Below are 72,089 nucleotides of genomic sequence, written 5' to 3'. Positions count from 1 at the left end.
AGAGATAATCTACTCCTTTATGCAACCACTTTGCCAGATTTCAAAATAACTTTACGGAAAAAGCACATTGTTCAATATTCTGAGTACAGAACTTAGCCTTCAATACAGTTAGCCTACAACCACGACGTCGACAAACCTCTAAATATATGTTCGAAATATTTACTTACCTTTGCTGATCTTCGGCGGAATGCACTCGGATGGGCACCCACTTCCACAAGAAATGTTCATTTGTTCTGCAAAGTCCATCATTTATGTCCAAATACGTCCGTTTTGTTGACCCATCCAGAACACTTTACAATGCCATGTGGCGTGGACGCAAATCCATAGACGAAATGTTCAAAGTTCCATTACCGTTTGTAGAAACACGTCAAACGATGTTTACAATCAATCCTTTAGGGTATTTTTTTAAGTAAAATTGCGATACTTTTACAACCGGGCAATAGGTATTCATCCCAGAATAAAAATAAAAATCAACAAAGTCACGTGCACGCGCGTCATAAGACACCTCTCCTCAGACTGGCCAGTGATTGACTGAGCCATAATTTTCTGCCCGGTAACAGATGACGGTTGAAACCAGTTCCTAAAGATTGTTGACAGCCAATGGAAGAGTTAGGAGGTACAACGTAAATCCTATGTCACTGTAGTTTTTTAAGGGATTCAAAACAAAAACTACATTTCCAATTTCTCCCACTTCCTGATTCAATTTTTGTCAGGTTTTTCCCTGCCATATGAGTTCTGTTATACTCACAGACACCATTCAAACAGTTTTAGAAACTTCAGAGTGTTTTTTATGCACATCTACTAATAATATGCATATTCTATTTTCTGGGCCAGAGTAGTAACCTGTTTAAATTGGGTACGTTTTTCATCCGGCCGTGAAAATACTGCCCCCTAGCCCCAACAGGTTATGTACATTTAAATCCAAATACTTTTAGACTTTTACTCAAGTAGTATTTTACTGGGTGACTTTAACTTTTACTTGAGTAATTTTCTTTTAAGGTATCTTTTACTTTTACTCAAGTATGGAAATTGGATACTTTTTTCACCACTGAATGGTTGTTAAATAGTAGTGGTAGTGACAGCAGTAGTAATGGTAGTAGTAGTAATGGCAGCAGTAGTAATGGTAGTAATTGGGTTGTCAAAGGCTATGGGTTAGTTAAAGTGAGTTATTTGGGGGTTTGTAAGTGTGGAGTTATTATAGTAGGATATAGTGGGCTATATTTCAGTGTTCCTCAAGGTTATGTTTTAGGACCACTATTGTTTTCACTATATATTTTACCTCTTGGTGATGTCATTCGGAAACATAATGTTAACTTTCACTGCTATGCGGATGACACACAGCTGTACATTTCGATGAAACATGGTGAAGCCCCAAAATTGCCCTCCCTGGAAGCCTGTGTTTCAGACATAAGGAAGTGGATGGCTGCAAATGTTCTACTTTTAAACTCGGACAAAAGAGAGATGCTTGTTCTAGGTCCCAAGAAACAAAGAGATCTTCTGTTGAATCTGACAATTAATCTTGATGGTTGTATAGTCGTCTCAAATAAAACTGTGAAGGACCTTGGCGTTACTCTGGACCCTGATCTCTCTTTTGACAAACATATCCAGACTGTTTCAAGGACAGCTTTTTTCCGTCTACGTAACATTGCAAAAATCTGAAACTTTCTGTCCAAAAATGATGCAGAAAAATGTATCCATACTTTTGTCACTTCTAGGTTAGACTACTGCAATGCTCTACTTTCCAGCTACCCGGATAAAGCACTAAATAAACTTAAGTTAGTGCTAAACACAGCTGCTAGAATCTTGACTAGAACCAAAAAATGTTATCATATGCTAGCCTCTCTACACTGGCTTCCTGTTAAGGCAAGGGCAGATTTCAAGGTTTTACTGCTAACCTACAAAGCATTACATGGGCTTGCTCCTACCTATTTTTCCGATTTGGTCCTGCCGTACATACCTACACGTATGCTACGGTCACAAGACACAGGCCTCCTTACTGTCCCTATAATTTCTAAGCAAACAGCTGGAGGCAGGGCTTTCTCCCATACAGCTCCATTTTTATGAAATGGTCTGCCTACCCATGTGAGAGACGTGGAATCGGTCTCAACCTTTAAGTCTTTACTGAAAACTCATCTCTTCAGTAGGTCCTATGATTGAGTGTAGTCTGGCCCAGGAGTGTGAAGGTGAACGGAAAGGCACTGGAGCAACGAACTGCCCTTGCTGTCTCTGCCTGGTCGGTTCCCCTCTCTCCACTGGGATTCTCTGCCTCTAACCCTATTACAGGGGCTGAATCACTGGCTTACTGGTGCTCTTCCATGCCATCCCTAGGAGTGGTGCGTCACTTGAGTGGGTTGAGTCACTGACATGATCTTCCTGTCCGAGTAGACTAGTATATTATAGTAGGATATAGTGGGCTAGTATAGCAGACCAGAATATTATAGTAGGATATAGTGCACTAGTATAATAGCTAGAGTATTAAAGTAGGATATAGTGGGATAGTATAGTAGACTAGATTATTATAGTAGGATATATTGGGCTAGTATAGTAGACTTGAGTATTATAGTAGGATATGGTGGGCTAGTATAGTTGGTTAGATTATTATAGTAGGATATAGTGGGATAGTATAGTAGACTAGAGTATTATAGTAGGATATAGTGGGCTAGTATAGTAGGTTTGATTATTATAGTAGGATATAGTGGGCTAGTATAGTAGGTTAGATTACTATAGTAGGATATAGTGGGCTAGTATAGTAGGTTAGATTATTATAGTAGGATATAGTGGGCTAGTATAGTAGGTTAGATTATTATAGTAGGATATAGTGGGCTAGTATAGTAGGTTAGATTATTATAGTAGGATATAGTGGGCTAGTATAGTAGGTTAGATTATTATAGTAGGATATAGTGGGCTAGTATAGTTGGTTAGATTATTATAGTAGGATATTGTGGGCTAGTATAGTAGGTTAGATTATTATAGTAGGATATAGTGGGCTAGTATAGTAGGTTAGATTATTATAGTAGGATATAGTGGGCTAGTATAGTAGGTTAGATTATTATAGTAGGATATAGTGGGCCAATATAGTAGAGTTGTAACGTCCGTCGTTCAAGGTAGACCAAGGCGCCACGTGAATTGAGTTCATCATCTTTTATTTTAAAGGTGAACCAGCAAAAAACAATAAACACAACGAACGAAAAGCTTCGTAGTGTAAAATACACGCAACCAAACAAAGACAAGATCCCAAAACTGACTGTGGGAAAAAGGGCTGCCTAAGTATGATTCCCAATCAGAGACAACGATAGACAGCTGACTCTGATTGGAAACCATACTAGGCCAATCAAAGGAAAAACCAACATAGAATACAACACATAGAATGCCCACCCCATGTCACACCCTGACCTAACCAAACAGAGAAAAACCGGCTCTCTCAGGTCAGGGTGTGACAAGAGTGGGCTAGTATAGTAGGTTACATTATTATAGTAGGATATAGTGGGCTAGTATAGTAGGCTAGAGTATTATGGTAGGATATAGTGGGCTAGTATAGTAGGTTAGATTATTATAGTAGGATATAGTGGGCTAGTATAGTTGGTTAGATTATTATAGTAGGATATAGTGGGCTAGTGTAGTAGGTTAGATTATTATAGTAGGATATAGTGGGCTAGTATAGTAGGTTTGATTATTATAGTAGGATATAGTGGGCTAGTATAGTAGATTAGATTATTATAGTAGGATATAGTGGGCTAGTATAGTAGGTTAGATTATTATAGTAGGATATAGTGGGCTAGTATAGTTGGTTAGATTATTATAGTAGGATATAGTGGGCTAGTGTAGTAGGTTAGATTATTATAGTAGGATATAGTGGGCTAGTATAGTAGGTTTGATTATTATAGTAGGATATAGTGGGCTAGTATAGTAGGTTTGATTATTATAGTAGGATATAGTGGGCTAGTATAGTAGGTTTGATTATTATAGTAGGATATAGTGGGCTAGTATAGTAGGTTTGATTATTATAGTAGGATATAGTGGGCTAGTATAGTAGGTTAGATTATTATAGTAGGATATAGTGGGCTAGTATAGTAGGTTTGATTATTATAGTAGGATATAGTGGGCTAGTATAGTAGGTTTGAATATTATAGTAGGATATAGTGGGCTAGTATTATAGGATCATAAACCGTAGAATGTGTTTTTAGACTCTCAAAATGGTTTAGTTTGAACATTCTAAAAGTTCTGTGACAGCTCTTCCGCCATGTAAATGAATGGGGATACAACAAGCTTTATTAATACATAAGGTATGAATGGTTGCAAAAAGCTGTGTTGAAGCAAAGTTCAGTCAGTCTGCACATGTCAAAACTCATGCTATGATGCTGTGGTAGATGGGCAAAAACAAATGTTGCTATTAGCATATGATTTTTTTTTTACGCAGAACCTTCTCAGTACAGGCGGGATAGGTACAGTTCTGACGTGGCATAACAATGACACCGGTCCTTCTCCATTTAAGAACACACTCAAGACCAGGCGTGGAGGTTGCTGATCACATGACCAGTTTCACAGCTCCAGGCAAGAACACCATCTAGAACAGGTATGGAGGTTGCTGGTCACATAACCAGTTTCACAGCTCCAGGCAAGAACACCATCTAGGCCATGTATGGAGATTGCATTACCTAGGAAATAGAGATGCAAGGAGAAAGACACTATGGTGTGAAATAATTCCTTTTGCATCCTCATGTGAATCAGTTGAATGAGAAATTCCTCATTACAATATGTCTCGTCCAAATTTCAGAGCACGGAATTTCAATGGGGGATTTGAAAGGATGAGGGAGCTTTGTTGAGGTAAGAGAGAAAAAATATGCTATTCACTTTGGAACTAAGCACAGTCTGCACGCTTATGTTTGCCAAGCAGCTTGCAGGCGAGGAGAGAGCAGCCGCCCAGTTCACAAAATATAGAACTTGGAAATGAGATGAGGTGACTGGCACAGAGTCAGACAGTTCAGTCAGGATCACTTTGACACGTAGCGTTCAAGATACAAGATGGCTCTGTACTCTATGGCTGCCATCTTGAGAGCTCCGACCCAACTTAGCTACTTTATTATTGCCATGCATCAAGTCTCAGACAAACTAAACAGCTTCTATCCGCTGGCCATAAGACTGTTAAATGTCTAACAACTACTGCTCTCCCTCAGATTATCCACACTGACTCTATGCCCATCCACAGATCTCTACCCAGTCAGACACAACCTATGCTGCTGCTAAAAGGATTATTCTATTTATTACTCCGTTACACTGCTGTCTATTGATTATTGATTGCATTTACCATCAGCATGTATCTATTTATCCTGCTATTGGTCACTATTATTTATCTTTACCTGTATAAATTACCATTATATACTGAGTGTACAAAACATTAAGAACGCCTGCTCTTTCCCTGACAGACTGACGAGGTAAATCCAGGTGAAAGCTATGATCCCTTATTGATGTCACTTTTATTTTTTTTAACGCCACTGCTACTTGCTGTTTATTATCTATGCATAGTCACTTTACCCCTATTTACAGTACATACATGTACATATTACCTCAATTACTTAAACTAACCTGTACCCCCACACATTGAGTTGGTACCGGTACCCCCTCTTAATAGCCTCATTATTTTAATGTATAACTTGTTTATTTTAGTTTAGTAAATATTTTCTTAACTCTTATTTTTCTTAAAACTGCATTGTTGGTTAAGGGCTTGTAAGTAAGCATTTCAAGGTAAGGTTGTATTCGGAGCATACGATTTGATTTGATTTGTTAAATCCACTTCAATCCGTGTAGATGAAGGGAAAGAGACAGGTTAAATAATGATTTTTAAGCCTTGAGACAATTGAGACATGGATTGTGTATGTGTTTTTATTGTTTGATATAACTGTATATTCCTGCTATCAGACACTTTTCTGCCCTATTGACATGTGCAGTAGCAGTCAAAAGTTTGGACACACCTACTCATTCAAGGGTTTCTCATTATTTGTACTATTTTCTACATTGTAGAATAATAACGAAGACATCAAAACTATGAAATAACACGTGGAATCATGTAGTAACCAAAAAAAGGATGTGCCACTTTTTTTCAATTTTCACCTAAAATGACATACCCAAATCTAACTGCCTGTAGCTCAGGCCCTGAAGCAAGGATATGCATATTCTTGGTACCATTTGAAAGAAAAAGTTTGTGGAAATGTATAAGGAATGTAGGAAAATATAACACAATAGCTCTGATAAAAGAGTAATACAAAGGAGAAAAAAAAACTGTTATTTTGTATTTTTTGTACCATCATCTTTGAAATGCAAGAGAAAGGCCATAATGTATTATTCCAGCCCAGGTGCTATTTACATGTTGTCCACTAGATGGCTGCACTGTATGTGCAAAGTTTTAGACTGATTCAATGAACCATTGTATTTCTGTACATAATCTTATATCAAGACTGCCCAAATGTGCCTAATTTGTTAATTAATAACTTTTCATGTTCAAAATTGTGCACTCTCTTCAAACAATAGCGTGGTATTCTGTCACTGTAATAGGTGTAAATTGGACAGTGCAGTTAGATTAACAAGAACTTAAGCTTTCTGCCAGTATCAGATATGTCTATGTCCTGGGAAATATTCTTGTTACTTACAACCTCATGCTAATCGCATTAGCCTACGTTAGCTCAACAGTCCCGTGGAAGGGACACCGATCCCGAAGAAGTTTTAAATATACCTCAAGACTTGCAAGCACACATATTTTCCTTAGGAAATGTCTCGTTTTAGTTTTGTAAATATTCTTCTCTGAACTTAAGTGCATATTTATTCCCCACTTTACAAAAAAAAAATGAAATCACCTTGGCAGAAAACGTAATATCCTTGACTGCCTGCTGCAACACCAACCACAACGGCCTACCTCACGGTGATGCTGTGGCTATTCTGTTTATTTGAGCCTACGGATGCATTAGATGGCTGCTATGTGATGCCTAGGCTAGAAAAATGTCATTCGACCAAGACACATTCATATCTCCATGATACCAATACATGAAGGCTTTCATTAGTATCATTGTTGCACAACAAAATACCACCTCCATAGCTATTTAATGATCACTGTGGAAGTGGGACTCCATATCACGCGGTGTCATCTGGAACTATAGGCCTACGTGTTATTCTCCTCAAGCTTCATTCATTATAAATGCATCCTTCTCCAACTCCTCTCATATTTATGAGACACTTTTTTACGTCTGCCAAAAACAATCACGCTACTATCGCGTCATGAGGCTTGTTCGGAAGGGGAAGGAGGATATACTGTAGTAGGCATGCGGATATATACCTGGTCATTCAAAACAATATTAGCCTCAGGAACACACGTCTCTAAAAAGGAATGGATGTTGATGTTCCCGCTGGAGCTAAACAGGTGGACTCCATGTTGTTTTTTACGTTATTTCTTTCACGCACACAAACGTTGAAAAAACACGATGCCATTTATCTAATACAAGATATGTAATGGCCCCCGCCATTCATGCACACACGCACTCAGGAATACAATCATGTGCTACCAACGAATGTTGTATCACCTGATTAACATTAAAAACATGATCTAATTAAGATTCCATTCATATACACAGTATTTGAAAAGGACACTGTCCTTACAGGAAAACCACATGATTTCACATGTGGAAAACCACATGATTTCACATGATTTCACATGTGGAAAACCACATGATTTCACAATAAACTTAATTTGGTCCTGTATGACTCAGTTGGTAGAGTGTTGTGGAGTGTTGGTAGAGTGTTGTGGGTTTGATTCCTGGGTCCGCCCATATGTAAAATGGCATCTATTATATTTTTAGAAAATGTGTTTTTGGAACACTACCCATGCGATCATGTTTTCACGTGTAGTTTCGTGTTATCACATTGCTTTACTCGTTGTCACTTTAACTTCACGCAAGATCACATGAAAAAGTGTGAACTTCATGTGGTTTTTCCATAAGGGTTAGTAACGGCTTCTTAGCGGATGAAACCAAATGTGATATTTCAGAGGAGAAGAGCAGTAGAGTGCCTAGCACCCAGCCTTGAGTGTAAGAGTTTAGCTAATTACTGTACAGCAATCTCATTCAAATTCCAGGCAAGGAAATCAGCACATTGGGCCAATGGACACACACACCCACTCATTACCAAAGTTGTCGTGGAAACAACCTAGTTCTCGCTGGCACTGGGCCCGTGTGGAAGGCCCAAAAATTGTCAAAGACTCCAGTCACCCAAGTCATAGACTGTTCTCTCTGCTACCACACGGCAAGCGGTAACGGAGCGCCAAGTCTAGGACCAAAAGGTTCCTTAACAGCTTCTACCCCCAAGCTATAAGACTGCTGAACAATTAATCAAATGGCCACCAGGACTATTTACAGTCTGGGTGAAGCCCCTTTGTTTTTACACTACTGCTACTCACTGTTTATTATCTACGCATAGTCACTTTACCCCTACCTACATGTACAAATTACCTCAACTAACCTGAGCCCCCGCACATTGACTCGGTACTGGTACCCTCTGTATATAACCTCGTTATTGTTATGTATTTATATTGTGTTACTTTCTATATGATTTTTTACTTTAGTTTATTTAGTAAATATTTTCTTAACTCTATTTCTTGAACTGCATTGTTGGTTAAGGGCTTGTAAGTAAGCATTTCACGGTAAGGTCTCCAGCTGTTGTATTCGGCGCAAGTGACAAATACAATTTGATTTGATTTGACACATAGGGGTTTGAACTAAACAAACCATTGGGGTTCTGTCTGGGGACTGTACTAGCACATTAAATGTCCCTAGCTCCACCGAGACAGCGACAGCTAGTTATGTCAACCCAAAACGTTGTTAGGAAGTCTGGTAGATATTAGATCATATTCTTCTGAATCCAGCCATACAGCGTGCAGTGTGAATTTTTTTTAATATAACACCTGTTCACATGCTGATCCAGAACCATAAACCAAGGGTTGTCAGTGCTGGTATTTTGACTGACGGGGAAGAAAGCATATTACACCATCCCTATCCCACAAAGTCTTCCTCGTCTCATTTTCATACAGGGCTCAGCAGCTTCTTATGAACCCATGACCCACAGAGTTGGGGAGAGAGGAAGGGATTTGAGTTAGAGACTGACTGAGTCCACTGGTTAGAACTGGTTTTCATCTTCCTGCCCCACAGCCAAGCCCTTGATAGAAGGCTGTTTTGGGTGGGTTGTAACAGCCTTTGAATTCAGCTGCGGATTACTGGCAGCAGGAGGGTGTGTTTGGCAAAGGCGACTAGAAAAATATACTGAACCAATATCTAAACGCAACATGTAAAGTTTTGGTAGCATGTTTCATGAGCTGAAATAAAAGATCCCAGAAATGTTCCATACGCACAAAAAGCTATTTTCGCTCAAATGTTGTTTACATCCCTGTTAGTGAGTATTTCTTCTTTGCCAAGATAATCCATCCACCTGACAGGTGTGGCATATCAAGAAGCTGATTAAACAGCATGATCACTACACAGGTGCACCTTGTACTGGGGAAAATAAAAGGCCACTCTAAAATTAGCAGTTTTGTCACAGAACACAATGCCACAGATGTCTCAAGTTTTGAGGGAGTGTGCAATTGGCATGCTGACTGCAGCAATGTCCATCAGAGCTGTTGCCAGAGAATTGAATGTTCATTTCTCTACCATAAGCCGCCTCCAATGTCATTTTAGAAAATTTGGCAGTCCGTCCAACCAGCGTCACAACTGTAGACCACGTGTAACCACGCCAGCCCAGGACCACCAATACGGCTTCTTTGCCTGCGGGATCGTCTGAGACAAGCCACCCGGACAGCTGATGAAACTGAGGAGTATTTATGTCTGTAATAAAGCATATTCTGATTGGGTGGGCCTGGCTCCCAAGTGAGCCCCTGCCAGTCATGTGAAATCCATAGATTAGGCCCTACTTTATTTATTTCAATTGACAAATTTCCTTATATGAACTTTAATTCAGTAAAATCATTGAAATTGTTGCATGTTGCGCTTATATTTTTGTTCAGTATATATTTCCAAAAGAACATGTGTGTGCTTGTGTAAAGGACGGCACACTTCCTCCTGATTCGGCCCATACCTGGCGCGAACTCGGGACCTCTGCCTTGCTAGCATACGTGACCGTCCTCCCTCAAGCGTCTTAGCCGATCGCAACACCTCAAAAGCTACCGTAGCTAACGAGACGATGCAAGCGGGACACTTAGGTCTGAGGAGTAAGTTTCACACATCCCTAAGTGCTACACTTGCTACTCTTGAAGCATTTGTAGAATAGTAGTAGTAAAGTGGAGGCTGCTGAGGGGAGGACGGCTCATAGTAATGTCTGGAACGGAGCAAATGGTATTGCATCAAACACCTGGAAACCATGTGTTTAATGTATTTGATACCATTCAACTATTCCGCTCCAGCTATTACCACAAGCCCGTCCTCCCCAATTAAGGTGCCAGCAACCTCCTGTGTAGTAAGTAGTGAAGGCAGTAGTAACGGTAGTAATAGTAATGATAGTAAAAAGGGTTGTCATAGGCTAGGCTATGGGTTAGTTTAGTGAGCTATTTTTGGGGCGGTTTGTAGGTATGGAGTATCACAGTGAGTTAGTATAGTAGGCAGGCTAGAGTGAGTACTATAGCATCAAAAGCCACAGAATGTGTTTTAAAATCACAAAATGTTTTAGTTTCAAGATTCGGAACGTTCTGCACCAGTGATTTAAATTTAGAATGTTTCAGTCTGCGTTACACCATTGAAATAAATGGGGGTACAGAAAGCTTCATGGTTTTAAAAGTAAAAATAGGAACAAATTACTGTACTGAAGCAATCTAAGATGAGAAAGTCTGCACATTTCAAAGTTGGTTTGGTGTTTGTAGCGAAAATGTTGTGGCAAATGCTAAAATCGACTATTATAGCCCATGGATCTTGTATGCAAATGTAATATGCTTTTAGTTCAAAAGCATAAATATGATCAACAATCTTCTGACAAGCAAAAGTCAGCTTGCACATTTTAACATTGGTTCCGGATTTGTATCTTATACAATTCTAGCGCAGTGGCAAGTCCAGGAATGATCCATTGTAGTTTATGGAGCCTTAATGCACATTTTAAATGGCTATAGTTGAAAAATAATTAACAGTATCAAATCTTTTTGACAAGCAATCTATGCTGAGTCAGTCTGCAAGTTTTAAAGTTGGTCCTTGAAATGCATTGGGATTAATTCCAATATGATTGTAGTATGAAAAGTATAACAGTATCAACATATTTTTTCAAGCAACCATGGAGAGCTTTTCCATGGAGAGCTGAGGCTGTGCAAGGCAATTGAACATGATTAGATCAGCTGACAGTTAAGAGCAACAGACAGTATGTATGCTTCAAATGACTCATGTCACTGTAGAGAATTTGCCTGCCAAGGGCATGATCTCGTGACAATTATGGTGTGCAATGCATCAAGAACAGCCCATTTCCCTATACAAAAGACATTATGTTATCTGACTCAGAGAGCAAATATGTTGGTCTACTATTCTGTTGTGGCAGGCTGTATTGTGTAGGGCTATATTTGGTGTGGAAGCTTTAGACTATTATTCTTATCTGAACTGGTTAGATGGGCTAGGCATGGTGTAAATATAGTCTACACAGAAGTAAAATACCAACTCTGTTTCAATATTTTTTTTCTTTAATTTGCAGTTCAATTCCACATCATTCACGTATGCCCCGCCCACCCTACTCCACCCCCCCCCCCCCCCCAAAAAAAAAAAGATTGAGAAAGGACGGTTCTTTTATACCTCAATTGAAAGAACCACAGCACCACATTACACATCCTATAGTGGGTTGTCAAGCAGCACTGAATAACGTTCGATTGGAAACTTGCCTCTTTCTTTGAAGATGGCGCAAAAGCATGCATTTCGTTTAGTCTTTGCATTTCAGATCCAAGCCTGAAGAAATGTCGATGTTCGCCGGAATGAATAGAGTTTGACTAGCTCAGGTAAGGCATTTTACCATCTTTGTATCAGACAGAGCAATCAATGATGCCGTGGGTATTTCAAACAGAGGGTTGTGATGAGAGGGACGCTATATAGAGATCACAAAGGGTTTCGACCTGTGACATAGAAAAGGGGGCATGCAGAATGGTTAAAACATTGTCCCTGGCTTCCATCCAAAATATAGCGTGAATTACAAAGTTGCCTCCATCATAACAACATGGGCAAAACGTAATGTGTGCCTATTTCATCTACCACAAAAATACGGGTTCCCATCGACCTGAAAACGCCAGTGATATTATATTGTTGTTTAATTTGAATATTTATCAATATTTTGTAACATTACACAGTCATAATTCCTGCAGTGAACTGGTCCCACTGCTCACCTATTGATGGGTGTTGAGAGGAGCAACACGAGCTGCCATGTGAAGGCTTTTATTTGAGTCAATGTTGTCTCTCAAAAGTCAACTTGGCGACATCGTACAGCACAAAGAATCATACACACATTGGACTATATTGACTCATCTTTTCATAATTTGACTATATTGTTTTTCGTTTTCGACATTATAAACTACAATATGCAGATGGACTCACATATCTTAATTAAATCAGTGTCCATATGACTATAAATGACCATTGTGGAATGGTTTAAGATTGAGGATTGTCAGGGTCTGGTGTGTGCTCCGAGAGACAGACACAAGACAGGTGAGAGGCAGGGTGACAGAGCCTTGCAGCCCTGTCTGATAGCCCTTCTCCAGGCTACCTCAACACCACCAGTCCCAGGACACCTGGCCTGACACTCTGGGTCAGTAGCCCCAGATACCAGCTGACAATCGACTACAGACTGGCCCTAGACGTGTCTGTTCAGCCACCTTTCACAGTCCTGACATCTTAATTACTGGACACCTGTGAACACCTGGTGTTGGGAATGGGGTATCCTCCCTGTGTGTGTCAATTGCAGCCCTTTGTTAAAACAGCCGATCCTATATCGACCCATAGCCCCTACCCCTGGATAGGTACAGCTGTCAATAAGGTAATAGGTCCTCTTGTCTAGTGTCTTGTCATTCTGTTACCAAAAACCCACATATCTTTAAGATATTTTCTCATTTCTCTCCCTCATGAGGACGGAGGAGAATGAAAGCCCATGGAATTAACAAGTAAAGGTAGACCTACCAATTAGCTGTAGTGTTTTACTGATATCAATTTGGTTTATGATTTATTAAGTGATTCAAACAGGTCGTTCTGTTACCAAGTCAGTAACTGACAGAATGACAAAAAAACAGAATGTCTGAAACTAAACTGACTGCAATGGAAATTCATAGTAGTCACCTGCTACTGTCCTCCCTGCCAGTGGCATATATTCAGCTCGTAACTGTTTACTTTCTCTTTCTGTCACCTGGTGGTCAAACCAAGAGTGTGAAAACAGTCTGGCCACCTCTCTCTCTCTCTCTCTCTCTCTCTCTCTCCAGTTAATGTCACCTCTCTCAGCTATTACTGACACCTACCCATGAGCCCCCTCTCCTTCCATTTACTGTAACCAGCCTCTTCACTCACTGAACACTGACCGACACCGGACGTCCATGAATGTTGAAAAGTAGTTGAAATGTGGTCAGTCCAAATCTAAACCAATCATGGACAGTACAGTAAAGAAAAGTAGAGTACTGTACAGTAGCCAGGGTTGGGAAGTAACTTATTACGCATGACTCCGGACTAACATTTTCCCCTGCTGCCACTAGGATTTTCAGTTGATTGCACCAGTCCATGATTTGGTCTCACCCCAAAAACAATTGCTGCATCACACGATATATATATATTTTTTTCTATCATCTTCTAAAGTAATTTAGTGCTTTATTAAAAAGATGGTATTCAAGATGGTATTTCTTCATATTTTCATGTTGTGATTTGAATGTGCAACCTAATCCAGTGATTGTGATGCATTTTGGGTGAACAATTAGGCTGTTGTTATTTATGATTGTTAAAATAAGGCTCCAGATTTTTCTGATTTAGTTTTTTGTTCAATATAGATGAATATTCCTGCATCTTTATGTGCACTAATATTATTAGGGCTAGTTTACCACCCGAGTAAGTGCAAACTTTAGATCGCAATAAATATAATACCACTGCTAGTAGCCATGTATTAATCGAACAGTTTTGAGTCACCAATGTGACCAATTGAAGTTTTTTTTTTTACCTTTACTTATCTAGGCAAGTCAGTTAAGAACAAATTCTTATTTACAATGACAGCCTACCCCGGCCAACGCTGAGCCAATTGTGCGCCGCCCTATAGGACTTCTCACGTCTGGATGTGATGCAGCCTGGATTCGAACCAGGCACTGAGATGCAGTGGCTTAGACCGCTGCGCCACTCGGGAGCCACGAGTAGGTAGTGCATTGAGTTGTATGTTTGTTTTTAACTTGGCAATCAATGTTTTTTGTTTGTCATACTTTTAAAAGTGAAAAATCAGAGTCTTAGCGTCATTCTGTTACTGAGGAATTGCCCCTATATCTGATTTACTATTTTTTTTTAAATAGCTTGAGGCCCCTGCTGTGTGAGTCACTTCTGGTGCCAGCCTGCAGGCCCGCTACAGTAGTTGTTATGAGATATCATTTCATTCAGTCACACAGACTCAGTCACGAGGCTTAGGCTACACAAAACAGGGTTTCTCTCCCTAAGGCCACTAAAGTAGAGAGAGCTGATGTCTTGCTGCTCTCTTTTAATGCAAAACTGGAAACAAAACTGCTTGGTGAGTTTGTAGGCTAGATTAAACTGGTCCACACAAGAAGAGACATAATGCCTCTGTCACACTTTCTCTTTTGGGATAGGCTAACTAACTGGCCTCAAAAGATGACTAGCTGGAAGAGTAATAAGGCATTTTCCTTCATTCACTCCTGTATCATTTCTATTACCTCAGTCGATCCCAGACTTTTATTTTGAATCCGTAGGGAGATGTATGAGGCCCTCAGGATGTTTGTGAATGTTAACACGTTGCCATTACAACCACACACTGGAGCTGAGTCAGCCAGCCTCTCTGTCTCAGGATGAGGTGGTTTTTGCTCTGGAGCCAATGAGAGTCAGAGAGTCCTGAGACTGACATCCATTTTGGGATAAGATAGCATGAAGACTGGGTCACAGGAGGTAGACCTGATCACCACACATCCCTTGGGAGCCCATATACGTGTGACTCACTTTTCTTTCATCTCCCATCAAACAAACACAGAGCTTTGCTGTGTCCTTCCTGACCACAGATGTTATCGTGTAAATTTTCTGTCCATGCGTTGTGTGATATCTGCGACAATCAGGAAGTGGAGAGGATTTTGGTCAAATGAAAACTGCATAGTCAAATGAACGTTTCTGGGTACTTTGTAACTAAGTACAATTATTATCATGATGCAGTGAAGAACATGTGTTTGCTGTCTCCCCTGTCGTAGTATTATCGAGTGAGAAACACTGACCGATAAGTGAATCGCAAGCCAACACAAAACACCTCTCCATTTGCCCATTTGCTTGAAAATAACCTCTTGACATTTTTCTCCTCCAGCCATGTGGGCGTTGAGTCTCTATCTTCTACATGTGAGATGAGAGGTAGTAGAGTAGATTAGCCGGGTGGTATAACGTGTACTGTAAATTCCCCTCCTGCTATGGTTATTAGAGAGCCTCTCTCAATGGTGCTTTAGTCAGAGCCAAAGCTACTTTTACCTTCCTCCCACATTAAGGGCTTTTGTCATGCACCACATCAAGAGGTAGATTTAAACAGTAAGGCCCGAGGGGGTGTGGCATATGGCCAATATACCACGGCTAAAGGCTGTTCTTAAGCACGACGCAACGCAGAGTGCCTGGATACAGCCCTTAGCCATGGTATATTGGCCATATATCCACAAACCCCCAAGGTGCCTTATTGTTATTATAAAATGGTTACCAACGAAATTAGAGCAGTAGAAATAAATGTTTTGTCATACTCGTGGTATACGGTCTTATATACCATGTCTGTCAGCCAATCAGCATTCAGGGCTCGAACCAACCAGTTTATAATTCTGCATATACAGAATGCATTATGTGCCATGACAATGGCAATGCAGGAGTGCTTTCTAAACAGGCCAGCACCACATGAGAGAAGAGGATAACAGAAGAGATGGAGCTTAGCGAGGCGTGTCATTGAAGATGGAGGAAGGCATTTTGACAGCAGAAACAGGACAGGGGGGATATCATCTCTCCACGGAGAGACCTCCTCCTGCTGCTGTCTCTCTCTGGAATGACTTCTACAGGCTGTGTGTGTTTGTGTTTGAGAGAGAGAGTGTGTGTGTGTCTCACTGTGTGCCAGTGTGAGTTTGCATGAGTGTGTGTTTGCATTACTGGTTGTGTGTGCGTGGGCACTGCCGGAGAGACCAGGGGCCATGTGCCAAACCCTAGCTGTGGCCCATTGTGAGACCAGCTGGTGTGTGAAGAGGGCCAGCGGTCAGTTCGGTTCCCAACCAGACTGGAGCTGAAGATGTCTATATTTTCTACTACGAAACATAATACCTGCTATGTCTATGATTGGATATAAGGCAGGAACCAGGCCCTATCTCTATATTTTTCATCTTTCTATCTCCCCCTGAATCATCTCAGTTATCTCAGAGGCACAGAGGAAACATCAACAGCTGTTGTTTGGCTTCCCTTGTCTATCTCAGCCATGCTGTTTCTGTTTTTGCCTACACCTTGAAATTACTGTCAGGATCTAGATGGATTGTTTTTATGTGAGAGGATCTGGGGTGTATGTGTATCTGTGGGGAGAGGTTCTGGGTGTTTGTGTATCTGTGGGGAGAGGATCTTGGTGTGTTCTTATGTGTTGACTTAGCTAATGTGTGCTTGATGGAGCGTTGTGTTATTGTTGTTACAGCACTGTGTTCAGGGTGTTGCTACAGCACTTCGTTCAGGCAAATGACGCTCATGCTCGCCAAGTTCAATTTGTGACTATCTGGTTTAGAGGTCGACCGATTATGATTTTTCAACGCCGATACCGATTATTGGAGGGCCAAAAGAAGCCGATACCGATTATTTAGCTGGTTTATTTTGCATAATTTTTTTCTTTTCTTTATTTGTAATAATGACAATTACAACAATACTGAATGAACACTTATTTTAACTTAATATAATACATCAATTAAATCAATTTAGCCTCAAATAAATAATGAAACATGTTCAATTTGGTTTAAATAATGCAAAAACAAAGTGTTGGAGAAGAAAGTAAAAGTGCAATATGTGCCATGTAAGAAAGCTAATGTTTAAGTTCCTTGCTCAGAGCATATGAAAGCCGGTGGTTCCTTTTAACATGAGTCTTCAATATTCCCAGGTAAGAAGTTTTAGGTTGTAGTTATTATAGGAATTATAGGACTACTTCTCTCTATACGATTTGTATTTCATATACCTTTGACTATTGGATATTCTTATAGGCACTTTAGTATTGCCAGTGTAACAGTATAGCTTCCGTCCCTCTCCTCGCTCCTCCCTGGGCTCGAACCAGGAACACATCGACAACAGCCACCCTCGAAGCAGCGTTACCCATGCAGAGCAAGGGGAACAACTACTCCAAGTCTCAGAGCGAGTGATTTTTGAAACGCTATTAGCGCGCACCCCGCTAACTAGCTAGCCATTTCAAAATCGGTTACACCAGCCTAATCTCGGGAGTTGATAGGCTTGAAGTCATAAACAGCACAATGCTTGAAGCATTGCGAAGAGCTGCTGGCAAACGCACAAAAGTGCTGTTTGAATGAATGCTTACGAGCCTGCTGGTGCCTACCATCGCTCAGTCAGACTGCTCTATCAAATCATAGACTTAATTATAACATAATAACACACAGAAATACGAGCCTTTGGTCATTAAAATGGTCGAATCCGGAAACTAGAATTTCGAAAACAAAACGTTTATTCTTTCAGTGAAATACGTAACCGTTCCGTATTTTATCTAACGGATGGCATCCCTAAGTCTAAATATTGCTGTTACATTGTACAACCTTCAATGTTATGTCATAATTAATTACAGCCTTTGTTAGGAATAAATGGACTTCACACAGTTCGCAATGAGCTAGGCAGCCCAAACTGCTGCATATACCCTGACTCCTTGGCACAAGAGAAGTGACACAATTTCCCTAGTTATAAGAAATTCATGTTAGCAGGCAATATTAACTAAATATGCAGGTTTAAAAATATATACTTGTGTATTGATTTTAAAGAAAGGCATTGATGTTTATGGTTAGGTACATTGGTGCAACGACAGTGCTTTTTCGCAAATGCGCTTGTTAAATCACCACCCGTTTGTCGAAGTAGGCTGTGATTCAATGAGAAATTAACAGGCACCGCATCGATTATATGCAATGCAGGACACGCTAGATGATAAACTAGTAATATCATCAACCATGTGTAGTTAACTAGTGATTTGTTAAGATTGATTGTTTTTTATAAGATAAGTTTAATGCTAGCTAGCAACTTACCTTGGCTTCTTGCTGCCCTCGCGTAACAGGTAGTCAGCCTGCCACGCAGGCTCTTCGTGGAGTACAATGTAAGGCAGGTGGTTAGAGCGTTGGACTAGTAACCGGAAGGTTGCAAAAACGAATCCCCGAGCTGACAAGGTAAAAATCTGTCGTTCTGCCCCTGAACAAGGCAGTTAACCCACGGTTCCTAGGCCGTCATTCAAAATAAGAATGTGTTCTTAACTGACTTGCCTAGTTAAATAAAGGTCTATATTATTATAATTTTTTTTTTAATCGGCAAATCGGTGTCCAAAATTCCGATTACCGATTGTTATGAATCGGCCATTCCGATTAATCGGTCGACCTCTAATCTGGTTGGAGAGAAAGCAGAGGACCAATTGTGTTCCTTCTGGGGCAAGATTTCTCTTTCTGATTGGAGACAGATGTGTGACCTCTGTGTCCTTATTAGGGGGGGTTTATTGGTGCAGGGATCAGTTTAGGCCAGCCAGCTTCCCACAAGGCTTTGTAGTGGGGGATATATAGTCAGTGCCAGTGGAGATGTCAGTTCAGTCATGGTGTTTTTTGCTTAAAAACAAGGTTTGGGAAGCCCAATGATTTTTTTTTCTCCATGCCATACTAATTCCACTCAAATCCTGCTTTTGAAATGGAGGGCTAGCTTTAGTAGCCTAGCTTAAGCACTATTGAGTTGAACAAAGAAAAGAGGCCCACATCTCTCTTCAGAATACTGCCAGTGGGTTACCCAGTGGAATTTCAATTCATTACCTTTATTTCCCCCCTTTCAGTAGTGTTTCCCTTTTCCTTTCTGTGCCCCAAGGCAGATTATTTCAGTTTAACCTTCCGTGTCATTCACGCTAGCTGCACTGCACTGGCTCACCGGTGGTGATGGAAAGACCCTTTGAAGATGTACTTTGTGGGGGTAAAGTCCTGAGAGAGAGGCTGGGGCTTGGTGGATCCCTGCCTGGCCCTGCCCTGCGCAAGCTCTTGCTCTGAGGGGGAATCAGCCCTCTGACTCTTCAAACCCCCTAAACTCATAATTACGAAACTAGGTTCTGGCAACACTTAACCTAGTCTACATGTTTGAACTCACATCTACTCTTAACTTAGACCTGTATCTTTTTTTTCTCCTTCTGCTCGCTCTCTCTTCTCTCTTTCTCTCTCCTCTTTCTCTTCTTTTTCTCTTTCTCCTCTCTCTCTTTCTCCTCTCTCTCTTTCTCTCTCACACTCTGAACTCTGACTCTCTGTGTCTGTCTGTCATAGCTTAATACTTAGCTGTGATGGCTCAGTCTCTACCGCTGCTGTTCGAAAACATTAAGGCTCCGTTTAGTCTAAAAAAAGGCTCCAGGGGCCAATTCCACTACAAATGGGAGAAACGTCAACAATTAGCGAGTGCTGGTGTGAGAGCTACGATTAGCATTCTGCATTTGCGTGCCACAGCCTGTGTTTACATTTACCTGCTATTATAATGACTGCTACTGTTCTTGTTCATTTTGGTTATCCAATATGTTCCCTCCATTGGGAAAGCTAGTTGACAGGGTGGTAAGAATTGCCTGCAGCTGCAAAAGAACGTGGCACAGTGGTGAATGGAGAAGAACATACCAATATTTTCTGTGGAAAAAGGGCACACCAATTATGTTTTTGCTCAAAAACACATCACGTTACCTCAGGTTTCACTTCACAAACAGGTCCCACTGTGGATGATGATGATTAAGCCTTTTCTACTGTGTGAAAAACACAGTCTGTCTGTTTTGTGTTCACTGTGGTACGTGGGAGAGGTCCAGCACAGCTCCCCAACCCCTCTGCCCCTGCCCATAGAGAATGTAAACAGACATGACTTAACCTAACCAACTCAGGGCCACACTGCTGTCAAAACTACAGTCAACCTCTACAGGATCAAAGAGTGAATACGAGTATAGATGGAAGGACAGAGTGGATTATTATTCAAATGTTCCCTATTGCTTGGTAAAGCAGGAATCAGCACCTTCTATTTTAAATAGAAAGTTCTGACAAGGGCAGGATACAGCCGAGAGAGAGAAAGGCTTTCATGTCTCAAAAGTAAAAGACAGTCCAGTTCCGTTCGAACTTCAAAGCGGAGAAAGAAGGGCAGGAAGGAAGCATTTTCAACAAGGGAGATGTGTCCATCCTGGTCTTTGTAGTGTTTCTTATATCTCTCTGTCCACGACACTGTGGAAATCTAATTAGCATAATACAACAATCCCTATCAAAATCTGTCTGTTTAAGCTAGAGATATCTGTTGTTTTTTTGTTGTTGCATGGGCTGCATCTAATCCACCGCATCCACTAATGTCGGCCTTCCGCATCTGCGGTGGAAGGCGGGAAAGCTACAGCAGTGTTTGTCAGACCAGGAGACATCTCTTCTCATGAAAACGTCTTTAGTGTCCGAACAGTTTGGGCTACACACTACACCCACAAGCCTCACAAAACTCGTCTGTAGGTAGCCTGGTACCAGTTAAAACATTTTTATGGAAGTACTTTAGTGCCAAAAAAAGGGGCTAAATATGGGTATATTAAAAAATTGTAAGATATATAGGACACTTAAAAACATTTTTATTTAACCTTTCTTTAATGATTTAATTTATTTACAATGATGGCCTACTCCGGCCAAACCCAGACGAAGCTGGGCCAATTGTGAACCGCCCTATGGGACTCCCAATCACGGCCAGATGTGTTACAGCCTGGATTCAAACCAGGGCTGTAGTGACACCTTTTGCACTGAGATGCAGTGCTTTAGACCGCTGCGCCACTCGGGAGCCCTAACTTCCTTTTGATGTTTTTTTTTTTACTATCTGTTTTGCCATGTATGATTATGTTATTTATTGCATGTCTATGGGCTAATAGCGTTAAGGGCAAATTCAATGTTTCATCAAATATATTTTATTTATATATTCATTTTTTTACAGGGATTCTAAATCCAGATAGCTAAATATTCCTTAGTATGACCTTAAAATAATTCCATATGTTAGCTTAGTAGAAACCTGGGACCTTAGGGGGTTAAGCTATTATAGTGCTTACACTTACGGATACATTGTATTGTACGAATTGGTGCGGTACTACTGAAGTTCATCATCCACTTTATTGTATGAAAATGTGCTATACTAATAACGTTTTACCTCTTTAGGCCTCATCCTGAGCACTGCCAGGTCGGCCTCTAGGGATCGCTGACGGGACCGGACCCCAGCTGCACCCGTCATGACTCCCAAGTCCTCCACCATGACCCCAACCATGAAGCAGTGGAGGCAGCTGGTTCTGGTGGTGATGCTGGCCTGGCTCCTCATCTTCCTGGCCCTGCTCTCCCACTTCCTGGACCCCCGGGATGTGGATCTCCGCTCGCCCTCCTCGCTCACCCACCCCGAGACCCGCCGTCTGGCCTCCATCCAGGGTAGTCCATCGGGCATCAGGGCTTCTACTCTTGAGGTGTCATCCTCATCTTCCCCCGCCAACCAGGATCCCAGCCACAGCCGACAGGGAAAACAGGAGGCCCTGGAGCTGAGCCAGAATGGTGTCTCGGTGGTCTGGATAAAGGTGAGCGACCAGGAGGAGGGGGTGGATCAGGAAAGGGAAGAGAAGATAAGGAGGGAGAGACTGAGAAGGACGAGGAGGAAAGGGAGCATGTCCAGGGCTGAGCAGTGGGGCAGAGACGGCTACTATTTATCCCAGTCCAAGGCAGTGGTCCAGCAGCTGCGAAGGGGCATTGCCTCAGCGGGAATGCTCGCTCCACACCTGCAGAAGTCCATGAGGGACTACCTGAATCTCAACAGGCACCATGTGGCCTACAGGGGGCTGCGCAGGGGTAGGCAGAGCGGGAGGGAGGTACTCTGTGAACTGAAGAAGCAGGCCAGGTTGAGGACACTGGATGGGACAGAGCAACCCTTCTCTGGGCTGGCCTGGGACAGGCTAGTGCCCCCACGACCTCTGGAGCAGCTTTGGGGCCAGGGGTCAAAGTTCAAGTCGTGTGCGGTGGTCACCTCGGCCGGGGCTATCCTCAACTCTTCCCTAGGGAGAGAAATTGGTGAGTGCTGTAGGACAGGTGTTACACATTTCTCCAAACATCGGCAGTATTTATAACGTAACTGTTAGCTCCAATGTAAATAAAGGCACTACTGGTACAAATCCAGACGGAAGTAAAGCTCAAACTAGATTTATTAAACCCAGCAGGATGTTGCAGCTGCATAACACAACATACAAGTCACACAATCACATATTTATACCTTCCAACTGGGCAAAGTCATCTCCTTGTATGTCTAAGATGAACAGATTCTCTGTTGCTGGGCAGGAACTAAGTCTGTTCTTGGTAGTGTCTTGGCCCGGCCTGAACCCAGAACTTTCGTGTTTGTGTGAGTGATAAGGCTTCAGTTGGAGTGTTGTTGGGTTGGGACCCTTTTGCCCCCCCCCCAGAGGTCTCGTCTCTATTCAACTGTTGTCCTCACCTCGATGTTGACTTCCACATCTCTATTGATTCTAGTTCCATTGAGACTAACCTAGTTTATCAGGTACTGAGGCTCCACTGAGGCTCCCTTTAACTACATCCTTAAAAAATATTTACAGGAAAGGAAGAACATGTCTGGACAGACAGACACTTTCTGTACTTCAAATCAAACTTTATTTGTCACATGCGCCGAATAAAACAAGTGTAGACTTTAACGTGAAATTCTTACTTCACTGCAATATTGCACACAAGCTTCAAAATCCTAAGTAATAACAAGTTAGTACTACTAATCAGACTGATTATACAGGTATACAAGTTATTACATCTAATTGGCTGATTGTCAGACTAGATTTCATCACTGCATAAGTGTATTGCTTTGGTAGGTTTGATTTACCCTTAAAATTTAACTAGCCTCTACCCTTACAGTGCATAAGAGCTCTGATGCTGGGAAGTTCCTCACACCTATAGAAATCGCTCCGCATTCAGTGCACGTGAATGGGAACGCTGGCTTACTCTACGGGATCTGTAGACCACTCTACTTTGTATTCATTCAGTAGCCTTTCATGTTGATAGCATCAGATTGGCTTGTCACTCCCCATGTATCTGTTCATTTGATGTGATGAGTAGCCTGCATGTCCTTGAAATGAGGAAGAAGAGCCGTGACAGTAATGCAGGCACCTTTTATAAATGAGACTTCTGCCGGTAAGATAAGACCTCCAAAGAAAAGGGTTTGCTGCTCTCTAGTGTTGGAGTTTGGTTATTGACTCATAAGCATCACGATAAGCATAATATTATAGTTTACCTGAACAAAAATATAAACGAAACATGCAAAAATTTCAAAGGTTTTACTGATTTACAGTTCATATAAGGAAATCGGGCAATTGAAATAAATTCATGAGGCCCTAATCTATGGATTTCACATCACTGGGAATACAGACACCTTAAAAATAAAAAGGTTGTGGCGTGGATCAGAAAACCAGTTAGTATCTGGTTTGACCACCATTTGCCTCATGCAGCACAACACATCTCCTTCGCATAGAGTTGATTGTGGCCTGTGGAATGTTGTCCCACACCTCTTCAATGGCTGTGCTGGATATTGGCTGGAACACGCTGTCGTACACGTCGGTCCAGAGCATTCCAAACATGCTCAATGAGGGACCTGTCTGGTGAGTATACAGGCCATGGAAGAACTGAGATGTTTTCAGCTTCCCGGAATTGTGTACAGATCCTTTCGACATGGGACCATGCATTATCATGCTGAAACATGAGGTGATGGTGGCGGATGAATGGCACGACAATGGGCCTCAGGATCTCATCACGGTATTTCTGTGCATTCAAATTGCCATTGATAAAATGCAATTGTGTTCGTTTTCCATACCATAACCCCACCTCCACCATGGGGCACTCTGTTCACAACGTTGACATCAGCAAACCGCTCGCCCACACGACGCCAAACACGCTGTCTGCCATCTGCCCGGTACAGTTGCCAAGAGAGTGCATAGCTGTCATCAAAGCAAAGGGTGGCTACTTTTAAGAATCTCAAAAATAAAATATATTTTGATTTGTTTAACACCATTTTGGTTACTGCGTGATTCCATAGTTTTGATGTCTTCACTATTATTATACAATGTAGAAAATAGTAAAAATAAAGAAAACCCCTGGAATGAGTAGGTGTGTGTAAACTTTTGACTGGTACTGTGTTATATATATAATATATTATATTATATTATATTATATACAGTGGGGAGAACAAGTATTTGATACACTGCCGATTTTGCAGGTTTTCCTACTTACAAAGCATGTAGAGGTCTGTAATTTTTATCATAGTTACACTTCAACTGTGAGAGACGGAATCTAAAACTAAAACCCAGAAAATCACATTGTATGATTTTTAAGTAATTAATTTGCATTTTATTGCATGACATAAGTATTTGATACATCAGAAAAGCAGAACTTAATATTTGGTACAGAAACCTTTGTTTGCAATTACAGAGATCATATGTTTCCTGTAGTTCTTGACCAGGTTTGCACACACTGCAGCAGGGATTTTGGCCCACTCCTCCATACAGACCTTCTTCAGATCCTTCAGGTTTCGGGGCTGTCGCTGGGCAATACAGACTTTCAGCTCCCTCCAAAGATTTTCTATTGGGTTCAGGTCTGGAGACTGGCTAGGCCACTCCAAGACCTTGAGATACTTCTTACGGAGCCACTCCTTAGTTGACCTGGCTGTGTGTTTCGGGTCGTTGTCATGCTGGAAGACCCAGCCACGATCCATCTTCAATGCTCTTACTGAGGGAAGGAGGTTGTTGGCCAAGATCTCATGATACATGGCCCCATCCATCCTCCCCTCAATACGGTGCAGTCGCCTTCCATGTGGCTCAGTTGGTAGAGCATGGTGTTTCCAACGCCAGCATGGTGTGTGCAACGCCAGGGTTGTGGGTTCGATTCCCACGGGGGGCCAGTACAAAAAAATTAAAATAGAAAAAATGCATGAAATGTATGTATTCACTACTGTAAGTCGCTCTGGATAAGAGCGTCTGCTAAATGACTAAAATGTAAATGTAAGAATGTCCTGTCCCCTTTGCAGAAAAGCATCCCCAAAGAATGATGTTTCCACCTCCATGCTTCACGGTTAGGATGGTGTTCTTGGGGTTGTACTCATCCTTCTTCTTCCTCCAAACATGGCGAGTGGAGTTTAGACCAAAAAGCTCTATTTTTGTCTCATCAGACCACATGACCTTCTCCCATTCCTCCTCTGGATCATCCAGATGGTCATTGGCAAACTTTAGACGGGCCTGGACATGCGCTGGCTTGAGCAGGGGGACCTTGCGTGCGCTGCAGGATTTTAATCCATGACGGCGTAGTGTGCTACTAATGGTTTTCTTTGAGACTGTGGTCCCAGCTCTCGTGTAGTTCTGGGCTGATCCCTCACCTTCCTCATGATCATTGATGCCCCACGGGGTGAGATCTTGCATGGAGCCCAGACCGAGGGTGATTCACCGTCATCTTGAACTTCTTCCATTTTCTAATAATTGCGCCAACAGTTGTTGCCTTCTCACCAAGCTGCTTGCCTATTGTCCTGTAGCCCACCCCAGCCTTGTGCAGGTCTACAATTTTATCCCTGATGTCCTTACACAGCTCTCTGGTCTTGGCCATTGTGGAGAGGTTGGAGTCTGTTTGAGTGTGTGGACAGTGTCTTTTATACAGGTAATGAGTTCAAACAGGTGCAGTTAATACAGGTAATGAGTGGAGAACAGGAGGGGTTCCTAAAGAAAAACTAACATGTCTGTGAGAGCTGGAATTCTTACTGGTTGGTTAGGTGATCAAATACTTATGTCATGCAATAAAATGCAAATTAATTACTTAAAAATCATACAATGTGATTTTTCTGGATTTTTGTTTTAGATTCCGTCTCTCACAGTTGAAGTGTACCTATGATAAAAATTACAGACCTCTACATGCTTTGTAAGTAGGAAACACTGCCGATTTTGCAGGTTATCAAATACTTGTTCTCCCCACTGTGTGTGTGTGTGTGTGTGTGTATATATGTAATGTGTGTGTGTGTGTGTGTGTGTGTGTGTGTGTGTGTGTATATATATATATATATATAAGTACAAACTATTGAATGAGACAAACGTTTTTGAGAAGATAATTATAAAAATACACATTTCTTTTCATTTTAGTAAGAAATGAAAATGCAATGAAATGAAGGTTATTTGTTTATGTAAAAATGAAAATGTGAAATTCTTGGGGGAAAAGTCCCCAGAAATTCTGCCTGAAAAAATGTGGTCCCCACTGAAAAAGTTTAAATACCACTGCACTCGAGGGAGACATTCACTAACAACATTACTTATGCTTGTAGACAACCATGCCATTTTCATGGTACTGTTGGGCTGATGCATTCAGCTTATGTCTATACCCTGTACTCAGATTCCCATGAGGCTGTGCTTCGCTTCAACGCTGCTCCTACAGAGGGCTATGAGAATGACGTGGGCAACAAGACCACTATCCGCATTATCAACTCTCAGGTAGGTCCCCCACTTCTCCTCCTGTGACTTTTCTTTAGTACCTCCTATTGATTGACAGTGGAATCACTGCCTCACTGCCTTTATGAAAATGATTTGAGTTGATCTAGAGCTGAGTGAAACCGCTAGTCAGAACACTAAGACAGGCTATCCCAGCACTTCTACGCTTATCTAGTCAATCATTGAGGATCCACCTATCATTGGGAGATGACACGTTGGCGTATGGTATCTGTGCATGTGGACTGTAGGTGAGATGTACTCGTATTGCTTGCCTCATATTACATTTAGCCTGGGGTTCTGGAGAGCTATCAGTACAGCAATCAGTAATTTGTCTCCCTGCAGATACTTGCCCGGCCCAGGCATCACTTCACCACCAGCTCTTTGTATAAGGGTATGACACTGGTGGCCTGGGATCCTGCACCGTACTCTGTGGACCTGCCCAGGGTAGGTCTCTCTGCTCTCTCTCACTGTCAGTCACGCGATGTAGTGTGTGTGTGTGTGTGTGTGTGTGTGTGTGTGTGTGTGTGTGTGTGTGTGTGTGTGTGTGTGTGTGTGTGTGTGTGTGTGTGTGTGTGTGTGTGTGTGTGTGTGTGTGTGTGTGTGTGTGTCATTAATGACTTCTTAATCATCTCCTGGTTCATCTTAGGGAAAGTCTGGTGCAGAGTGAGTCAGCAAACATCACTGTTGTGGGCTTAAGCAAAACACTTAACACCCTACAATTGTTCCAGGAGCGCTGCACTGCAGCTGACCCACTGCTTCCAGCCCCTCTGGTGGTGTGTCTTGTGAGAGAGCGTCAACACAAATTTCCATTCTAAATGGACAACAAAGTGCCTCATATTTTATAAAAGTCATCTTAAGGTTTTTACTGAATAATTCAGAAAGTGTCAGTGTGTTTAGATTCAGGTTACTGGTGTGTAGCTTACACAGGCCCCTTCCTGAGATCCTGTTAGCGGTAGTGGTCATGGTAACATTTAGCAGAGGCTTTTCTCCAGTGCAGCTAACAGTCAGTTAACCAACTGTGTGAATGCGCTCTATGGTGACAGTGCTGTCTTCAGCCTTTTGATTAATGTGGGTCACGTGTCAATCTCCAGATGTCAGGAAACATGATGACCAACTGGGTGGTAATGAGGAAAAGCTGAACGATACGGACAGATCTTCTGTAGTTTTCCACTGACTTTTGTCTTACTCAGTCCTGGTGAGGTGGGGGAAATAGTTTTCTAGCGTATTAGTGTTCATCAACAGGCTATAAGCTCTGGAGATGCTCCATCTTCTTTTAAAGTAGTTTGACAAATTGCTGTTACATTTTCCAAAGTAAGTGTGAAAGGGAATTCTTCCGAGTTCTTTAAGACAATTTGTCGAGATAGGATTTGTTAGTCTATTCAGTTGAAATAGATGGTAGCTAAGATCAGTCACAACAGAACAAAAACAAATAACATTCTTCTTAAGAAAACACAAATTTAGGCCTTGTCAGTTTGTTAGAATTTCCTCCTCTTTTGACACACAGTTCAGTAGGCAAACTTTGTTGAACGTTGCAAGTAGAAATGTCATTAATAGAGCAGACACAATTCCTTATTTTACATGTCAGAGAGGCATGTTTGTTCTACATAAAATATTTACATCTGAACATTTCGCAACTTTGTGCCCTGCAGAACGTATGTATGCGGTGCCTTCGGAAAGTATTCAGACCCCTTGACTTTTTCCACATTTTGTTACGTTACAGCCTTATTCTAAAATGTATTAAATTGTTTTTTTCCCCTCATCAATCTACACACAATACCCCATAATGACAAAGCAAAAAGAGGTTTTCAGAAATGTTTGCACATTGCTTACAAATAAAAACCATATCACATTTACGTCAGTATTCAGACCCTTTACTCTGTGGAATAACCTTTGGCAGCGATTACAGCATCAAGTCTTCTTGGGTATGACTCTACAAGCTTGGCACACCTGTATTTGGGGAGTTTCTCCCATTCTTCTCTGCAGATCCTCTCAAGCTCTGTCAGGTTGGATGGGGAGCGTTGCTGTACAGCTATTTTCAGGCCTCTCCGGAGATGTTCGATCAGGTTCAAGTCCGGGCTCTGTCTGGACCATTCAAAGACTTTCAGGGACTTGTCCCAAAGCCACTCCTGCATTGTCTTGCCTGTGTGCTTAGTGTCATTTTCCTGTTGGGAGGTGAACCTTCACCCCAGTCTGAGGTCCTGAATGCTCTCGGGCAGGTTCATCAAGGATCTCTCTGTACTTTGCTCTGCTCATCTTTGCCTTGATCCTGACTAGTCTCCCAGTCCCTGCTGCTGAAAAACATCCCCACAGCATGATGCTGCCTCCACCATGCTTCACCGTAGGGATGGTGCCAGGTTTTCTCCAGACGTGACGCTTGGCAGAGTCTTTACGTGCCTTTTGGCCAGCTCTAGGAAGCCTTGGTGATTGCAAACTTCTTCCATTTAAGAATGATGGAGGCCACTGTGTTCTTGGGGACCATCAATGCTGCAGAAATGTTTTGGTACACTTCCCCAGATTTGTGCCTCGACACAATCCTGTTTCGGAGCTCTACGGACAACTATTTCAACCTCGATTTTGCTCTGACATGCACTGTCAACTGTGGGACCTTATATAGACAGGTGTGTGCCTTTCCAAATCATGTCAAATCAATTGAATTCACCACAGGTGGACTCCAGTCACGTTGTAGAAACATCTCAAGTATCATAGCAAAGGGTCTGAATACTTATGTAAATAAGGTATTTTCTGTTTTTAAGGTTTAATACATTTGCTAGAATTTCCAAAAAAATAAAATCACCACGTTTTCACCTTGTCATTATGGGGCATTGTGTGTAGATTGCTGAGGAAAATGTTTTATTTAATCCATTTTAGAATAAGGCTGTAATGTAACAATATGTGAAAAAAGTTGTGTTTTTTCCCGAAGGCACGCTATATGGAGAACAATGTAATAATGTGTTTTACATGACCTCTGCTGTCTGCCACACACATTGGCATGGCATTAGTTAAAATACAGATTGGACACACACACACACACATTCATAAGGCCAATGATCAAGGGCTGCATGTTAATCAAGTTATTCTAATGGAATCCACTTTGAAAATGAAAGCCATTGTTTGCATGTGTGTGTGTTTGTGTGTGCACATGCATGCATGCGTGTTTGCGCTATAGCCTGCTGTACTACATGCACCCAATTTTGTACGGATGGTTGAACACACTCACTGGGACTTTACCAAGACATTTGCTCCAGACCCAGAATACATTTGAAACTAATTACTGTTCTTTATCTGATGCTTAAAAGGCATAATATACTCAGTTTTGCCTCATGTTATCCTGACTGTTTGAAGAACCAGAGAGTTAACACGGTATCTGTCACCTAGCAGCTTAATGTTACTGGGCGTCAGAACAAAGGCTGCTATTTTCACTCTGCGGTCAAAGCATCCCCACGTTTATTGAGCAGATTACCTCTGTCAAATTCTGGCACCATGTTCCCCATTTAGTGCCCTTGTACTGTAGGGAATAGGGTGCCATGTGGATGCAAAATGAGATTAACTTCCAGAACAGAGAGTTAATTAAAGCATAACTGCTGTGGTCATTCATCAATCCCTCCATTATACCTGCTATGGGAGTGGGGGAATGAGTATTGGTTTAACAAACCTTGACTTTAAAAGGTTGGGTCTCGTCATATTTTCAAGGGAAATATCCGTGCCTGACTTTGTTCCCTGAATTATAGATTTAACGGACTCTTGTGTAAGCAGTGGCGTATGAAAGGAACATGTATTTATACAACATTTTAGCTCGGGGCGTTGGGATTCCTGTGGTGACGTTGTGAGTCAGTCAGTATGGTGGTGATGAATTCAAGCAAACCTGCATCACAATATTGGCACAATAGCTGTAACATTTGAACATACATTCTTTCCCGTAGTCAAACCAAAATACTAATACTAACTTTAGCAGGTACATTAGCAGGTAGACTGCTCCGTAGCAGGCTGCTGTGCTACCGGAGCCATTTCATTTAACAAAGACACCATGTCAACACTGCAGTGGCAGCAGTGAGTCTGACACTTGGCAGATGCTGTCATGATTTGTGCTGACCCAGAGTAGCAGCGTTCTATGTCAGATAGCGTAAAGAAAGATGCTTGGTGCTGACTGAAGTGTCCTCTCCTCTTCTCTTCAGTGGTACAGGAACCCAGACTATGACCTGTTCACCCCGTACGAAGAACGCCGGCGGCTCCACCCCACACAACCGTTCTACGTCCTCCACCCCAAGTTCATCTGGCAGCTGTGGGACGTGATCCAGGGGAACACCCAGGAGAACATCCAGCCTAACCCCCCATCCTCTGGGTTCATAGGTGGGCATGCGCCTCTGGTCATCCACCCGGGCACCCACCCATCCATTTATCTGTTTGACCGCTGTGTCTGAAATGGTACCCCGTTCCCTATGACGGGAACACTCTTCAGCCAACGTGCATGGAATTCACAAAACTTGATTAACTATTGAGATGAAGCACATACTGCAGGCCTAGTTCAGAACACATATGGTGGTCTCCTTGGTTCAATGAGACAAGCAGGCTTTAAGTAAATGGCAGCCAGAAGGATGCATGCGAGTGAGATCTGCGATTGCTCAAAGGTAAAAATAAAACAACAAAGAGCTTTATTGTTATTCCGTGTGTGTTCAACCTCAGTATCTATTTACAAGGTTACACAGTCAAGAGGGCACAGGTGCTCAATAACAATTGGCATTCCAGGAAGTCAATTATCGATTTTCTAAGCAAATACACATGTTCAAGGTAGCCTGGTGAGTAGGAGCGTTGGGCCAGTAACCGAAAGGTTGCTGGATCGAATCCCCGATCTGACAAGGTAAAAATCTGTCATTCTGCCCTTGAGCAAGGCAGTTACCCCGCTGTTCCCCGGGCGCCGATGACGTGGATGTCAATTTAAAGCAGCCCCCCCCCCACACACACCTCTCTGATTCAGAGGGGTTGGGTTAAATGTGGAAGACACATTTCAGTTGAATGCATTCAGTTGTACTGACCAGGTATCCCCCTTTCCCATATTGTGTCCCGTGTTGGTGTTTTGGAAGGGCAGAGTGGTGAGACATGAGAGATTGTGTGAATATTAGGGGTAAGATTACGGCAAGGCAAAAAATAGTTTTTTCGTCATATGTTTATACATATGCATCTATACCATTCTAAACCTGTATAAAATATTACCACTCACACATGGACCAAAAGTACAGAGGAGAGTCCAGAAAGAACAGCGGAATGGTGATTCATTCCTGTGTGTTTTTTTCCCCTCTTATTTTGTTCTCAATTTACATGAGGATGAGGGGGGGGGTGTTACAACATAGACCCCATGGCAATTCCTGGAATCCAGCAGGAGGGCTTGAGGGGGCTGTGTCGCCCTGAGCACGTTACTGTGCTACCACCACACACACAGAAAGAGAACACACACTCATCGCCAGCAGCAGGACTCAGTGAGGCAGACCATGACTCACAGAAGGATTTTATTTGGGTTGCAGTCCATTTATTTAACTGTTTTTGGGTTACAGTTTATTAGGCAGTGAGAGGCAGTGCTGTTCAGTTTGTCGTGTTGATAAAGACAAGCAAGTGCCGTATGATGGCTACAGCCAGCCACTATGTGGCAGCCCAATGGGGGTGCAAGGCTGTTGACTGCCTGCTGGGAGCTTTAGACTTGTAGACTGAGGCACATGTCAACATGCAAAGCCAGATACTGCATGACTCAACACTACAGGCACAGAAAGATGGTCACTTTTTAACAGGTTGTGGCTTTCATACAACACCTGGCTGTCATCCCAACATGCAAATATTGGTTGGATCTACATCGTTTCCACATTGTCATAACTGTAAACAACATTTCAGTCAACTGACAATTGGACATTGTTATGATCTCTTTTGCCCAATGGGATGATGGCTTCAAGAGTGCAAGACAAGTGTTGCAAACATGCACGCTTTCTGTTACACTTCTCCAACTGTTTCTGCCTTGTTACCCTCCCCACCACCCTGTAATGAAATGGAAAATCCCTTCACATCGTTGCCATACGTTTAATATCAGTTTAGGTTGTAATACTAGCCCGTTTTACACAGATCACCCAGGTGCATCATTTTATTAAATATTCTTACGCACAGATATGATCTTAAATAGTTAATCCACAGCTATATAGTGATTTAATTACCATGAAGTAGGTGTGTTTTAGCAACTTCCTGTGATCTAGAAATGATCATGATTATGTGTGATTTACACCCTTAGTTATGTGTATAAACATTGTGATTATCCTTCATATTGTTTCAAGAACTGATGGTATGCTGAAATGTAATTTAAAAACTGAGCAAATAAATGAGGCCCAATCTCACAGATGAGGTACAAAGCATTCAGCTTCGCCAGCATCATTCACATAGGCTTCATAGCTGCTTTAGAACAAACGAATAGATGGACTGTCTGTTATTGCACTTCATTGGAAATGGCCACAGTTATGACAGCATACTGTAACAGTTATGACAAAAGCCTTTTTTCGTACTGTAACATTAATGACAACACTAAAGCCACCGCAGTCTTAATACAACTCTGGGGTCTCTCGACGTAACAATATGGTAACGGAAGTTGAGGCAAAATACACGTGTTTTTTTTGGTTTTGTTTTTAAGTAAACAACACCACACTGTTGCGTTTTCTCACGGCAAGACTTGACAGGAATAAATCTACACCTTTACTGAGTAACAAAGTAACAGTTGACCATCTAGATGGGTTGCGGCGGTTGACACACCTTCTATAACATGGATCATCAACTAGATTCCGCCGCGGGCCGATGTATTTATTTGTTTCTCGAGCGGATGGTCGGGGGGCCAGAACATAATTACTGCCAATTGACAGCAACAAGCCCAAACAGATATAACGTTTACTAAAGCATAATCATTTAAAAAACAGATTTCCAAACTTAAAATCAATTGGAGCCGATTTCATGTTCTTCCAGTCTCATATCCCAACAACAAAAATACCGCACAAAAAAAAATATATATTATTATTTATATTTGCCATGAACTTAGGGGGCCAAATAAATCCACCCGCAGGCCGCCAGCTGGAGTACCCTGTTCTATAAGATAATAGAGCACAGTGTAGTTTCTGGGGTGATGACGTGGAATAGAAGACTTTGTTAGTAGAAGATATTGATAGTTCTGTCTGGATTAGATCACTGACTGTGTGTTTCGAAGAGTTCTCTGGTGACACAACGCCTCATGATGCATCATTTATGGGTAGTCTGTTGAGGCGTTCTCATGATGACATCACTATGGAGAGTTGTTGGGTGACGCCACATGATATATCACTGTGTAGACTGAGTTTTTGGGCGACACCACATGACAAATGCCAGGGATAACACCGTATCCTCTAGAGTTCTCGGTGGTGACGCTATCATATAACACAGTGGATCACTGGATAGCGTTTGTCACGTGGGGGAAAAGGGGGGTGGGTTGAGAGGGGCTTCGGGGGGTACGCGGCTGTCCACAGGAAGTGATCTCTTGGTTGGTGTCTGGGCTGGTCTGTTCGGAGACGGGGGTGGTGACTTCACGGTTGTTAGTGCTGCACTCCACTGTGTGGGGATGGTGGTTGTGGTTATGGTGGGTGGCGCCGGTGGAGAGCTGGGGCGTGACGGCTACGTTGTTACTGTGGCCCCGGCGGTTGAGCTGGATGACGGTGGTCTTGGAGGGCATAGAGGAGACGCCGTTCTCAGAACTGGGCCGCTTGCAGTGGAACAGGATCAGGAAACACCTGTAGAACTGCAAGGGAGGGCGGAGGGGGGGGTGTGATAAGGAGTGTGTGATAGGGGGGTGTGTGCGTTGCAAAATATATTTACACATGTTATTTAATCATTGCACCCATACTGCTTGCGCGCGCCAACGAGCATCTTCGTTGGCAGGCTCTATAATAGAATTTGCTTCTATTTGTGACGTCGAACGCGATGCAAGTCCTGCCTCTCCCATCTCCTCATTGGCTTTTAGAAGCATATACCCACTTGCCATCTCCTCATTGGTTATACCCACGTGGGTGATTGAAAGATGAACTGAGATCAGTCGGTCGGCTGTGGTAATACACCTTATTATGAAGGTTAGTTATTATGAAAGTGTAGATGCCAATCGCCATATAAAGTCCAAAGAAGAAAAAGCCTGGAAGGAGGAGAGATGACTAGAAACGATTCGGTTGACTGTTTTATGTGTGGATTAATTGTTGGAGTAGAGGACCTTTCAGGTAAATAATAATTTCAGGTAAAATAAGCTAGCAACAGCTAAATTGCCATAAATATTTAATCGTTTTCGACCTGTCCCCAAATTAATATAATTGGTTCAGAGTTTGTTTTGATATTTCAACCTGTGTGTCGTGATTGCGTTTGGTGTGGGGGGACAAAATCAATTTGCGGACGCACGCACTCGTGCGGTTTGGGCAAGGTGTTAGATTGCAGTATGAGCTGTAATGAATTCATCTTTGCCCTTTTTGTTTTGATTACAGGCATTGTCCTGATGATGTCGTTGTGCGAGGAGGTCCATGTCTATGAGTACATCCCCTCTCTGCGTCAGACAGACCTGTGCCATTACCACGAGCACCACTACGACGCAGCCTGCACCCTTGGGGCGTACCATCCCCTGCTCTTTGAGAAGGTACTGGTCCAGAGGATGAACAGCGCCACCCAGCACGACCTCAAAACTAAGGGCAAGGTCATGCTGTCGGGGTTCAGCGCGGTCAACTGTGGGCCATGACCCCTGACCTTTTACGTCATATGACCTATGGCCATCAAGAGACAGAGAGTGCCGATACTAATCAAGCGACTGAAGAGGCTAAGTTGAGTCAGCACTGTCGTCCGTGGGCCATGATCTGGCTTTTGACCTTTGACCTGGAAAATCAGGAAAATCAGGATGAAAGTGAAGAGGATGAGAGTGTTGCCAATACTAATCAATCTTAGGCTGTGGAGGCTAAGCGAGCGTGCTCGAGAACTGCCTTTGTCACAATGGATAGTGTCAACAACTGAAGCTGCTCTGGCCATCAGGTTCGGAGACCAGAGACTGTCAGGGTGTTGAACTGATAGTTGTTTCAACATTAAAAGAAGTAAAATAGTTTAAAGGCCGAACTCTGAAGTGCAGAGAAATTTCTTTTGTTTTTCGCTGAGCCTGGAAAAAGAAAAACCAGCCCGTTGCTGCTGGTTAGGATAGCAATAGCCAACATTGTTGAAAGGAGGGGGGGGTGTTTAGGGCATGTGGATGTCATGTTGTATTGTGTAATGAAGTAGTCCTTCAGGGATGTATTCCTACTGGAGAGATGGGTCATCTTTTTAAGGTATTGTTCTTGTGACACAATGTTGTACATGAGAGAGGTCTGGGTATGAATGTGGAAAAGTGATCTATAGATTCAAATATTGAATGTCGGTCAAAGGCATGTTTTTCTGATTCAACTAATGAGGTGCATTTTCATGTGCAGGTCATGTTTAGAGCATTAAAATACAGAATTGAAAACATGCCGTGTAAAGGGTTTTACTTGAGAGGGTAGGTTTGAATTTAAGCCGTTCAAAAAAGCATGTTGTGTTCCTTTTGATAAAGAATATTGCAGACCTTATTTGAAAAATTCAGGGATAGTAGTGTATGGGGGAAAACAACACTTTTCACTTTTTTTGCATGAACCAGTCTCACTCAACCTAACCACTGATCTGTGTGTATGTGAGTAAGGAACTCAAACTTTCTTATCAATGTTCTCATGTCCTCTGTACGTACGCTATTTAAAGTTACTGTACCTCAACGACTAGCTGGTAAAACTGACAGCAGTTACTTATCCTGGCCTTGATATGATTCTACAGCCACACTGTGTAAATAGAATGTAAATGTGGTTTGTTTGCCTATAGAAGTCTGGTCAAGTGTAATGCAATGAATGTAGCTATGAATAGTTTGAGGCACATTTATAATAAAAAAAGTAACCTTTATTTAAACTAGGCAAGTCAGTTAAGAACAGATTCTTATTTACAATGACGGCCTACCCCCCGGCCAAACCTGGTGTGTGCCGCCCTACGGGGCTCCCAATCACGGCCAGATGTGATACAGCCTGGATTCGAACCAGGGACTGTAGTGACGCCTCTTGCACTGAGATGCAGTGCCTTAGACCGCTGCGTCACTCAGGAGCCCAGCGGTCTAAGGCTTTTGGCAATGGTGATATAGACTTGATACTGTGCCAAATGTTCCCCGTGTGAAGTTAACTGTTAGTTAGCACTACGTCTTCTAGGAGTTAACCACTACAAAAGCAAAGCAGAGGCCTCAGCTTGGAAATATAAATGGACAGAATGTCCTTACGATGATTCACGTGTTTGTTTATATTGGGAATGGAATGCACCAAACACAGCAATAGAAATGTCATTTTTCTTTTGAATGATTTTTTTTTTAGAAGTGTTTGCTGATCTACTGTTGATGATATACACTAAAATATTCACTCCTTTTGGGATCTTTAAACAAAAATCATGTTGTTTTTACAGATAATTTTCTATAGCCAGAATCAGTTTGTACTGAACATAATTTGTTAGTTTGTATAAACTTTGTATTTCTTTTCCATTGTTTTCTACTTAAACTGTTGTGAATAAAGAGATTGTACTTGCCTTGTGATTTGACCCTTGTCTAACTAGCTGTTTAACTACATATCCCACAATTCAAGAGGCAAGGGCTGTATCTCAATTGCTTAAAAATGTATTACCTGCTCGTCTCCTCCCTTTGATTGAAAAACACTTGACCAGTGTAAGAAATAATGGTAGAAGCTCATCATTGGGCTGGCTTTCATCTGGTCACGTCTTTCACATCAATGTAACGAAGGAGAGGAGGTGGGTAGACACACATTTTTGGTTTAGGTTCTGCTCACCTGTTTGTTCATGAGTATATAGATGAGGGGGTTGATGACAGTGCTACTCTTAGCCATGATGGAGGGCACCACGGTCACGATGGGGGTGATAAGGCCCGGGTGTCCAAAGGTAGCCATCATGGCGATCACGCCGTAGGGCATCCAGCACAGCAGGTAACACACCACCGTAGTGATCACCATGAACAGGATGTGGAACTCTCTCCGCCGCGCCGCCGACTTACGGATCCGCCCCACCTGGGAGGAAATGATCATACATAAAGTTGTGCATAAATGTATGTCATGAGAGGCCAATCACATAGGAGGATGTAGAAGGACATACAAGGTCTTGTTACAATACTTAGAGAAATGTAATTTCCTTCCTTCACTGCTCAGGCTAATCAATGTTTACATTTGTATTTTATATAAAAGCCTCCTTTCCCTCCTTGACATAGGCTAATCAGTGTCATACTTATCACCAATACTTTAAAAAAAAACATCCTTCCTTGTAATAGGCTAATCACTGTTTCAATTATTTTAATAATGACTTTCCCTTCCTTCCCTAATTAACCTGACAGGACTGGTTGAGTGAAGCAGGGTTTCCAGTTCACTACCTTTACCTATCCTGTCATGTCACATCAGTTGTTGCTTAATCTTCCAGGAAGGCAGAGCGCTTTTCAAAAAGTATTCTAATAGGGCTACGCAAGTCTAAACACTTACAATCTCATTACCAGGCCAGACCTGTCTGATCTGAGTTTTCTGAAACACCTGTAGCCTTAAGATTCATCCCAGCTGAGAAAAAAAAACAACCTAATTATCTGGTCACAAGATGTTTTCTTTCTAGGATATCAGTCTTAATTGCAGTGGAGGAAAGGGAACCAAGTGTTAAAAAAAACACCATCTGTCCAATGAACAGTCTTAATCATGTAAAAGTAGTGTTCAGTTTCTCTCTTTGCGCGCACTCTCTCCTACTCTCTTCTCTCAATCCTACCAATCCGTAACCACCAACTTCCTTTCCAAGCATCTCAGTCTACAGACCACTGAAGACAGGGCATCTTACTACAGGAAGTCCATATGAAGGAGAAGTACTGAGTGCATATTATGTCTATATATATGTATGTCAAACACCTTATTACTTAAACACGGGGTGGAGGTGGAGACACCAGATAATGCTGACTGAGAGAGCGAGATATCACTAGGCACTGCTTCAGAATTCTACCCAATAACTGACAGTTTTAACGCTGCAAGTCTTTCTCATTATCAGTGGTTTATCAGCAGGTTCAGACCCTGACCCAACATGCTGATCTCCTCTGGTTCCTATCTCCTCTGTTCAAGCCTCACTTCTGTTGATGTTTTATTGACGAAAACACACACGTGCACTGGCAAATGTACACATCCATGTTGGTTTTAGGTACTGTAAACACCTACCACTTCTACAGATCACTTCTTCACAGGTAGATGGTTACAGTTTTCAGAATAAGAAGTGTTTGTGTGAAGAGTAGCGAATAAACAGAATATGTGAAGTCTAAACATTGCATGGTGTGTTTGATTTCAAGCCATTTTCATTTGAACCCATGTGGACAGGTGGGACAGCACACCTGTTTGACAGCGTAGAGCAGCCTCCCATAGCAGTAGACCATGACCAGCACAGGCAGCCCCAGACAGAAGATGAACAGGCAGATGATGTAGGAGTGAGACTGGGGCGTCTGGGATGTCCAGGTGACCGAGCAGCTGGTCCCGGCCCCCTCCAGGCCGTAACTACTCCAGCCCAGCAGGGGGGGCACTGTCCAGAACAGGGAGTAGAGCCAGGAGCCCACCACGGCCAGCAGAGGCTTGCGGTAGTCGGGGGCTTGCTTGTTGTACACGGTTAAGGTGCTGTAGCGGTCATAGGAGAGGAAGGCCAGCGAGATTAGCGACACAATTCCTGAGAGATGGATAGAGAAAGAGAGGGAGGTAGGGAGAGGAGGGAGGGAGAGAATGAGAGAAAGAGAGACAGACCGAGAGAGAGAGACAGACCGGGAGAGAGAACAAGAGGGATGGTGGTATACCGTGATTACTCATTACATGGATTATTGCGAGACAGTCACTGAGACAGATTATGGTGCACTGGCAGGCTACCCTTTAAAACAGACCAACTGCATGCGTTCTGTTTGGCTTTTCTAAACTGAGCCTTAACACCCAAGTAAACGATCACTTTTGAAGGGCGAACATATGAAATTGCCTATTTTATACGGCTATTTTAAGCAGCCCCATGAACACATCCCAGTGTGCATTACAGCAATGAAGAGGAATATTCCAGACCCTGCAATTATGAAAACACTACTGTAGTTTTCAGTTACATTTTGAAAGCTAACGGCCTTCAGTTGTCTAAGTCCAGTGGGATCTGTGAGAAGTTAAGCACTGCAGTATGTCAGCAGCTAATAGTGACAAGTCCAGTAATCATATGCATATGGTCCTCTATACTGGATTTCTACACTCTTAGATAAAAGGATTCCAAAAGGGTTCTTTGGCTGTCCCCATAGGAGAACCCTTTTTGGTTCCAGGTAGAACTATTTTGGGTTCCGTGTAGAACTCTCTGTGGAAAGGGTTTTACATGGAACCCAAAAGGGTTCTACCTGGAATCAAAAAGGGTTTTCCTATGGGGACAGCAGAAGAACCGTTTTAGGTTCTAGATAGCAAGATTTACCGGATAATACTTTAATTTAGCCAAACATATCTTGTCACTTCAAGGGGAATATCATATGATGCTTGTACTGTATGTATTTGTATTTGTATTTATTATGGATCCCCATTAGCTGCTGCTACTCTTCCTGGGTTCCAGCTAATTTAAGGCAGTTTATACAATTTTAAAACATTACAATACATTCTCATATTTCACAACACACCCTGTGCCCTCAGGCCCCTACTCCACCACTACCACATATCTACAGTACTAAATCCATGTGTATGTATAGTGTGTGTGTGTGTGTGTGTGTGTGTGTGTGTGTGTGTGTGTGTGTGTGTGTGTGTGTGTGTGTGTGTGTGTGTGTGTGTGTGTGTGTGTGTGTGACAATAAGATGTTATCATCAGGGCTTTTGAAGTATCCCAGCTCAATGAGCGTGTTCCTGCTGAAAGACCTTCTCTTCCTGTCTAGCCCAGAGGCAGGTTCCTGATGCATAGCCTTAACCCAGGACAGACAGGGACATCTCAATCTTGGAAACAAATAGATAGGGGGAGCAATACAAGGAGCCACTCCAGACACCATATAGCATCAAAGTTGTTAGAGTCAAGGTGATCGTTCGCACAAAGAAAGCCAGTCTCCAGCCACCGCTCTTCCTTGATAAGTATATTATGGGAAGTGAAGACACGCATGCAGACAAAAACATGCGCACGTGGACACACGCACAAGTGGGAGAGAGGGACTCTCAGGGGTCTACAGTAAAGGCCCTTGACAGGGCTTGTTTTCACATCACAAACACACACACAAGTGGGAGAGAGAGACTCTCAGGGGTCTACAGTAAAGGCCCCTGACAGGGCTTGTTTTCACATCACATATCAATGAAATGAGAAACTAAATGAGATAATACATTTTCCTCTCATATAATATTTCTCACCATCATGGCAATTTAAGTGCGTGTGTGTGAGTGGGACTGCGGTATGTGTGTATAAGGGTATTAGGTGCTGTGCTGAAATGATGCATTTGCTGTAAATGAGTCACTGCATCACTCCATATGTTCCACTGTAATTACTGCGTTATCAGATATGATTTAATTGACAGCTGATGAAGTGGTTTATATTATGCATTTGGAATAAGACACTATGTGAAATGCCTGCAGGGTACTAGCAACATGTACAGATGGCTTAATCAAATCCCAAAGTTGAGCAACTGAAGTGTCAAAATCCCTCTTATTCCCTACTGATACTCCTATCACTGCCATCAATTACATCGGTCCATTATCTGTCACAACAGCTAGTGGTATACTGTGTTCTGTATTCCATCCTACCCAGAACCGATTCCAGTGAATCACACAATGGATAAACTGAAGTGATACTGGTTATAGCAGTGTGTGGCTCTTTCTTTTCTTCTAAGATATAATCAAATGATTTCCACGCACCTGTAAAAAGGCAACTCAGATGTGCTAGTGCTTTTCCTACAGTGAATCACACAATGGAACATGTCACAGATGCTCTCCCGGCTGTGAACGTTTGCTTTCTCCATCAGTTACCTAACCTGTCTATGCTAATGACAACGATGTACAGAGCACAAACAGGAACCCCCTATGGTCCTCCAGCCCCCTGTATAATGAAGACACGAACACTCACAGATGAGTAACTAACCCCCCATCATGGTTACCCTGTCCAGCCAAGAGGACAGTATTCAGCCCAAACTGACTTAATCAACTCTCTCTGTCTTCAGGCTCTTCACACACAACCCCCATGCCCAACAATTAACATTCATGTAATTTATTGTATGTTAATAGAATTTCTTTTTGTCAATCATAATTCTAGGTAACAGAAAAAAATAGTTAATTATAATTCTAGGTAATAGAAAAAATAGTTAATTATAATTCTAGGTAATAGAAAAAATATTTAAATATAATTCTAGGTGATAGAAAAAATATTTTAATATAATTCTATGGTGTGGAATATGGTCATATATTCTGAGAAATTGATAATCGTGTTAGACAATTGGACATTATAATGGTAATGTTATGTCAATGTATAGGTCTTAAAGTTGAAATCATTGAATAGAAATATACATTTTGCTTGTATATTGTGGAAGATTTAACCACACTGTTCATCTAGGTTCTATCATTTGTTTTAGTAACGGTAACTGGGAAGCCAGTATTCATTAACTACAGTTGAAGTCAGAAGTTTACATACACTTATGTTGGAGTCATTAAAACTAGTTTTTCAACCACCACAAATTTCTTGTTAACAGACTATAGTTTTGGCAAGTCGGTTAGGACATCTACTTTGTGCATGACACAAGTAATTTTTCCAACAATTGTTTACAGACAGATTATTTAACTGATCACAATTCCAGTGGGTCAGAAGTTTACATACACTAAGTTGACTGCGCCTTTAAACAGCTTGGAATATTCCAGAAAATGATGTCATGGCTTTAGAAGCGTCTGATAGGCTAATTGACATCATTTGAGTCAATTGGAAGTGTACCTGTGGATGTATTTCAAGGCCTACCTTCAAACTCAGTGCCTCTTTGCTTGTCATCATGGGAAAATCAAAAGAAATCAGCCAAGACCTCAGAAAAAAAATTGTAGACCTCCAAGAGTCTGGTTCATCCAGCAATTTCCAAACGCCTGAAGGTACCACGTTCATTTGTACAAACAATAGTACGCCAGTATAAACACCATGGTACCACGAAACCATCATACCGCTCAGGAAGGAGACTCATTCTGTCTCCTAGAGATGAACGCACTTTGGTGCGAAAAGTGCAAATCAATCCCAGAACAACAGCAGTGAAGATGCTGGAGAAAACAGGCACAAAAGTATCTATATCCACAGTAAAACGAGTCCTATATCGACATAACCTGAAAGGCCGCTCAACAAGGAACTGCTCCAAAACCGCCAGACTACGGTTTGCAAATGCACATGGGGACAAAGATCGTACATTTTGGAGAAATGTCCTCTGGTCTGATGAAAAAAAAATAGAACTGTTTGGTCATAATGACCGTCGTTATGTTCGGACGAAAAAGGGGGACGCTTGCAAGCCGAAGAACACCATCCCAACTGTGAAGCACGGAGGTGGCAGCATCATGTTGTGGGGGTGCTTTGCTGCAGGAGGGACTGGTGCACTTCACAAAATAGATGGCATGATGAGGAAGGAACATTATGTGGATATATTGAAGCAACATCTCAAGACATCAGTCAGGAAGTTAAAGCTTGGTTGCAAATGGGTCTTCCAAATGGACAATGTGTCACATGGAATGACGCTAGAGAGGCGAAGCAGGTATGGGGAGGCAAACATTTAATGTAGAACAGACATGGAACGAGACAGGAACAGCGTCAGCAAACGAGTAACAGACAAAAACACTCAATGCAGCAGCGGGGAACAGAGCAAGGGAACTGACAAATATAGGGGAGGTAATAACAGGTGATGAGTGAGTCCAGGTGAGTCCAATATCGCTGATGCGCATGACGAGGGAAGGCAGGTGTGCGAAATGGATGATAGGAGTGTGTGATGCAGGGCAGCCTGGCGCCCTCAAGCACCGGGGGGGGGGGGGGAGCGGGAGCAGATGTGACAGTACCCCCCCCACCCGGCGTCCCACCTGGGCGAACCGGCCGAGACATGGGCACTGGGCAAGGCAGTTGGGGCGTGGAAGCCCAACGAACTGGCAGGAGCGTGAGAGCCTGGCGAGCCAGCTGAGGCAAGACGCCTGTCGATCCCGCTGCAGAGAGGGAGCCCGAAGATCTGGTGGAGTGTAACGTGGGATGGGAAACCGCCGAGCCAACCGAGGCAAGGAAGCCTCTCGAGCCAGCCAGGGCGTGAAAGCCCGATGGGCTGGCTTAGGCACCCCCGGTTCCATCGACGGCGGAATCCACCCCGACGTCACCAACAAAACAAAAAAACGAACTAAAAAAACTCCTGGACCGGCTGGGAGAACAAGAACTGACGATCCGGCTGAGGCCCGACGTGGATGGGAACCATCCGAGCCAACTGGGGAAAGGAGCGGGAGCAGACATGACACAATGACCCCAAGCATACTTCCAAAGTCGTGGAAAAATGGCTTAAGGACAACAAAGTCAAGGTATTGGAGTGGCCATCACAAAGCCCTGACCTCAATCCTATAGAACATTTGTGGGCAGAACTGAAAAACCATGTGCGAGCAAGGCCTACAAACCTGACTCAGTTACACCAGCTCTGTCAGGAGGAATGGGCCAAAATTCACCCAACTTATTGTGGGAAGCTTGTGGAAGGCTACCCGAAATGTTTGACCCAAGTTAAACAATTTAAAGGCAATGCTACCAAATACTAATTGAGTATATGTAAACTTCTGACCCACTTGGAATGTGATGAAAGAAATAAAAGCTGAAATAAATCATTCTCTCTACTAGTATTCTGACATTTCACATTCTTAAAATAAAGTGGTGATCCTAACTGACCTAAGACAGGGAATTTTTACTAGGATTAAATGTCAGGAATTGTGAAAAACTGAGTTTAAATGTATTTAGCTAAGGTGTATGTAAACTTCCGACTTCAACTGTACATATACCCCTTGGCCATATCATCCCCCAAAATGGTCTCCAATTCCACTGATGACACACAAATCTATGTTCAATCCAAAACTACCTCTGACCTCCCCCCACCATCACGCATCAGCTGTTTAAAATAAATAAAATCGTGGATAAGCTCAAACTTTCTGAAGCTCAACATTTGCACCTGACAAATCCTTGCATGGCTTAGCTCCCTCCTGTCTCTCTGACATGCTAAACATCTACACCCCCAACCGCAGCCTTCGATCCTTTGACTCAGGCTTACTGGTCGGCCCCCTCACCAGACTACACTCCATGGGGGGATCGTGCCTTCACTCTCTGGAACTCTCTCACCCCTGAACTCCCCGATTCCGACTCCATCCAAATCTTCAAAAACAACCATTTCAGACTAGCATTCAGCCTATAGCGTTTTAAACCGTCTAGCTCTTTTTATTTTTTTCTACCTGTCGTGTTACAGAGGTCACTTAAGTAGCCTCTCAATTTCAACTGCCTTTATGAGCTTGACTTTGTTATTGCTGTTGTTGCTGTATTCCCCCATGTATTAATTATCTTGCTATTTTTGGGGTGCCATGCGCCTTTGTTGTAAGCATTTTGCTTTTAATATTGTCATGTTTATTTTGGCTATTTTATGTTTTACTCTGTAAGTGTCCCTAGGTATCTTGAAAAGCACAAATACAATATATTATTATTATTATTATTATATAAATGCTGCTGCAAATGAAAATGTTGCTGTAGGAAGATGCTGAGGCTGATGCTTTAATAAGGACCTCTGAGCCCCGAATGGTAATCTTTCAACATAAGTCCACTAATTTATCGAGGGGTGAGAAAGCGGTGTCAAATTCAGAAACAGCCTGGCTAAGCTCTGTAGCTCGCAACAGTGGGCACATGCTGCATGTCTGTCATTACAGATTGGATATACAATCTACTCGGCTCCGCTCCCCAGTTACATTTCTTTGACTCAATCAGTGCAAGGCACACAATCACACTCCCTCCTTCGAGGACCAGAGGGCGGAAAAGACGCTACAGCAGCAAGGCCAGTGATTGGCTCTTCCCTCTGGTTGACCCCTAGGGGAGCCGACCTGTCAGTGCAGATGAGGAAGCGGCCGAGTTCATCCATGTCATTTAACCCTCTTCCCTCCACCAAGAGACTAGAGAGACAGTCAGACTCAGACCATGGTCCGTTTATCATGCCCAGGTTTCTCATATGCCAATATTCAATATTGAATTCCATCTAGAAATCTCATAGGAGTCCCTGATTGTATATAAAGCAACATTTTCCCTCTTGAGAAACCTCCGTGCCAAATTATACATTATGAATTTCCCAAGGTTTTCATCGATTCATTTGCCCTTTCATTTTTTTATTTGGCATCTCATCAACCTCTGGGTCGCCCTTACAGAGTAATTATATTATCTCACATGTATCAGAATGTAACTATCTCAACATTACTATTTTCTATAAATAGATCCACAAGAAACAGTGAACCAATACCGATAACTTACCAAGCTATAGTATGCATGAGAGCATCCAGTAATTCACACAGAATGTATGTGATACATATATCAGTGGGCATTACATACATTCTTAATATAGAATTCAATTAGATGTATGGAGTCACAAAGGACATACAGTGCCTTCGGAAAGTATTCAGATCCCTTGACTTTTTCCACTTTGTTACGTCACAGCCTTCTTCTAAAATGTATTAAATCGTTTTTTTGCCCCTCATCAATCTACACACAATACCGCATAATGACACATTTATATAAAACAAAAACTGAAATATCACAGTTACATAAGTATTCAGACCCTTTACTCAGTACTTTATTTTTTAACATTACATTTTTTTAACTAGTCAAGTCAGTTAAGAACAAAATCTTATTTACAATGATGGCCTAGGAACAGTGTGTTAACTTCCTTGTTCAGGGGCAGAATTACAGATTTTTACCTTGTCAGCTCGGGGATTTGATCTAGCAACATTTCGGTTACTAGCCCAATGCTCTAACCGCTAGGCTACCTGCCACCTTTGGCAGTGATTACAGCCTCGAGTCTTCTTGGGTATGATGCTACAAGCTTGGCACACCTGTATTTGGGGAGTTTCTCCCATTCCTCTTTGCAGATCCTCTCAAGCTCTGTCAGGTTGGATGGGGAGCATTGCTGCACAGCTATTTTCAGTTCTCTCCAAAGATGTTTGATCGGGTTCAAGTCCGGGCTCTGGCTGGGCCACTCAAGGACATTCAGAGACTTGTCCCGATGCCACTCCTGTGTTGTCTTGGTTGTGTCGTTGTCCTGTTGGAAGGTGAACCTTCGCCCCAGTCTGAGGTCATGAGTGCTCTGGAGCAGGTTTTCATCAAGGATCTCTCTGTACTTTGCTCCGTTTATCTTTGCCTCGATCCTGACTCGTCTCCCGGTCCCTGCGCTGAAAATCATCCCCACAGCATGATGCTGCCACCACCATGCTTCACCGTAGGGATGGTGCCAGGTTTATTCCAGACGTGACGCTCAGCATTCAGGCCAAGAGTTCAATCTTGGTTTCATCAGCTCTGAGAATCTTGTTTCTCATGGTCTGAGTGTTTTAGGTGCCTTTTGGAAAAATCCAAACGGGCTGTCATGTGCCTTTTACTGAGGAGTGGCTTCTGTCTGGTCACTCTACCATAAAGGCCTGATTGGTGGAGTGCTGCAGAGATGGTTGTCCTTCAGGTTCTCCCATCTCCACAGAGGATCTCTAGAGGTCTGTCAGACTGACCATTGGGTTCTTGGTCACCTACCTGACCAAGGCCCTTCTCCCCCGATTGCTCAGTTTGGCCAGGCGGCCACCTCTAGCCAAATTTGACAGATTGATGTTATTTTTTTGTTGAAGGAAAGCTTCTAAATTGCTTTCAACACTTCATGGACATTTGCATTAAATAGCGATTGGTGCAATGAAGTGGCGGCAGCCTATCAGAAGAATTGGGGGTGTGGCCTATTGTGGGGCGTGTCTTTCAAGTGGTTATTTTTGGCCACCCGTGCGAGTGAATTCCATTCCAGGTAATGTGTTCTGTATTTTGTTTTTCATGATTTTATGTTTACTGCCAGCACTAAATCTTAAATGATATCTGTGTATGTACTGTGATAATAAAGAAATGGTCACAATTTGCTTAAAATAAGTCTTATTTAAAGAAAGTATTTTGAGTTATGGAAGCAACTTAATACAGTATCTTGACTACCGGGAAATAGATTTAATTGTTTTGAACCCAATTGAAGAAAATCTGATAGTTAATTCCAAAGTAAAAAATCGACTTGGTAAAATTGTGTTGTATATTAGTTAGTATTTATGTTATTTATTAGGTTTAACCAAAGGGGAAAAGTAAGTAGACTGTTGAAAGAAATAGGTTGCAACTTGAAATCTAAGTTTTTTTAATAATCAAATACATTTTTACATTTTACATTTTAGTCATTTAGCAGACGCTCTTATCCAGAGCGACTTACAGTAGTGAATGCATACATTTCATACAATTTCATACATTTTTTTTTTTTTTTTCTCTGTGCTGGCCCCCCGTGGGAATCGAACCCACAACCCTGGCGTTGCAAACACCATGCTCTACCAACTGAGCTACAGGGAAGGCTACAGTTGGCATTGAATCATATATTTGGTTTCAACAAATATACTTTTTTTCAATTGAGAAAACCTAACTAATTTACTTGTAACATTTGTTTATCCAGAGTAATTTTTTCTATATTTGTATGTCATTCTATGTACATACAGTCACTTTGGGTTTAAATCTAAAGCAGTCATTACAACATGCTTTGAACCATGATGACTTGTATAATCTCATCTTCCAATCTCCCACCATCTCCATCCCATGTTAGTTCATTTCTGTGAGCGTACTTCCTACACTCCAGAAGGACCTCCTCTCCTCACAGCATGTTCTAACCTAAAAGCTCTTTTTAATCATGTCTATCAGCGCCCCTCCAGATTACTCTGGAAAACAGAGATTTGGGCCCTGCCACGCTTGAACACAGGAAAAAAGCCACATTCCAGATAAACAGAAATGTCTATGGTTGTGCAGAGGTGTGTGGATCACTTCTTTTGTTTGGAGGCTGTTTTTTGGAGAGTAGACCTAAAAGTTTGTGGTTGTAGTCTATTTTTGGAGAATAGTAGATGTTCGGGAGCTGTTTTTGCTTCAGACCTCCACTTTAGGTACTGCTGGGTAGCGGATGGCCGGGAGGCCAGGTTCGGAATGAGGACCCCACTCAACAGCTGTAGCCCATCAGTCGCCATCTGCCAAGTGACTTTGCATGGTAACCTCTCTTAATTTAACTACCCAAGATGCTTCAGAGGCCCAGGTCATCTGTTAATTATTCAACAGTAGTAGGGACAAAAAGTCTAAATTATTGAACATTATATGAAAATGCAAGGTGCGTCCACTTTGCTCAAAGTAAAGTTCCTACATCTATATTGATCTCATAACTAAGAGCATATTACTGACCACTGCAGTGCAGTTTGTGTGCACGTCTTCTGCAGAGGGTTTCAACTGCGCACAGTATGGCACATAGAAATATAATTAATCTTCCTGCTTTACTTTGTGGCCGCTGGTCCACCCATCATGGCACATTGACTTCAATAGGGATGCCGGTTCTAGTAAGTTTATTTCTATGGTATCCCACCACCTGCGGTGGAGTTAAGCTAAGCCCTGAGCACTATTGAGAAACAGGGAATGGATGGAGAGAGTGGGTGGGGCTGACTTGCTCGGTGCAGTGTGACTCACAGAGGGAGAAATGTCTTGGTATTTCAGTGGCCATTCACAGTTCACACGCCATCCTGCAGATTCCACCTCAGAGGTTGAGGTCACCTTGGTGGACCAATATTAACAACCAGCAGAGAGGAGGCTGGATGGCAGTTTTTAGCCAGGGGAGGAGTATAGGGACTTGTAGGTGTCTGTCATCTTCACTGTGTCATTGTGGAATGGGCTGCTGTTCTGGAAAACTTACCCATACCTCTATTGGGTACATTTTGTCCATTAAAAGGCCAGGGTGTGAAATGAATGTGGTTTGGAGTTTCTGGATTCTGGAACACCATGTACTGCACCCTATTAAATTAGCAAAACTCTTTGACATCAACACTATTATGCTCCAACAGAGGGAAGCATTGGTATAATCCAAATTGCAGTAGTGTAACCCCTCTCAAATACTCATATTCAAATCAAAATCACATTTTATTTGTCTCATGCACCCAATACAACAGCTGTACACTCAGAAAAAAAGGTGCTATGTAGAACCTAAACTGGTTCTTTGGATGTCCCCATATGAGAGCCCTTTGAAGAACCCTTTTTGGTCCCAGGTAGAACCCTTTTTGAATTCCATCCCTTTACACAGAGGGTTCTACATGGAACTCAAAAGAGTTCTACCTGGAACCAGAAAGAGTTATCCTATGGGGACAGCCAAATAACCTTTTTGGAACCCTTTTGTCTACGAGTTAGACTTTAACGTGAAATGCTTACTAACGAGCCCTTTCCCAACAACGCAGGATTAAAAAGTAAGAGATTTGCACCAAACAAAAAAGGAAATAGTAACACAATAAAAACAATAACGAGGCTGTATACAAAGAGTACTGGTACTGAGTCAATGTGCAGGGATACGAGGTAGTTGAGGTGATTGAGGTACTATGTACATGTAGGTTGGGGTAAAAGTGACTGGGCAATCAGGATAAATAATAAACAGAGTAGCAGCAGCTATGTAAAGAGTGTGAAAGAGTGTGAATGTGTGCCTATGTGTGAGTGTGTGTGCAAGGCATCAATATGCATATGCGTTGTGTGTGTTTTGTGTGTATGAGCATATGTAGTGTGTGTGTGTATGTCTATGCGTGTGTTGGAATGTCAGTGTAGTATGTGTGCATAGAGCCAGTGCAAGAAAAAGGGGGTCAATGCAGATAGTCTGGGTAGCCATATGATTAACTGTTCAGTAGTCTTATAGCTTGGGGGTAAAAGCTGTTCAGGAGCCTTTGAGCCTTTTTTCTTCCGGTACCGCTTGCCTTGCGGTAGCAGAGAAACCAGTCTATGACATGGGTGGCTGGAGTCTTTGACACCACCTGGTATAGAGGTCCTGGATGGCAGGGAGCTCTGCCCCGGTGATGTACCCTCTGTAGCGCCTTACGGTCGGATGGCAAGCAGTTGCCATACCAAGCGGTGATTCAGCCAGTCAAGATGCTCTCAATGGTGCAGCTGTAGAACTTTTTGAGGATCTGAAGACCCATGCTAAATCTTTTCAGAGGCGTTGTCGTACCGTCTTCACGATTGTGTTGGTGTGTTTGGACCATGATAGGTCCTTTGTGATGTGGACACCAAGGAACTTGAAGCACTCGACCCGCTCCTCTACAGCCCCGTTGATGTGAATGGCAGTGTACTCGCCCCTCCGTTTCTGTAGTCCTGTAATCCACAATCATTTGTCTTGCTGACGTTGAGGGAGAGGTTGTTTGTCTTGGCACCACACTGACAGCTCTCCGACCTCCTCCCTATAGGCTGGCTCATTGTCGTCAGGGTGATCAGGCCTACCACTATCGTGTTGACTGCAAACTTAATAATGGTGTTGGAGTTGTGCGTGGCCATGCAGTCGTGGGTGAACAGGGAGTACAGGAGGGGACTAAGCATGCACCCCCGAGGGACCCCCATGTTGAGGGTCAGGGTGGCGGATGTGTTGTTGCCTACCCTCCTCACCTGGGGTCATTTATAACGGTTTATATGTATTTTATAAGCTGTTCATTTCAAGTTTGTAGTTCTATAATAAACGGTTGTCATAAACAGTTAACCCATTGTTTGAAATTGTGAGCTCGTTAGCTGCTTGTTAAATAATCAGCTCAGAAAATAAGAGCTTGGCTGTGACACAATTACTCCAACAGTTGATATTACTGAAAAAAATCCATTACCTGATATGTAAACACACAAAGGCCCAGAAGACTCTTCTTCTCTATCTAACAACTGCAGAGTGTAGCCTAGCAAGCCAACAGCCAGGCAGGGCTATGGCATAACAGGTTCTGGGCTCAGTGCTCTGCTATCCCATGAACAGACTGACCTTCTTATCAACCATAAACACCCCTCAGCCCGTTTTCAAAACACTCGGGTCATGTGATGTTACAAACACTGAGAATTGCCCTAGTTTTGCCCCTCAAACCAGAGACAAATGGGCTGGGCTGAGAAAAATTCTAGAAGGCAGAGATACTCCGAGTCGATATTGAAGAAATTCACCTTAACCACACCCACAAATTGTGGAAAACAAACATTATTTTTCTATTGATCCCCCGTTGTAAAAAAGCCAACTTCATAGTTGATTTTATGTTGTACAGAAAATAACAAAACATGCCAAAAAAGTAGCTGTATTGTTCAATGTACAAGTAACCAGGACAAAAATCCTGACCTACAGTTCACAATGCTCCGATATAGGGAAATACAGCCTGCAAGAAGAGCCGCTGATTTTGGCATTGTATATCGATTAACTCTCCTTAAATGATGATTTATTCGTTTTAGTCTCTGAATCATTTAATCAAACTGTTCACCACCAGTTCCTGATATCAGGGCACAAAAACTACAATCTGTCTCCTGAAATAGCCTAGTGTGTATGGTCACACATGTCGTCTCAGTGCTGTACTCTTGACTGCAGCGGCAAAGAGGCTTTGGCAGACTTATTGCTGAGACAATTTGTTCTACATTTTTGTGGTAAAGAGCAACATAGCAGGCTGTAGTATATTGGTGGAATAATATAATCTTAGGGTAGCTGGAAGATGTAACAAATTGGCATTTTAAGAAACAGGACATGGTTATGCATTCTCCTTTTTTGATATTCAATGGTAATTAAATGATAATGATATTCAAATCCTGGCATGCACTCACTTCTCAATTCCCCTCACGAGTGTGCCTTTTGTGGAACGCTTTGGTGAGAAAACCTCTTGGGGCAATTAGGAGAAGTAACAGAATGGCATTTGAAGCAACAGGGCAACCTTATGCATTTGTCCTTTTTGATATTCAATTATATTGAATGATAATAACGATATTCAAAGCGTGCCCCCCCTCCTCAATTCCCCTCCTGAGTGCACATTTGATTTACAGTGAGTCCCACTTCATATTTATTTATACTGTATTCTAGTCAAGGCTCATCATATAACTACTGCTGTACACAGCTTTTCTACTCATATACTGTCCATACACACCATTATATACATAGATATTTATGTTCCCGGACATGGACATTGCTCGTTCTTATATGTCTTTCTTAATTTGGATTTTTTGGGATTATGTATGTAATGTATTGTTAGCTATTACTGCACTGTTTGAGCTAGAAACATAAACATTTCGCTGAACCTTAACGTCTGCAAAATATGTGTACACAACCTATACATTGCATTTGATTTGATTTGATTTGGATTCTAAATAATGGACTTTTTTTGGAGGGGCAAATCAAGTGTAATTCCCTCTCTTTCTCGGTTTGACTTGGCAGCGAGAGTACACTGGAGTCACAATTAAACTGTCCGTGGGGCACAGATGTAACTGCTGACAACACACTATCCATAAAACAATTCTGCTGTATGTGTGACATCAGGAACAATTGTGGGCTAACACGGTCATGTGGCACGCGGGAGATCCGAAAGTGGAAGTCCATCACTTCGCTCCAATAACTTAATCTCTGTACCCCACACTACACCTTTCATCGGCAACATTATCTGATACAAATTACCTAAAGACAATCCCTAGTTCAGGACTCTCCAACCCTGTTCCTGGAGAGTAAACGTCCTTACGCAGCTGATTCTGATTATTAGCAGGTTGATAAAGTGAATCAACTCTTTGGAACCGTGATTTCCTTAAACACATTGATGAGGCATCGAGGCTTTGGTTGTGTAATTGTGAAAAGCATATAGTTACTTTGGTGACTATTTTGTTACGTAACAGCTTACTTAGCTCACCGAAACAAGAGTTGGCGAAGCCGTACCACATGCACCCGTGCTTCCCGTACAGCCAGCGTGCGTGTAGACTGGAGGCGAAGCTGAGCGTGGTGCCACAGAGGCACACCAGCATGTCACTCACGCTGATGTTCAGCAAAAGCATGTTCACCGGCGTCCGCAGAGTTTTGAACTTAATAAACAGGATCAATACCACCAGGTTATTGATGAAACCAAAAACCATTATAGATCCAAGGAAGACGGACATCACATGGTGTCCGGTCCGAGACAGTCTTTTCGCCGGGGGCTCGTTCCATTCTTGATCCAGAGAGCTCAGTGGATCCTCGATGCTTCCATTAGAGCTGAAGTTTAAATTGGCCACCTCGGTATACATCGTTTGCAGTGATCCACATTCGAGAATGTCTCACATGGAGATACAATTATAATATTTCAACCGTCAATGTACTACAATAGGCAACAGCATCACATTTTTAATTGGCAATATCAACTGCCGACGGAGTTGTAGGCTAGAGGTGGTAGTATAGAGCCCACAGTAAAAAACTTCAACTTCATTTTCTGAACATGAATCCAGACTCCTTGTATCCTCAAGAGGTGCAAAACAGGCTCATTCCGCTTGGAAACCGTAGTAGACAATTATGGTGTTTCAAATCGGAGTTGAAAATAATGTTTAATGCAAATAGAAATAGTAACGATAAATCAATAATAATGATAAATCAATAATAATAACCACTAATATCCGATCAATCCAGATGAATCCAAACAGGAATCAGGTCATCACCATGTAACACTTGCGTCAAATAAAACTAGTCGAAGCATTATAATAACATTATTATTATTATTATTCGGTTACTTTAGTTGGCTTGTCTCTCTCCAAAAGCTATGACACAGACGAATACAATCCAATGGCACTTCTCTTCTCATAGCTCCTCCACATTCAGATTAGAACGCATAGACTGAGCGCGCGGCCTGCCTTTAGTAGCCACTGGGGGGGGGCAGTGCCCTTGTGACAACAATTTTGGACCCCTTGTGGCCCCCCTAAATGTGGAGTATGAAATAAGTTTTACATAACTCATTTTTGCTATCGTTCTTTTTTTACATCCTTTATTAGACAGTGGCAACGATGATGATTATGTACATGGTCTTTTGCCTGCTAATGCCTGCCATGCAGTGAAGAAAACGATATGACAACAATAACGTCTAATTTAACTGGCCCCTCTAACAGTACAACTGGCCCCAGCTTGGCCCCCCCAGTTGAAATGGCCTAGAACCGCCACTGTTAGTAGCGCCAATGGGTTGCGCTTATCTGTCGCGAAGGCGACTAGAGCGTAACATAATGACGCAATAAAAAAAAGCAGAGAGAAAAAGCATTGTAGCCTCCCCCTTGTGTGTTGGTATAACTCACCCATTCCCCGACAGGTGAATCATTTCTGAGATCTATCACGCAAACAAGTCCAAAGGGGACAAGGCCCTTGGTAGCCTATTTTATGGTGGGTAAGCAGGCACTTCAACTACCAGTGGTCATTAGGAATAATAACACTAAACTAACTCCATTCCTATTGAATTTATTGAAGAAGTTATTTAAACAAATGACACAAACCCAAAAGTAGGAGTTTGTTTTACACAATTGCATAGAAAGGTGTTTCATGTTTCATGTGTTCGTTTTCATTTTGGGGCTGAGAAACGGGAAATTCCTAAGAAAAGTGTCAAAAAAAGACTGCCCTTTCATAGGTGATCATCAGGGGATTGAGTTCAACCACAACTCTATCTCTGAGATTCGGCTTTACTTGAACATGAAGGACATGGATTCTCACACTGATGTTCCCTCTCTATTCCACATAATATTAAGTTTACTATTTCCTGTTCCCTGTTTCCCTATATTCATCGTAGAATGATAAGCAATACAGCATTGAGTATATTGTAGCCTATGACACTTCCATGACAGTTCTAAGTCTTTCAGTAGATATAGCACAATCACAGAACATTATAAATACTATAGGGAAAGAATGAAATATTTTAAAAGTTCACAATAATTATTGATGAGTCAAAAACCCTTATGTAAAAACCACATGATGTTTTGCAAATGTAAAATTTATTCCACGTGTAAAACGAATTGTCACATAACCTTTCAAATGTGAAATCAGAACACTTCATATGTGATAATATTTCACGTGGTGCTTTGTCGTTAGGATGTCCATCACACAGTCTCAATGTTTTCAACTTACACATTTGACCCACATGATTACATTGTGCATGTTTTTTTAAACCGTAATTGTAATTCAACATGTACTCTCCTGAGATTTGAACTCATGACCTCTTGGTTCATGGTGTTCCAATCTTCCTGCTATGCCACCATGTCTGTGTCAACAACTAACTTCACCTGTATTCCTACACTTTGAACTTCAAAGTAGATCTCAGCTTTGTTAAAAATACACTCAAGAAAAACGATTATATTTATCAAAGTGATTCCGGAGTAACATTGAAACAGAATAATATTCCTCACCAACATTAGACAACTAACAGAAAACCCTCGAATTGCTGAAATTGTCACACCCTGATCTGTTGTCTTTGTGCTTGTCTCCACCCACCTCTAGGTGTTGCCATCTTTCCCATTATCCCCTTTGTATTTATACCTGTGTTCTCTGTTTGTCTGTTGCCAGTTCGTTTTGTTCCTCAAACCTACCAGCGGTTTTCCCCTTGCTCCTGCCTTGTCTATTTTTCCTGTTTCCTGGTTTCGTCCTTTCTGCCTGCCCTGACCCCGAGCCTGTCTACCGTCCGGTACCTTTGTCCCACTACTCTGGATTACCGACCTCTGCCTGACCTGACCCTGAGCCTGTCTACCGTCCTGTACCTTTGCCCCACTACTCTGGATTACCGACCTCTGCCTGACCTGACCCTGAGCCTGCCTGCCGTCCTGTACCTTTGCCTGCCCGTGTTCGATTTAATAAACTTTTGTTACTTCGACATTGTCTGCACCTGGGTCTTACCTTCAAACCTGATAGAAATAAGTAAATGAAATCAATGATGAGAGAATAGTCAGATGAATAACTGATAACTAAAATAGCAGTGCAGATGGCACGCTTTCGCTAAGCGCAGAGAGGTATTATAGGTCAAGAATCTTTAGAGGACTTTTGCAAATGCTAAATACTTTGTGGCGCAGGAGAAATATCAGCATTTCCCAAATCCAGAGGTTGTGAGTTCCAATTCCAGTCGGGGTCATATTGGAAAGTCAGCACTGAGTGATCATGTCGAACATCATCATATTGATTAAAGGTGTTTATGCTATTTTAGCTGAACAGCATACCACTTACCTTAAACCCCCCCATACCATTTCACTACTTCCCTTACAAAAAACACATGTGAAATGTGCAGTTTTCATGTTGAGCTGAAATTCTCACGTGAAAACAAGAGAAACATGAGGTCAGTTGTTCAAACCATGTGTTCACCTTTATTACATTTAGAAGGAGAAAAACGTTTTCACCTCACATGTGAACTGCAGATTCACATTTGAAATATGCAGTTTCACATGTGAAAAACTTTCACATATGAAATGTTCATTTGTACTTTCACATGTAAAAAATGTTTCACGTGAAAATTGAACTCTTACATGTGGAATTGCATTTTCACTTGTGAAAAACGTTCAAATGTTGTCAGGTGTAGTTTCATGATATCACATTGAAATGTTGCATCCCCATGTCACATTTATTTCACATGTGTAGATTAATGTTATCACATGTTGCTATTACATCTTGTCATATGTTATCACATTAACTAGCTACAGTTGAAGTCGGAAGTTTACATACACTTAGCTTGGAGTCATTAAAACTCGTTTTTCAACCACTCCACAAATTTCTTGTTAACACACTATAGTTTTGGCAAGTCAGTTAGGACATCTACTTTGTGCATGACACAAGTAATTTTTCCAACAATTGTTTACAGACAGAGTATTTCACGTATAATTCACTGTATTACATTTCCAGTGGGTCAGAAGTTTACATACACTAAGTTGACTGCGCCTTTAAACAGCTTGGACAATTCCAGAAAATGATGTCATGGCTTTAGAAGCTTCTGATAGGCTAATGGACATTGGAGGTGTACCTGTGGATGTATTTCAAGGCCTACCTTCAAACTCAGTGCCTCTTTGCTTGACATCATGGGAAAAATCTATAGAAATCAGCCAAGACCTCAGAATTTTTTTTGTAGACCTCCGCAGGTCTGGTTCATCCTTGGGAGCAATATACAAATGCCAGAAGGTACCAAGTTCATCTGTACAAACAATAGTACGCAAGAATAAACACCATGGGACCACGAAGCTGTCAAACCGCTCAGGAAGGACACGTGCTCTGTCTTCTAGAGATTAACATACTTTGGTGCGAAAAGAGCAAATCAATCCCAGAACAACAGCAATGACCTTGTGAAGATGCTGGAGGAAACAGGTATAAAAGTATCTATATCCTCAGTAAAACGAGTCCTATATCGACATAACGTGAAAGGCCGCTCAGCAAGGAAGAAGCCACTGCTCCAAAACTGCTATAAAAAACCCAGACTACGGTTTGCAACTGCACATGGGGACAAAGATCATACTTTTTGGAGAAATGTCCTCTGGTCTGATGAAACAAAAATATAACTGTTTGGCCATAATGACCATCGTTATGTTTGGAGGAAAAAGGGGGAGGCTTGCAAACTGAAGAACACCATCCCAACCGTGAAGCACGTGGGTGGCAGCATCATATTGTGGGGGTGCTTTGCTGCAGGAGGAACTGGTGCACTTCACAAAATAGATGGCATCATGAGGTAGGAAAATTATGTGGACATATTGAAGTAACATTTCAAGACATCATTCAGGAAGTGAAAGCTTGGTCGCAAATGGGTCTTCCAAATGGATAATGACCCCAAGCATACTTCCAAAGTTGTGGAGAAATGGCTTAAGGACATCAAAGTCAAGGTATTGGAGTGGCCATCACAAAGCCCTGACCTCAATCCTATAGAAAATGTGTGGGCAGAACTGAAAAAGCATGTGCGAGCCAGGAGGCCTATAAACCTGACTCAGTTACACCAGCTCTGTCAAGAGGAATGGGCCAAAATTCACCCAACTTATTGTGGGAAGCTTGTGGAAGGCTACCCAAAACATTTTACCCAAGTTAAACAATTTAAAGGCAATGCTACCAAATACTAATTGAGTGTATGTAAACTTCTGACCCACTGGGAATGTGATGAAAGAAATACAAGATTAAATAAATCATTCTCTCTACTATTATTCTGACATTTCACATTCTTAAAATAAAGTGGTGATCCTAACTGACCTAATACAGGGACTTTTACTAGGATTAAATGTCAGGAATTGTGAAAAACTGAGTTTAAATATATTTGGCTAAGGTGCATGTAAACTTCCGACTTCAACTGTATATGACCGAGTTCAAACGTATAGCAAACACATTTTCACGGGCTGCAAAATGTACTATTGTTTTCATTAGACACACATCCATCCTGGTCGATGGTACTCAGACATTTTGTACAACACAACGATGCTCCCCCTCTCATGTCTTATTGCTTTAACAATATCTTCTTGTTCTTCATCACCACCATCATCACCACCACCACCACCATCATCACCACCACATCAATATCCTTCACCAAACGATCTTCCCTGGCGACATAATATAATCAAATCAACGTTTATTGGTCACGTACACAAATTAGCAGGTGTTACAGCAGGTGCAGCGAAATGCTTATGTTACTAGCTCCAACAGTGCAGTAGAATGTCTCACAAATAGGGTACAAATACACATATAATAAAAAAAATCTAAACAATAACTCAAGAAATGACAGAATGGGTCTAATCAACAACCCAGAGTAGATGTATTAGAGTGATAATGTGTCAGAATCCAGAATAGAAATACGTGGTGTGTATAAACAGCATATAAGTAAGGCAGCTCTGAGCGTCTTCCCATTTACCAGCTTGGCAGTCAAGGAGAAGTAGTGCAGTGCTTCATCCTTGTCATTACCACCATCACCACCACCATCATATTCATCACCACATCATCATCTTTCTGCACTAAGTCGACGTTCTCTTCCCTGACAATGTGAAGCAGCTCTGAGCGTCTTCCCATTTACCAGCTTGGCAGTGAAGGAGAAGTGGTACGGTGCGGTGCGTCTTCCTGTGTACTTGCCACCACCAGACCCTGCTTTGTGTGTGATTCTGATAATAATCTGTCTGAAGACAGAAAGACAGAGCATGTGGAGCACTGGAAGAGCTCCCAGACATGGGGCTAGCATCTGGCTGTCACATGCTGGTCAAGCCACAGGCACAGGTCCTTCTTGACCTTGAAACAAATACAGTAGAGTAAAAAATAATATGTGTGTTGAGGGACTGAATATAGTAGATTAATAGACGAACTGATGGACAGACGGAAGACAGATACATAAGGTACAGTAGATTTCTCCCGAGTGGCGCAGCGGCTTAAGGCACTGCATCACAGACCCTGGTCCGATCCCGGGCTGTATCACAACTGGCCGTGATCAGGAGTCCCATAGGGCGGTGCACAATTGGCCCAGCGTCATCCGGGTTAGGGGAGGGTTTGTCTGGGGTAGGCCGTCATTGTAAATAAGAATTTGTTCTTAACTGACTTGCCTGGTCGCAGAGTGTCCAGATGTGAAGCAAGGGGCTCAGTCCGTGGCAGGGGGCTTCCCCTCTGGAGACCAAGGGGGATGAAGGCAGGGACATGGGGGACAAGGATGATTGAACAGGGAATACAGTCCGTGGCTCCGGGGAACCACGCGGTGACACAGGGAGGAAGACTGAGTTGGGCTGTCTGGAGCCTTGTCTGCGGCACCTGGGGGTGGGTTCTTGGGGAGTGTCATTTCCAGAGAGGGGAATTGTGGGGGTCCCTGGGGTTTGGGGAGAAGAGGCCCCTCTGTATGGGGCTAACCTGTCCTGGTGCAGTGCTACCTTTCTTCCCCTGGGAGAAAGCTGCACCCAGTACACAACCTCCCCTACCCTCTCCAGGACGCTGCAGGGCCCCACCCTGTGGCTGTCCAACTTGGGGAATCTGCCTTTCTTTCTTAGGGGGCTGTAGACCCAGAACAGCTCCCCAGCCACAAAGTGTCTCCCCCGGGTGTGCACGTCATAGTTCCTCTTCTGCCTCACACCTGAATTCACCAGCTGCTCTCTGGTGAAGTTGTGGGCTGTCTCCAGGCGGTCCTGGAGTCTCCGGGCATACTCCGGCCCCGGGGGAACATGAGGGCTATCTAGGGGCCGACCAAACACCATCTCTGCAAGGGTGCGGATCTCTCTCTCCCGCTCCACAAGGCCATCACTTTGAGGATGGAGAGGAGTAGTGCGGGTCTTGCGCATACCCAGCCTCTCACACATGGTGGCGAACACACGGGACTCAAAGGTTCTGCCTTCGTCGCTGTGGATGGACTCCGCAGCTCCAAACCTGCTGAACATCTCCGCTCTCAGGGCGTCGATGATGGTCTCTGACTCCTGGTCAGGCAGAGCATAGGAGTCGGGCCATTTTGTGAAATAGTCCATGGCTGTGAGCACCCAGCGGTTTGCACTGTCTGTGGTGGGAAACAACCCAACTACATCCACTCCCACCCTCTCCATGGGAGCCCCAACTGGGAACTGTTGGAGCTGAGCATGAGAACAGCATGATGGAGGGCCGTTTCTTGCTGTTTCTTCCTCCACATCCCTCTTGTGCTGCCCCCCAGTAAAAGCCCTGATGTGTCCCCCCCCCCCCCATGAGTGCTCTGGAGCACAGCCTCCTGCAGTGCTTTTGGGACCACCATCTGCCACCTCTCTTCTCCCATAGCTGGCTCCTTCCATGCCCGCTGTAGCATGCCATCAGCCAGCCTCAGTCTCTCAAACGTTGACCACAACCCTTTGGTCGCGAGTGAGGGCGCTGCCACCACTTCCCACGGTGGCCTCAGCTGCGCCTCTACCCACTGTAGCACTGGCTGGAGGGTGGTGTCCCGTCCCTGCTGTTGCCCTCATTCAGCCATGTCAACAGTCTGCAGCTCACAGCAGACAGGCCCGCTCGCCCGACCCACTGTGGCACAGAACCCCTCCTCCTCACACATCTCTCTCTCACGGGCCTCTCTCCGCTCACAGTGGCGGTGCTCGTCTGCAGTACAGGGCTGACGGGACATGGCGTTGGCGTTGGAGTGGCGTGCCCCTGCCCTGTGCACCACTGTGAAGTCGTACGGCTAAAGCTCCTCCAACCAGCGTGCCACCTGCCCCTCTGGCTCTCTGGAAGACATGAGCCACTGGAGAGCAGAGTGGTCAGTCCTCACAGTAAAGGGCAGGCCACCCAGGTAGTACTTGAAGTGTTTGATGAAAGCCACAACAGCCAGGAGCTCCCGCCGGGTGACACGGGTTTGTTTGTTGAATGTTTTGCTGAAGGTCGCCACCACTCTCTCCCCCTCTGGCCCCACCTGGGCCAGCACCCCACCCATGCCCACATTGCTCGAGTCTGTGTCCAGGATAAAGGTCAAGGTGAGATGGGGGTGGGGGCAAGCACAGGGGCCTCGATTAGTGCACGTTTGCGGGTGTTGAAGGCCTCGTCACACTCCACTGTCCAAGTGAAGGCCTTGTCCTGCGGCAGCAGGCGGTTCAAGGGAGCAGTGATGCTTGAGAAGCCCCGTACAAACCTCCTGTAGTACGAGGCCAGGCCCAGGAAGCTCTTCAGCTGATGCTGGTCGGTGGGGGTGGACCAGTCTCAGACAGCCCCCACCTTGTCCTCCATGGTGCTGATACCCTCCTTCCCCACATGGTGGCCCAAGAAGGACACCATGAAGGACACCTCTCTCCTCATGAAGTGACACTTCTTGGGGTGGAGCTTCAGGCCTGTGGCAGCCACCCTCTCCAGCATATGCCGTAGTGCCCCCAGGGCTGACTTGAAGGAGCTGCCACGGGACAGGATATTGTGGTGGTATACCAGACACTCCTGTCAGGAGATGCCATTCAGCACCCTGTCCATCAAACACTCAAAAGTAGCTGCTATGTTGCACAGGCCGAAGCACAGGACCTTGAAATGCCAGAGCATGTGGAGAGCATCCTGACTGGTTGCATCACTGCCTGGTATCAAGAGTATCCTGACCGGTTGCGTCACTGCCTGATATGGCAACTGCTCGGCCTCCGACTGCAAGGCACTACAGAGGGTAGTGCGTATGGCCCAGTACATCACTGGGGCCTAGCTTCCTGCCATCCAGGACCTCTATACCAGGCGGTGTCAGAGGAAGGCCCTGAAAATTGTCAAAGACTCCAGCCACCCTAGTCATAGACTGTTCTCTCTGCTACCTTACAGCAAGCGGTACCGGAGCGCCAAGTCTAGGTCCAAGAGGCTTCTAAACAGCTTCTACCCCCAAGCCATAAGACTCCTGAACATCTAGTAAAATGGCTACCCAGACTATTCACATCGCCCCCCCTTCCCCTCTCCACACCACTGCCACTCTCTGTTGTCATCTATGCATAGTCACTTTAATTAACTCTACCTACATGTACATACTACCTCAACTAACCGGTGCCCTCGCACACTGACTCTGTACCGGTACCCACTTGTATATATTGTTATTTTTTACTGCTCCTCTTTAATTACTTGTTACTTTTATCTCTTATTCTTTTCCATATTTTTTGAAACTGCACTGTTGGTTAGGGGCTTGTAAATAAGCATTTCACTGTGAGGTCTACACCTGTTGTATTCAGCGCATGTGACTAGTACAATTTGATTTGTTTACCTCATTCAGCCACCTGTAGTCCGCACAGAACCTCAGCTTGCCCCCCTTGTTGGGAACCATGACGACTGGCGCCTCCCAGGGGCTGTCTAAGGGCTCGAGGAAGTCTGCCCGCTGCATCTCCAACACAGCCTTGTCTGCCGTCTCCTGGCCTGCGAGCGGGACACGGCGGGGATGCATCTTGATGGGCCGAGCATCACCTGTGTCGATCTCATGCTGCACCAGATGAGTCTCACCCACCTCTTCCTCACTCAGCGCAAAGCTGTCTCTGAATTCAAACAGCAACTGCCACAACCGTTCCTGCTGCTCAGGGTCAAGACCAACACAGTTCCTCCCCCATATCTCCCTCACTGCAGACAGTGTCCTCTCCTCTTCCATCTGGGGTAGCTGGGCTGGAGGGTCCCCGGCCCGGGCTCACGGAGGGATGTGTCGTGGAGGTAGCTGGGGGGAATGTAACACACAGCAGTAGGTGACAGAGGGGCTGGGAAAAAGTCACACACAGACGTGGGGGAGGGGTGGCAGCCATGAGTCTCTGCTGCTTTAACTGTTGGAGTAAAGGGGTTGTTGGGTTGTGTGAATGTGATATTAGGTGACTGCCGGCCCTCCCTGGAAGCTCAGTGTGCCCCCATTTAGGTCTAACTGGCAGCCTGTTCTCATAAGAAAGTCTAACCCCAATATACAAGGGTTCTGCACAGCTGCCACCCACACAGGATGATGCACAGACCTGCCCCCTACTGTCAGAGTCATTTTCCCTTCCCTTTCATGGGTGCCAGCTTCACCTGTGACTGTGCGGAGCTGCACAGTTGTGGGCTCAAACTGAGTCCACCCTGGCACAATATCTGGCCTCACCAGGGTTACTGTGGACCCAGTGTCCACCAGGGCAGAGCTGGGCACCCCTCCACGGTGACATGACAAAAGTTCCCAACACAGGTCCAGCCCACCACAACAGGCTTCATCTGCTTGGACTCGTCTGCTTCCCTTGCTCCCCGTCCGTGCCGGTGGGCTCCTCCTGAAGATGGTTGTGGGTGGGAAATAGAGCCAGGGGTCCGCACTGCCCCGTCTATGCGGACCCCAAGCCGTTTCCCTGAGTTTTGGGGGACATGGGGCAATCCTGGTGCAGACCATGGGACCAGGGTGTGTGTTGCGTGCCACCTGTAGCGACACAGCATGAATGAGTTCATTTGTTTCCGCCACCCATGCAGGCTTTTCCGGCTCTGGGCTGCTCTGCCCCCTAGCCCGCACAGAGGGTGTGTCTCCCTGCACCCCCACCGAAGCCCCAGGTGAAGCCCCAGCCCACACGAGCTCCCTCTCCAAAGCCATCTCCAAGGCTATCTGCAATGTCTCAGGATGAACCAGCTGGGTCTGTAGGAGGAGAGAGCGCTTGTATGAACTGGTCCCGTGCTAGCTCGTTCTGCACAAAGGGGGGCATGTGAGCATATGCCCGCTGAGAGGCTCTCAATGTCATTAGCTAGCACCCATAGTGGCTCTCCAGGCTGTGTGCCTCTATTACTCAGTTCAGAACGCAGCAGCCTGGGCTGTACACACTGTCCAAAGCGTCACCTCAGTGCTCCCACTAAAGCCCCATAATCACGTCTGTCCTCAGGGCTAATCAATATCAAACATGACAGAGCATGATCTGTAGGGGTGGCAGGTAGCCTAGTGGTTAGAGCGTTGGACTAGTAACCGAGAGGTTACAAGATTGAATCCCTGATCCGACAAGGTAAAAATCTGTCGTTCTACCCCTGAACAAGGCAGTTAACCCTAGTTCCTAGGCTGTCATTGAAAATAAGAACTTGTTCTTAACTGACTTGCCTAGTGAAATAAAAATGTGTGAGGCATGAAGCCAACTGCAGTGATCTTTCAACAACCCCCCAACCCCCCAAAATGAGCTGACAGTTCAACCTGAAAGCTTCCCAGTCCCCCTTACTGGACCAAATCGGGGAATGGGTGCTGCCATGTTTGTTTATATCCTTTTGCTCCATGGGTGCCGATGATGTGTACATTGTTTAAGACAGCCCCCCGTACCTCACTGATTCAGAGGGGTTGGATTAAATGCGGAAGAGACATTTCGGTTGAATGCATTCAGTTGTGCAATCGACTAGGTTCTTTCCTCTGCCCCTATATGAAACAACAAAAGGCAGATGATGAAAATGTCCTAACACAGTGCTGTTATTGTCAGGAAGCTATTAAGGCCCATCAGGCAAACCTGAGAAAATAAATTGAAGAGGTCCAATAATTATATTATGTTGTGAAAACAGTCTTTGAATGAAAAGAGAGCTCTGTTTAAGCACAGGATGTGTAGGATGAAAAAAAATGTCTCTCACCATTTGCCAGTATCATGTGCTTATTACAGGTATTGTCCCTTAGGGAGTGTGATTGTTGTACCCTCTGGAAAGAACATTGATGTTGCGTTTGGTTGAGAGAACACATCTTCCCCCTTTTTTTACCCTCATTTTGACAGGGAGTCATGCTGAGACCAAGGTCTCTTACATATCAGTATACACGAGCACACATCAATAATCACATCAATACACAAAAAGCAAAACACAATCATAGAAAACAAACACATTCTTCAGGAAAAAGCTCACAAGCTCACAGAACGGGAACACCGAGTGCTGAAGCGTATAGCGCGTAAAAATCATCTGTCCTCAGTTGCAATACTCACTACCGAGTTCCAAACTGCCTCTGGAAGCAACGTCAGCCTAGCCACACACAAGCCTAAGATCACCATGCGCAATGTCAAGCGTCAGCTGAAGTGATGAAAAGCTCGCTGCCATTGGACTCTGGAGCAGTGGAAACGTGTTCTCTAGAGTGTTGAATCCCACTTCACCATCTGGCAGGCCGACAGACGAATCTGGGTTTGGCGGATGCCAGGAGGGCGCTACCTGCCCGAATGCATAGTGCCAACTGTAAAGTTTGGTGGAGGAGGAATAATGGCCTGGGGCTGTTTTTCATGATTCGGGCAAGGCCCCTTATTTCCAATGAAGGGAAGGCTTAACGCTACAACATACAATGACATTGTAGACGATTATGTGCTTTGAACTTTTGGGGAAGGCCCTTTCCTGTTTCAGCATGACAATGCCCCCGTGCACAAAGTGAGGTTCATACAGAAATGGTTTGTCGAGATCGGTGTGGAAGAACTTGACTGGCCTGCACAGAGCCCTGACCTTCACCCCATTCGACACCTTTTGGGATGAATTGGAACACCGACTGCGAGCCAGGCCTAATCGCCAAACATCAGTGCCCGACCTCACAAATTCTCTTGTGGCTGAATGGAAGCAAGTCCCCACACCAATGTTACAACATCTAGTGGAAAGCCTTCCCAGAAGAGTATCAGCAAAGGGGGGACCAACTCCATATTAATGCCAATGATTTTGGAATGAGATGTTCGACAAGCAGGTGTCCACATTTTTTGGGTCGTGTAGTGTATGCATAAATCAGATACATTTTTACATGATTTGGAGAATAACATGTATTTGGTTTTAGCTGCATTAAGTACCAATTTCAGTTCAACAAAGGCTTTCTGCAAAGCAATGAAGGCAGATTGAAGCTTTGAAAGAACCTGGTCAACCGTGGGAGCAATAGTGTACACCAGTAGAGGCTGCTGAGGGGAGGACTGTGCATAATAATGGCTGGAAGGGAGCAAATGGAATGGCATCAAACACATGGAAACCATGGGTTTGATGTATTTGGTACCATTCCAGCCATTCTGCTCCAACCATTACCACAAACCCGTCCTCCCCAATTAAGGTGCCACCAACCTCTTATGGTGTACACAAGTGTCATCTGCATACAGGTGTATGATACATCTTTTTACAGATAGACCTACATTGTTTATATAGACAGTAAAACGTACAGGACCTAAAATTGATCCCTGTGGGACACGTTTTGTAATATCAAGGAAACCTGACTTAACACCATCAGAAAAAACACATTGTGTCCTGTCTGTCAAGTAATTTTTTGAAATAATTACATGACAACTGATCCATACCGATTGCAGACAATCTTTGAATGAATAAAGAGTGGTCAAGAGTATCGAAAGCCTTTGATATGTCAATAAAGAGGGCAGCACAGTGCTTTCTCCTATCCAAACCCTTTACCGCATCAGTTAACACCAAGGTTGCAGCAGAGATGATGCTCTGACCCGGCTTAAAACCAGACTGGTGAACACTTAGAATACATCTTTTAGCACCCTCAAAACCCCGGGGATAGCACCCGAGATAATCATCCGAAAAATAAAAAGTGTCACTGACTCCAATCAAATCAGTTTGTTGGTCGCGTACACATTTTAGCAGATGTTGAAGTGGGTGCAGCGAAATGCTTGTGTTACTGTTACTAGCTCTAACATTGCAGCAAAAACGTCAAACAAGTACACAAATAATTATCAAAAACTAGATACAAGAAATCACGAATGTCAGAACGAATCCAGTTAACAACCCAAATAACACTGTATCAGTAATCCAAAAGCAATCTATGCGTTTATACTCCAAAAAGATATACTGAGAATGATATGTTCAGAAATACAGTAGATATATTACAGTGAGCTATGTCGAGAATCCAGTGTATAAATAAACCATGCAATGTACCGTAGTCAATATGTTAGAAGAGCTACAGTATGTGAAAAACAGTACAAAAGAAACAGTCCAGTCCTTAATGTGTCTATCTGTATACATGGGACAGCAGCGTTGGCTGTGTGTAAGTGTGTGTGTGTATGTGTATGTGTTTGTGAGTATATGGGTGTGTGTGTGAATGTATATGTGAGTACAGGTGTCTGTTTGCGTATGAGGTGTGTGTATTAGCTTGTATGTGTGTTTTGTGTCAGTGAGTATATATTTGTCTCAATTACTACAGGAGATGGCGTGATACCTGTTCAACGGCCTGGAGATGGAAACAGTTTTTCAGTCTTTCGGGTCCCGGCTTTGATGCGCTGGAACATTTGTCTGCTACATGGTAGCAGAGGTAACAGACCGTGACTCGAGTAGCTGAGGTCCTTGATGATCTTCTTGGCCTTTCTTTGACACTGGAGGACAGGCAGCTTTCCCCCGGTGATGCGTTGGGCTGATTGCACCACCCTCTGGAGTGCCATTCAGTTGCGGGCGGTGCAGTTGCCGTACCAGGCGGTGATTCAGCCCGACAGAATGTTTTTGGTGCATCTGTTCGTGAGGGTCTTAGGGGCCATGCCGAATTTCTTCAGCCACCTGAAGTTGTAGAGGCGCTGTTGTGGCTTCTTCACCATGAAGTCGGTGTGGTGCAAGGTTATTATAGTTTTGTGATTTAATATTCGTTTTTATTTCTATTAGTTTAGATTTGTATTTGAAATGCAGTGTTTTATTTCGTTTCAGTTTGATAAAAACATTTATATTTCATTTTTGTAATATATTATTTTGTTTCAGTTTTACTTTCACTTTTGGGGTCAGAAAGTAAGCTATTTGTGGTAGGTTACGACCCACTTCTTGCCACTGGGGGAAAGTAATACATAAGGTGATGGGCCAGGACCTAGGTTTGGTTAGGTTTAAATTTTAAATCAATCCTAATGTGACATGGATTTAAAAGGACTGGTGCAAGAAATATGCTGGAAGGAAACTCTTGCCCATGTTTACACCGATGCTTTTTTAACTTCAGTAGTAGATGTAAAAATAATCAAGTACCTTTACATGACAGAAAGAGGAAAAAAAAAAAATTAAGTCATGGCACATTTGACATGTTATGTTTTTGTAATATTAATTAGGATCCGCCCCTTTTATTACATTTTCGCCTGAAATGACATACCCAAATCTTACTGCCTGTAGCTCAGGCCCTGAAGCAAGGAAATGCATATTCTTGGTACCATTTGAAAAGAAACACTGAAGTTTGTGGAAATGTGAAAGGAATGTAGCAGAATATAAAACAATAGATCTGGTAAAAGATAATACAAAGAAAAAACCAACCGTTCTTTTGTATTTTTTTGTAACATCATCTTTTATATTATTCCAGCCTATCTGCAATATACGTTTTGGCCACTAGATGGCAGCAGTGTCTGTGCAAAGTTTTAGACTGATCCAATGAACCATTGCGTTTCTGTTCAAAATGTTGTATCAAGACTGCCCAAATATGCCTAATTTGTTATCTTTTAGGCATATTTCTATTGAACATACTTCTTTCCGTATGAAATATTATAATTTAATTACTTTTTGAGGTACCTGAGGATTAAACAGTAACGTATTTTGACTTGTTTTAACAAAGTTTAGCGGTAGTATTTTGGATTCCTTTCTCTGCATGTTGCACGAGTCGATTACTCAAATCGATGGCGCCAACTAAACTGACTTTTTGGGATATAAAGAAGGATTTTATCTAACAAAACGACCATTTATGTTGTAGCTGGGACCCTTGGGATTGCAAATCAGAGGAAGATTTTCAAAAAGTAAGTGAATATTTAATCGCTATTTGTGATTTTACGAAGCCTGTGCTGGTTGAAAAATATTTTGATATGGGGCGCCGTCCTCAAACAATCGCATGGCATGCTTTCGCTGTAAAGCCTACTGTAAATCGGACAATGCAGTTAGATTTACAAGAATTTAAGCTTTTAACCGATATAGGTATGTACCTAGATGTTTAGTATCCATAATTTTTATGATTATGTTATTTGAATTGCGCATCCTCCAATTTCACCGGAAGTTGTCGACAGGTGTCCCGCTGACAGGACGCTTAGCACCCTTATCTTGATGTGTTTATGCAGACGGAGCTCTTTGTCTGCCACCGTTTCATATCCACAGCCACATATTAGAGGTAACTAGACAGTAACTGTGGGTCAGTAGAATCTCTATTCCTTCTGTGAGGCTCCAGTTAGTGATTCAATCTTATGTAACAGAGGGCCCTCATCACCTGCATCTACAGTACTAACGAATACAGCAGGCACATGCACCGATAGGGCTCTACCTGTGTAGACCACATGTCCGTTTGCTCTTCCTGTCTCCAAAGTGCCCTTTTGGGCGGTGGCATAATTTCCACTCCAATTTCTTTTGTTTGTTGGTATACATCTTTTGTCATTGTGGTTCCCCCGCATCCCGTATCCAAACGTATGATTTGAAAAGCGGTCACCGGTCGAGTGTCTAGCTAGCTACTAGCTGCGTAGCTAGTTTAAATATCAACACCACTGCCACAGTAGCATAAGGTATGTGACCTGCTAACTTGCTGATTTACATCATCAATATCCGGTCTGGTTGGTTGATAGGCCTACGCGCAGCAGAGACATCACTGACCCTCAGACTCAACTCCATCCATTCAGCCTGGAGTTGCACGTGTAAGGGAAGCAGCTTAGCTAGCCACCATACGTTAGCCTACTAAAATAACCACACAAGCCACTTGCCAGCCAGCTATATATCATCATAATTATGTTAAGCAAAGCAACCAATGTGCTACATACACAACTATACCTAGAGTTATTAATAATTATGTTATTATAAAATGATACTAGTGAAGTTAAAAGATGATGGATATGAGATTATGAAGTTTTTATTTAAGAGCATTGGTGATAAATCGCAATGAGTAAAACAAAAAATGGACTAATCCAGTAATCTAGCTAGCCATTTTGTTACCTGTAGCATGTGATAGCCAAATGAGTCTGCTTGCTAACAACATTATATTAATATAGGGTATAGTGATTGTATGGTACAGTATTTCTCACAGTATTCTATTCATTTGCCCTCATTACTGTCTCATGTAGGGATAGTGTAGAGGAGTAGCTGTATCCCTGAAGTGACCTTCAACCTCACTGCTCCTCAATACTTCTACTAAATAATCAAAGTAATAATTACTCAACAAGTCTGTGACCGCATTTTTTTTTGGGGGGGGGGGTGCCCTTTTTATTTTTGGAGTACATGCCCCCCAAACCATCTGTTCATGGCCCTGGAATACATTACAAAGGAACAAAGGTAGAAGAATGTGTCTATGAATAATGTTTTAGGGATGATGTTGTTAAAACCATTGAGTCTCAACCTTTAATTACTGATGTATTGTGTTTTCAGATGAGTGTTTCTAGGTTTTTATTCATTTCTAGGTTTTGCTGCTCTGAGACTAGGCCTGTCTAAGTCTTTGGTCTATCTGTAAGATGGCGCCGGAGAAGATGGCAGACGTTTAACATGCCCCCAGCTGATTGTGTTTTTTTGATCCCTTATTTGCGTTGTTTGTAACTTATTTTTTAACTTATTTTGTACATAATGTTGCCGCTACTGTCTCTTATGACCGAAAATAACTTCTAGTCATCAGGACTGCGATTACTCACCACGGACTAGCAGAATCCTCATTTTCCTTCCACGACTCTGATGAGCCCGATGGGAAGGATACGCTGCTTCCTCAGGAACAACATCAACATAAAGCTGGGTGGTTATATGATGTACCAGCAGGATAGAACAGTGGCGTCTGGTAAGACAAGGGGCGGCGGACTATGTAT

The 72,089-nt window shown here is 43.1% G+C and overlaps 2 protein-coding genes across 2 annotated transcripts; one reads left to right on the top strand and one right to left on the bottom strand.

Moving 5' to 3' along the window:
• Positions 1–11,777: 11,777 nt before the first annotated feature.
• On the top strand, positions 11,778–37,567 carry LOC106575252 (beta-galactoside alpha-2,6-sialyltransferase 2). Its single transcript, XM_014151646.2, has 6 exons — positions 11,778–11,995; positions 21,593–22,483; positions 26,831–26,928; positions 27,268–27,369; positions 31,098–31,272; positions 35,439–37,567. Exons 2-6 carry the CDS (start codon positions 21,664–21,666, stop codon positions 35,684–35,686), a joined length of 1,443 nt encoding a protein of 480 aa, XP_014007121.1. The 5' UTR covers positions 11,778–11,995; positions 21,593–21,663; the 3' UTR covers positions 35,687–37,567.
• LOC106575253 (pinopsin) lies at positions 31,928–54,854 on the bottom strand. The gene is made up of 4 exons (XM_014151647.2): positions 53,933–54,854; positions 39,392–39,717; positions 37,818–38,051; positions 31,928–34,711 (listed from the first exon to the last, which is right to left on the bottom strand). The coding sequence occupies exons 1-4, from the start codon at positions 54,300–54,302 to the stop codon at positions 34,364–34,366; spliced, it is 1,278 nt and encodes a 425-aa protein (XP_014007122.1). The 5' UTR covers positions 54,303–54,854; the 3' UTR covers positions 31,928–34,363.
• Positions 54,855–72,089: the final 17,235 nt, after the last annotated feature.

Source organism: Salmo salar, chromosome ssa17, assembly GCF_905237065.1.
Source record: "Salmo salar chromosome ssa17, Ssal_v3.1, whole genome shotgun sequence".
In the NCBI taxonomy this organism is placed as follows: Eukaryota; Metazoa; Chordata; class Actinopteri; order Salmoniformes; family Salmonidae; genus Salmo; species Salmo salar.
Note: the sequence above shows the minus strand (reverse complement) of the source record. Positions and strands in the feature narration are given on the sequence as shown.

Bases quoted from the DNA above. Each gene is read 5' to 3' on its own strand.
- LOC106575252 (XM_014151646.2), top strand. From the start codon at position 21,664: ATGACTCCCAAGTCCTCCACCATGACCCCAACCATGAAGCAGTGGAGG. The intron at 22,484-26,830 runs GTGAGTGCTGTA...CCCTGTACTCAG, and splicing joins TTCCCTAGGGAGAGAAATTG to ATTCCCATGAGGCTGTGCTT. The intron at 26,929-27,267 runs GTAGGTCCCCCA...GTCTCCCTGCAG, and splicing joins TCCGCATTATCAACTCTCAG to ATACTTGCCCGGCCCAGGCA.
- LOC106575253 (XM_014151647.2), bottom strand. From the start codon at position 54,302: ATGTATACCGAGGTGGCCAATTTAAACTTCAGCTCTAATGGAAGCATC. The intron at 39,718-53,932 runs GTGAGCTAAGTA...TCCATCTCTCAG, and splicing joins CTTCGCCAACTCTTGTTTCG to GAATTGTGTCGCTAATCTCG. The intron at 34,712-37,817 runs GTGAGCAGAACC...CCTCCCTTGCAG, and splicing joins ATATACTCATGAACAAACAG to TTCTACAGGTGTTTCCTGAT.